Source organism: Amaranthus tricolor, chromosome 6 (assembly GCF_026212465.1).
Source record: "Amaranthus tricolor cultivar Red isolate AtriRed21 chromosome 6, ASM2621246v1, whole genome shotgun sequence".
In the NCBI taxonomy this organism is placed as follows: Eukaryota; Viridiplantae; Streptophyta; class Magnoliopsida; order Caryophyllales; family Amaranthaceae; genus Amaranthus; species Amaranthus tricolor.
In genome coordinates, this window is record NC_080052.1 from 27,360,395 (window position 1) to 27,431,054 (window position 70,660).

General features: G+C 32.2%; 9 protein-coding genes across 13 annotated transcripts; 4 read left to right on the forward strand and 5 right to left on the reverse strand.

Annotated features, from left to right (window-relative positions):
* The first annotated feature begins 1,460 nt into the window (after positions 1-1,460).
* On the forward strand, positions 1,461-3,974 carry LOC130814843 (pentatricopeptide repeat-containing protein At4g16390, chloroplastic). Its single transcript, XM_057681074.1, has one exon. It carries the CDS (start codon positions 1,637-1,639, stop codon positions 3,755-3,757), a length of 2,121 nt encoding a protein of 706 aa, XP_057537057.1. The 5' UTR covers positions 1,461-1,636; the 3' UTR covers positions 3,758-3,974.
* Positions 3,975-7,672: 3,698 nt separating this feature from the next.
* On the reverse strand, positions 7,673-14,858 carry LOC130814844 (microtubule-associated protein 70-5). The gene is made up of 10 exons (XM_057681075.1): positions 14,496-14,858; positions 10,533-10,618; positions 10,371-10,436; positions 9,707-9,877; positions 9,294-9,620; positions 9,069-9,215; positions 8,912-8,983; positions 8,325-8,837; positions 8,099-8,247; positions 7,673-8,011 (listed from the first exon to the last, which is right to left on the reverse strand). The coding sequence occupies exons 1-10, from the start codon at positions 14,605-14,607 to the stop codon at positions 7,993-7,995; spliced, it is 1,662 nt and encodes a 553-aa protein (XP_057537058.1). The 5' UTR covers positions 14,608-14,858; the 3' UTR covers positions 7,673-7,992.
* Positions 14,859-15,396: 538 nt separating this feature from the next.
* On the reverse strand, positions 15,397-20,142 carry LOC130815855 (two-pore potassium channel 1-like). The gene is made up of 3 exons (XM_057682359.1): positions 19,980-20,142; positions 18,392-19,297; positions 15,397-17,893 (listed from the first exon to the last, which is right to left on the reverse strand). Exons 2-3 carry the CDS (start codon positions 19,270-19,272, stop codon positions 17,758-17,760), a joined length of 1,017 nt encoding a protein of 338 aa, XP_057538342.1. The 5' UTR covers positions 19,273-19,297; positions 19,980-20,142; the 3' UTR covers positions 15,397-17,757.
* Positions 20,143-21,151: 1,009 nt separating this feature from the next.
* LOC130815090 (putative protein FAR1-RELATED SEQUENCE 10) lies at positions 21,152-28,870 on the forward strand. Of its 4 annotated transcripts, none has more exons than XM_057681436.1 (5): positions 21,152-22,598; positions 22,722-23,165; positions 23,250-24,936; positions 25,506-25,740; positions 28,739-28,870. In XM_057681436.1, exons 1-3 carry the CDS (start codon positions 21,579-21,581, stop codon positions 23,820-23,822), a joined length of 2,037 nt encoding a protein of 678 aa, XP_057537419.1. In that variant the 5' UTR covers positions 21,152-21,578; the 3' UTR covers positions 23,823-24,936; positions 25,506-25,740; positions 28,739-28,870. The 4 variants fall into 4 exon arrangements, with proteins under 4 accessions (XP_057537419.1, XP_057537418.1, XP_057537416.1 ...); XM_057681435.1 differs by having other exon boundaries at positions 28,664-28,763; XM_057681433.1 differs by lacking the exon at positions 28,739-28,870 and adding an exon at positions 28,580-28,708.
* A 7,747-nt stretch (positions 28,871-36,617) lies between these two features.
* LOC130815072 (transcriptional adapter ADA2b) lies at positions 36,618-46,161 on the reverse strand. The gene is made up of 12 exons (XM_057681410.1): positions 45,868-46,161; positions 44,017-44,072; positions 43,119-43,297; positions 42,888-42,953; positions 42,651-42,776; positions 42,474-42,549; positions 41,336-41,399; positions 41,196-41,254; positions 40,384-40,594; positions 38,932-39,142; positions 37,142-37,378; positions 36,618-37,007 (listed from the first exon to the last, which is right to left on the reverse strand). Exons 1-12 carry the CDS (start codon positions 45,909-45,911, stop codon positions 36,798-36,800), a joined length of 1,539 nt encoding a protein of 512 aa, XP_057537393.1. The 5' UTR covers positions 45,912-46,161; the 3' UTR covers positions 36,618-36,797.
* A 1,270-nt stretch (positions 46,162-47,431) lies between these two features.
* On the forward strand, positions 47,432-51,182 carry LOC130815335 (uncharacterized). Its single transcript, XM_057681774.1, is given in 5 exon segments — positions 47,432-48,170; positions 49,399-49,422; positions 49,424-49,618; positions 50,282-50,365; positions 50,648-51,182. Coding segments are annotated over 5 exon segments (996 nt in total). The 5' UTR covers positions 47,432-47,618; the 3' UTR covers positions 50,789-51,182.
* A 39-nt stretch (positions 51,183-51,221) lies between these two features.
* LOC130815336 (CASP-like protein 2B1) lies at positions 51,222-54,790 on the reverse strand. The gene is made up of 3 exons (XM_057681775.1): positions 54,013-54,790; positions 53,290-53,422; positions 51,222-51,884 (listed from the first exon to the last, which is right to left on the reverse strand). The coding sequence occupies exons 1-3, from the start codon at positions 54,237-54,239 to the stop codon at positions 51,633-51,635; spliced, it is 612 nt and encodes a 203-aa protein (XP_057537758.1). The 5' UTR covers positions 54,240-54,790; the 3' UTR covers positions 51,222-51,632.
* A 4,873-nt stretch (positions 54,791-59,663) lies between these two features.
* On the forward strand, positions 59,664-65,641 carry LOC130815857 (accelerated cell death 11-like). 2 transcript variants are annotated; one of them, XM_057682363.1, is made up of 5 exons: positions 59,664-59,865; positions 61,809-62,013; positions 62,136-62,308; positions 64,212-64,357; positions 65,044-65,641. In XM_057682363.1, exons 2-5 carry the CDS (start codon positions 61,822-61,824, stop codon positions 65,148-65,150), a joined length of 618 nt encoding a protein of 205 aa, XP_057538346.1. In that variant the 5' UTR covers positions 59,664-59,865; positions 61,809-61,821; the 3' UTR covers positions 65,151-65,641. The 2 variants fall into 2 exon arrangements, with proteins under 2 accessions (XP_057538346.1, XP_057538345.1); XM_057682362.1 differs by having other exon boundaries at positions 59,665-59,865; positions 61,818-62,013; positions 65,044-65,638.
* LOC130815858 (glucan endo-1,3-beta-glucosidase 12-like) lies at positions 65,388-66,411 on the reverse strand. The gene is made up of 3 exons (XM_057682364.1): positions 66,326-66,411; positions 65,766-66,017; positions 65,388-65,460 (listed from the first exon to the last, which is right to left on the reverse strand). Exons 1-3 carry the CDS (start codon positions 66,387-66,389, stop codon positions 65,426-65,428), a joined length of 351 nt encoding a protein of 116 aa, XP_057538347.1. The 5' UTR covers positions 66,390-66,411; the 3' UTR covers positions 65,388-65,425.
* Positions 66,412-70,660: the final 4,249 nt, after the last annotated feature.

Consider the following 70,660-nt stretch of genomic DNA (forward strand, 5'->3'; position numbering starts at 1 on the left):
GTTTTAAGGTTATAAGTAATTACTCTAAAACCATAAAAAGTGATTATTTTAAAATTATAAGTAATCACTTTAACGTTATAAGTAACCACTTTAAGACAAAAAATATATATTGGGTCAGCACAATAAAGATGGTCTCACTGTGAGAGCATCTCATTTAAGAATTAGTGAAAAAAGTTATGTTAGAATAACCATAAGTTTGACACAAGATCCCTAATGACTAAAGAAAAAGCACTCTAGTGCCTATTTACAAAAATAAATGATATGTTTAAGATTGCTCAAACTATTGAGGAAAAAAACTAATCAATCGTACAATGAAGCAATGAGATATAGTGATATCGATACATATGAGGAGATGAACGAAAATATTAGAACCAACTTAGATTTAAGTCGTGGAGATATACAATGGAAGCAATTCCTATATGAGTCAAACGATGTAAATTATGGGGGTGTTTGGTATGTGGGATTAGAAATTTATATCCAAATAATTTTATTTTCCATGTTTGTTTAGTGAAATTGGGAATTGAAGGTACGATTGTGAATGGGATTTGACCCATTAATTCCCAAGAAATTAATATGGGGGTTAGTAATATGGGTTGGGAATTGGAATGAAAGCAAAAAGACTGATTTATTCATATTCAATGAAAAGACCTACATAATATTTTATTTAAAAAGCGCAAAATGGTAAAGTTATAATTTATTCCCATTTCTATTCTCATATGTATCAAATAAGGGTTTGGATTATATTTTAGCAATTCCCAACAAATAATTTCCAATCCCAATCCCACCTTTTAATCACCAAATTCCTATTCTATATACAGTGGCGGATTCAGAACTCAAAATTATAGGTAGCAACTACGTGTTAAAATTAATTAATCAAAACTTCAAAAGAGTTTTGTTTGTAAAATATATAACCCAAAATATTTCATTACTCCAAATTGATATGTACAAGTAAAATATCACAATAATAATCTCATGTCGCTTCTAATATAAAATGAAATACCGCAAGTTACAAGTTAAAAGTTACAACAAGATCAAAGTTTGATATAATGAAATACTTCTTCCACTCTGAAATACTCGCTACATTATGGTAATTGACACTATTCATCGTTCAAGATTATTTTTATATATTATGGTTATATGTAACAAAAAATATATATACAAGTAGGACTTGTTTGAATCATCTAAACACATACTTTCATAAAATTAATCTTATAGAATTTTTAAATGTACACATTTTAATATATAAATGATTAAAATAACATATTAAATTGAATAAAAAGTAAAATATAACATTAATATTAGAACATAAGAAATAATATAAGATAAAAAAATATGGAAAATTATTTTTTTCAAAAAAAAGCATGGGTAGCCTATGATACCTATTGTTCATTAATACATCTGCCTATTGCCATATATACCAAACACCCCTTATAGAACTAACAAAGAGACTTGCTCATGATTTTTATTTATTAAGGCAAATACATAAGATGAGATATTAAGAGAGTATTTTTATGGACAAAGACAAAACGGTATTCTCAATTGAGAAATTAATACAATTTAAAATATGTACTGAGATGTGATTATGTGAAGATAAAATATGCATTTTGAAGTGAACTGAAAGACAAGCACAGAGAGGATGAGCTACGCAAATCCGTCAACAATGGCTACCCATTGCTCATCATTCTATGATTCTCAAACTCTCCCCTCCAAATTTCTTCACCGCACTCCATTCTCTTCTTCACCGTCTTCACATTTTCGTCACTCTCTCCCTTTCACATCCAAACCTGTCAAATCCTCTCAACTCTCTCTGCAGGACCCGATTCAAGTTCAACCCACCCCTAGTCCAGATACCCAAAGGAAATCCTCTCTTTCTTCATCATCATCATCATCATCATCATCATCATCAAAGAATTATATCTGGGTCAATCCAAAAAGCCCAAGGTCTGCACAGCTTCGAAAACAGTCCTACAATTCAAGGTACTCTTATCTTGTTAATATTTCGCATTCTTTAGACTCATGTGATGCAACCCCTGAAGATGTTTCTAGAATTTTGTTGGGTTTTGGAGATAATTTTGTTGAGCAGGATGCTGTAATTGTGCTGAACAATATGAACAACCCAGATACTGCTTTATTGACTCTTAACTATTTTCAGAATAAACTTAAATTGAGTAGAGAAGCTGTGTTATATAATGTTACAATGAAGGTTTTGAGGAAATGTAAGGAATTAGATAGAGCAGAGAAAGTGTTCGACGAAATGATTGAAAGAGGTGTTAAACCTGATAATGTTACATTTTCTACTATTATTAGTTGTTGTAGGATGTGTAATTTACCCCATAAAGCTGTTGAATGGTTTGAAAAGATGCCGGCTTTTGGGTGTAATCCTGATGATGTTACTTATTCTGCTATGGTTGATGCCTATGGAAGGGCGGGGAATATGGATATGGCTTTGGGTTTATATGATCGTGCGAGGACTGAGAGGTGGTTGATAGATGCTGTGACATTCTCCACTTTGATTAAGATTTATGGGAAGACGGGGAATTTTGATGGGTGCTTGAATGTGTATGAGGAGATGAAGGCTCTTGGGGTTAAGCCTAATTTGGTTATATATAATACGTTGCTTGATGCAATGGGACGTGCCAAAAGACCTTGGCAAGCCAAAAATATTTATAAGGAGATGATCAACAATGGAATTTCTCCGAGCTGGGGGACTTATGCTGCTCTATTACGGGCCCTTTGCCGGGCTCGTTATGGTGATGATGCCGTTAAGGTTTATAAGGAAATGAAAGAGAAGGGGTTTGACTTCAATGTTATTCTTTTTAACTCTCTTTTAGCAATGTGTGCTGATTTGGCTTATGTTGATGAAGCTATACAAATCTATGAAGAGATGAAGGCCTCTAAAACTTGTGAACCTGATAGTTGGACGTATTCGTCTATGATTACTATATATTCGTGTAGTGGACAAGTCGTAGAGGCAGAGAATGTGCTAAATGAAATGGTCGAGGCTGGTTTTGAACCCAATATCTTTGTTTTTACATCGCTCCTACAGTGCTATGGAAAGGCCAACCGAACGGATGATGTAGTGAGGACTTTCAATAGAGTTTTGGAATTGTGTATAACTCCTGATGATAGGTTTTGCGGTTGCCTTCTAAATGTCATGACACAAACACCAAAAGAAGAATTGAGTAAGCTTATCGAGTGTGTTGAGAAGGCTAATCATAACCTTGGTAATGTTGTTAAAATTTTATTAGAGGGTGAAACCAGTGAAGGACATTTCAAAGGAGAAGTATCTGAACTCTTTGATACAATAAGCATCGATGTTAAGAAGGCTTATTGTAATTGTTTGATTGACTTATGTGTCAACCTTAATTTGTTGGACAGAGCATGTGAACTTTTGGACTTGGGGCTGTCTTCTAAAATTTACACTGATATACAATCAAGAACTCCCTCTCAATGGTCTTTGCACTTGAAATCCCTTTCACTTGGAGCAGCTTTGACTGCATTACATGTTTGGATGAATGACTTGACAAAGGCCATTGAAAGTGGAGATGAGCTTCCTCCACTACTAGGTATTAACACAGGACATGGAAAGCACAAGTACTCAGAGAAAGGATTAGCAGGTGTATTTGAGGCTCATCTAAAAGAACTTAATGCACCATTCCATGAGGCTCCTGATAAGATTGGATGGTTTCTGACAACAAAAGCTGCAGCCAAGTCATGGTTGGAGTCTCGAAAGTCTCTCGGTTTAGTCTCTGGTTAGTCTTTGACTGCTGTTGGGGAGGAATTTATCATTTATTGTTGCAGAGTTATAGTAAGTGCTTTTTTTGGGCCATTTCGTTTACATTACATCTAATAGGTAGAGCTAATCTACTCCCCTTGGTTATAATTCTTCAATAGTTGTGTGACCAAATTTGGCCTTGTTTGATTGTATTTATTTGTTAAGTTGAAATTATAAAAGGAATTAATAAGTGCTTCTATATGCCCTAGTTGATGTTGTTACAAAACCCACTCTTTTTCTAGCATACCGTCAGGAAATCGTGAAGATATCTTAAGAATCTCACCATGTCATTCATATCACGTTGAGGTGTTGTTGTATGCTTGAGAATCGAGGCTCTTAGATACTATCCTTTTTGCCTAGAAATAAATTTCTTATGGAATGCCTGCAAAGAGTTGTCACATTTTGCTAGCAGCCCTACTTAAAATTGAGTAGTGGGAAGATCCAAAAGGCATAATCACTATTATGATACCCGGTGATTCCTTGAGACCTTAAGTTGTGAGAAGTACCTATAGACACTAGATTTGAGTGATTATCATATGATTTTGTGACTTACTTTATTTGTTATTTTGCTGAAAGAAGTTGAAAGTAAAAAAAAAAAAAAAACATATTTTGAGATATGATTAAAAGATCTCAAGTAGAGCGGGAAATATCTTCAAAGAAAAGTGTGTAATTCCTGTGTGAGGATGATACATGGTATGTTGCTATAGCATATAGAGATTGTGTGGATACTCTAATCATGAAATGTCTGAAATTCTGATTTTCCTTAACTAAGAAAATCAATCCCATAATTGTCCACAATCCAAATATATTATAGGCTCTTTTGTTCATTCCTTCCTATATGATCATGCAAATCCCTATTCCTGTCGTTTGTCACTCCTGTTATCAAGGTGATCTTCAGTCCAGCTCTTTTTCTTTTAAGTTATACTCCTCAAGGATTTACATTTCCACTTACTTTTGGATTTTCTGACCTTCTTTGCACACAACTAAAACAAATGGAAACAATTTTTTTTCTAGACTTCAAAAGCCGTTCTCTTGTCTCGAATTTGGGTTCTATCCTTTGGATATGTCTACCCATTTGACTTAACATATGCATCTCAGCTATGCCTATTTTCCTACAACAATCTTTTCTGATAGCTCAAGATTTTGACCTATAATTTGTGTTTGTCTAATGGGAATCAGATAGAGTGTTTTCTTTAACTTTAGTGGGACACAACATACCTTTCTTTGTTATAACCCTCCACATACATATTGGTTTGTACTTCCTCATACATATTATAGTCTATAATAATATACTTACACAACATACCTTTCTTTGTTATAACCCTCCACATCACTATCCTTGGTACTTTGACTTAGGCCTTCTATTTGTCCTGTACTACACTAGTACTACGTTTGTTGCCACATTAGTTGAATAACTTATATGGTAGATTGTCCTAGCATAGAGCAAAATTGGTTTATAAAACTGCTTGTGCGTCTCCTGAGGCATTCTATTTGTGTTTTGGGGATCTGTCGAGTTGGTTCCGAGTAGTAGTATGAAGTCTTTATTTTTACAAATTTCTGGTCCATTCCTCAGCGTCAGATATGTGTGAATAGATACCACCTGAATGTTTGAAACCTGCTTGATTTCTCTCTTATCTCTTGCTACATTCTTAAAGAAGAGGAAGACCAGAAAAACTAGTTACACACTGTCTTTTACTTTTACAAAAGAGTGCATTTGTAGGATTATGAGCTCACAGTTTGCTTAATTGAAGATCACAGGATCTTTTACTTTGTACTGTAACATTCTGAGGTGTCTGTTGACCGTTAATGTGAGAATGACCTTGGTGTTTTCATTACCTCTAGTGGCTATTTGAGTCATAAGATTCGAATATTCGAGCCACAAACACATCATTCAAAGAAACAATTTCCTAAACAATTAACACAGGATTACATTACAGAAATGGCTTGAAGTGTTCTTTATTTAAAACAGTAACTATTTTTGCTGGAAAAGTTATTTGTTTTCATGCATCACCTTGTGCCAAACGTAATACTCCTTCATTTTACCCAACATTGGACCACCTTTGCCAGCTTGTAAGCATTTTTATATACATATTTGACTACTCCTGAGCCTCAAGGTGACTACAATATTCCACTATCCCACTGCCATTAAACGACTCTAACCTAAGCTTTTATCTAGAGATCATAATGGGGAGTTGGATGTACATGGGTTATTATCAATTCACCCTTAATAGCAAAAACTAATAGAGAAATTAGCTATCTATAAGCCTATGACAACCTGTTCTAATAATTCAGTGCCTTTTTTGTTTATATTAATCCCTAAACGCTTTTCAGCCTTTTTGAAAGTCAAATGATTTTAAATTATTATCCCCTTCACAGACATGGGAGTTTTTTAATCTCAATAATTTTTTTCCCTCCATAGGTTTATGTACAATGAACTTCACAGCTGTTGTTGACTATGGGGAACCCTCTTTTCTTTTTATATATTGTAAAAAGCTGCTACTTAGAGCTAAAATAACTAAAAATAATACACTTTATGTCCCTTAGAGAATGCTACATTTTTCATTTTAGTCTGTCCTTTTTGACTTGTAATATTTTTATTTTAGATAGTGTTTTCACTGCTTTCTTTAATTCTTATCCACACATCTTTTCTTATTTTCTCTCACTTTATATTCTACGTTCACAATTTAGTGGTCCCAAGCAATTTCTTAATTCTTGTGCCAATTGTGGGTGGTGCAATCTCCAAGAGACGGAAGGAGTACTACTCTATTTCTTTAAAATTGGTACTAATAATAATATTTCTCCGGTAATATGTCACTATTAGTAGCAATTTCAAAGGGACGGAGGGAGGAATAATTAAGTAGACTCTTCAATGCTAGAAGTGTTAACATCAGTAGACCCTGTATTCAAGGAAGACATGCATCAAGTGTGCTTTAAAAAACTCTTAAAAACTAGTTTATTGTCTGAACGTGCAAACCTTCATGACTGATTTGACCTTGTCAATTGTCACTCTATAGAATGTTTAAAACCTTAATATACCAAACAGTGAGGTGGCCTGCACGTTATGCTGGTTTACTGACTTGGTTTAAACTAATAACAAACTATATATAAAGATTTGGCCGTTTCTCTTTTATCACTCAAAAATATACAACTTTCTAATCACCATGGGAAACTGCATTCAATTCATATTATCTCCTAATGGGGCATTTAGTTCTAATAGGAAGCCGGAGCTTGAGGAACTTAAGCAATATGCAAAAGTTTTTCCTATTCCCGTTCTTCCCCCATCGCCCTTGGAAGGAAAAACGGGGAAACCCATTGACCACCCAATTCCTCAAAAGATGTCAGTCGATGATATGAAACGTAGAACCGTGAAAATTGTAGTAACAAAGAAGCAGTTGGAGGAGCTGCTTAAGAATATTAAGGAGCTTGAAGCTACTGGGACCTCCGTGCGGTTTGCTGAAAACTTTTGGGAGAATGAAAGACGACCAAAATATAGGTGGAAGCCATCTCTTGATACAATCCTAGAGTAGGTCTTTTGTGTCATTATAACTATATTAGGTTTACGACTCCCTTTCTTTTTGTATTTTTTTCTATCCATTCTTTTAATGTGAGATAGATCAGATGCAACCCAATTTTCCTCGGACCATGTTTTTGCTTGTGTGAATCTGTCTGGAAAATGAGCGGTGTTTTTCAGTCCGGAAATTGAACTTGATGCCATGGAAATAAAATAAAACTAGAATTTGGAGAGATTGTATCCTGGTTCCGGCCCTGTATATGATTCCTATGGCTACATTATAATCCGGATTTTCTGTTTTGTTTTCTCTCATTATGTAGTTCTTTCTATTCCCGTCTCTTTGACTACGAAAGAGGGCATATTTTTCTCTATATTATAGAATTATACACAAAACTTATACTGGATTACATCTGTATATGTTTGTGTCATTTTACTCTTAAGAATCTGACCATGTAGAGCTTTCCTCGGATAGGCGAAAATCGAATTGTACATTGTATTTCTGATAATATCTTATTTACATTGTACATAAAATCAAATTCACAAAAATATATGTCTCAGCTTCCAATTGATTTGACTGTTAATGCAAGGATAGCTGTTTGACTCGTAACTCAATAGTTTCTTCACAAACATGTACACACCGGAAACAAAAAAACATGCAGGAAAATCCCTATTTTAACTTCTTAGAGCTTTCAAACTGATTACATTCTCATGAAGATTTTGTAACCCTGCAAAAATACAATATTTTGCACGAGTTAATACCGATAATTACGTTTATACTTTTCTACAATACAAAGGTGTATATGAAGTTATACCGTTTGAGGAAACTTTTGCTCCAAATTTTCTTATTGTCATCCTTTGCTGTTGATACTGGTGCCTTCTGTATTGCTAATGTTTCTTTCTTCGCTTTTCTTGCTTCCACATCTATAGCTTTTGTCAGTGTGTCGACTTTCTTCAGGAGTGTCTGCAGTGTAATTTTTAGCCGTTAAAAGCTCTCGTGTCAAGTAACAAAGACTTGATCTTATTCTGGAAAAAGATTACCTTATTCTCTTCCTCTTTGGCATTCAATACATCGTCTTTTGCCTGGCAGCGTTTGCGTAAATTGATCACTTCTTTTTGAAGCTGATCGTACAAAAACCCTGACACAACATCTTCACTCCTTGCACCGTTTTTCATATCTGCTTCAGCTGCGGAACTGATTTCTTTCGACACTTCAGAATTCATGTCTGGATATGCTATCAACTCGGAGTTTTCCTTTCCGCTTCGATCTGTACTGATGGTTTTCGACGCCCATAAACTTTTCTTACCTATGTTCTCTCTTGAAAGATGATTCGCCAAACTATTCACTTTCTCCATGCTCGACTGGTGAAGTGGTGAGCTCCCCCTATTCATCACTGATCCTCTTGGCTGTGATGAAGATCTCTTCCTAGATCCTGCATTGTTCGATACAAAACCCAGAACCTGAAGAGAACTCGGGGTTTTTGGCGCGCCTGCATTGCTCACAGCATGCTTAAGGCCTTCTTCCAGAGTCTTTAGCCTGAGCTTGAACTTTTCCTGAGGTTATATGTTCGTGAAACGCCTGATAATGGATAAAATCAGGAACTTGTTATGTAATGATGGAAAGTTACCTTAAGCTGTGCTTCGGCTTTAGCTGTTCTTTCCGTCACAGCTAATTTGTCTCTTAAACGTTGCATCTCCGCCTGAAATATAAATATTGCCGGTTTTTTGATTTTATACGGGAAATGCTTCCAAATCATCACCAATTGTAACACAGAAAGCGAATACCTGCATGACCCTACGCTCTTCCAGCCACTGCTTTACCGGCATCACCTTATCATTCTCGCCTTTCCATTCATTAGCAATAACAGTTGCTACTCTGTTTGCTGAGACTCGAGCTCGTGCTAGTTCCCTCTCCAGGACCCTCTTCTCTTCCTAATCATCACCAAATAGAAAGCAATTAATTAGAAATTAGACTGTTAAGGATCTTGTGCTGAGAGTGTTTGATCTTACATTGAGTTCGGAAATCTTGCGTTTATATTCTCGAACAACGTTAGCAGTCGCCCCACCAGCTAAAACCGCTTCTTCAAGCTCCCGGATGCTCTGACTAAGTTTTTCAACCTCGACAACTTTCTGACGATTAGTCTTTTCTAGAGTTCTGTTCTCCTCCTGGCAGATTTCAATCTGTCTCCTTAACTCCAGGTTTTGGTTTTGTATATCCTCTACTATCAAAGCTCTTTCAAGGGCACTCCTCAAGATCTTCTCTGTCTCGACAAGAGCCGCTTCTTTAGACTTCGTAAGACGCTCTAAAGCTTTGTTATTCTCTTGTAAAGATGCAATCTGTCAAAAACAAGATCAAGATATCAGTTAAGTGTATCTGTCAATCTGGTATAATGGAAGTTGAAATCATTCGAGTCCATTACTACCTCATTCTTGTACATCTTGATATCAGCTTCGAGGGGAGCGATGACTGATTCGAGTGGGAAAAAATCGTCATCCTTTTGGTTTGTGTGAAGCCTTCTAAGGGCTGCTTCGGCAGCAAATTGTGCAGCCAATGCTTCCTTCTTTTCATCGGTTAGTTTCTTCAACTCGAGATTCTGCATTTAATCAGTTCATAAAACACAAAACACCGTCACTTTGTTCCGATCCCCTTAAACAAACCGGGGTCTTGTATTTAATATACTTATGTTTAGGCCTCAATCAACAGCTTAAGATGAAACCCATAATTTTTCCTCATGTTGGATTCTGCTAACATGTCAAGGAACCAACTCAATTAAAACTTAAGCTGATAGTTGATGCCTAATAAATGTTATATACTCTACTATACCTCCTTACACCAAAGCTTTTTGGGCTAGATGTTTGAATGCTCCTTTATACTGGTGCATGAGATTCAAACCCGTCATGTTGGCTTCTAATATTACGTGAAAGAACCAACTCAACTAAAAACTTAAGCTGATGTTTAAGGCTCAAATATATGTTGTATACTCTATTGCGAACCTATAACCTATAGCATTGTTTCGGGTCATAAGAACAAAACAAAAGCTTGATTTTCTAAAATTTTCATCAAAATCATGTAAGAAGCATATATACCTTCTGCTGCAGAACACTCTCAGTGACTCTCAGTTTCTCATCCAACTTATCGTATTTGATTTTGAGCTGTGCATCGAAATAACATAAAACACGACATGATAATCGTACAGATTGAGCTAAACACTTAACACGAAAACTAAAAACAGAAGCTAAGAAACAAACCTCGTCGAGAGCCTTTTCCTTGAGCGCTTGCGTAGCTCTCAAAGCCTTGATCTCACTCTGAGCAGAATCAAACTCGGATTCTTTCTCTACAGCCATGTTTAAAACCCAAAAACATTTGTTAGAAATATTCTTGTTGGAAATTAGACATAGCTGACCAAACACGTTTATTTTCATAGGGCAGAGCAGAATGAACAGCTACTTATTGAATTAGTTAAAGAGAGAAACTTCATAATCTGTATTGTTATTCTGTTATACATCTTTTAAAACGATGGCTGAGTTACTTAGACACCAACATCTTAACGGACTTTTGTTTTTTTATATCGTTATGATGATGCATCCAGACTGTATGATATGATTAAAGTTTGTTAATGGTGATGAAATTTCTGCAAGCTGTTCCGACTTAGATATCAGTCTGTAGTAAAGTATAGGAACTGACTTGATGTTTTCTGTTATTCTCCACCTAATTACTCAATAATCACTTTCTATGTTACTTGGACTCGGGTACTGATGTCGGATACTGGTGCATGTTCAAGTGTCAAATACGTCTAAATGTTCAAGTTTACGCCTAAAATGAAGTATCTAAGTGCTTTACCAACGTCCGAGCATCAAGGATCGGACATAGATATGTGTAGCAAAATGAAGAATCCGAGTAACATTGATCACTTTCTTTGTTGTAATTACTACTCCTTCTGTCCTATTTATTTAGCGTTATTTGTTATTTTTATTTGCCTTAATTATTTTGCATCATTTTATATATTTGTAGACAATAATTCATCACTTTCTTTTAATTTCATTGAAACTGTCTTAATTATTATCCACATTTAGGATGTGTTTTTGGCAATTGATTGAAATCCCCTTTGGTTGCTTAAGTGTTTTAACATAAATAACTTTTAAATTTAGGAATGGAAGAATAAGTTTGCCAAATAGTTTGTGTAGTACTTCTATTAAATTGCTCTTAGAGCCTAGGTGGTGTTTTAAAGATTAGTTGGTTTATTTGACTAACAAATGATATTGATATTTTTTATTAGCTGTCAAGTCATTTATGTTAAGACCAATGGCTATGAAAGTATTTGGTAAATTTTAGTTATTAAATGTTATTTTTTATTAAAGAAAATAATTTAGTTTAAAAATCGAAAACTAATGATAATTGTTAACTTTTTATTTTCACTTAAAAATCTTTTTATTTAATTTAATTTTGTCTATTTGAATACCAAAAGTCACATATAGACTTTGAGAGGCAGTAGATCTCACTATTCATCATGCCAGATTGCCAGTTATAAGATGTAAGCAATCTAACAAACACACAAAATTACAAATTACTTTAATTTTCATTAATTCTTTGTTTTCATTTTTTAAATCTCATATAGCTTGACTCTTGAATATTGCACTTATTCAATACAAGCTTTACTTTCTAAATATAGGTGGAAAAGGAACCTCCTATGTTTTCATTTTGTTAGAAATTGTACATCACTTTTTTAAATCGAAAAAATTATCGAAATAATGTAACATTTTTCTATTTGTTGTGTATAATCTTATATTTGGATTATTTTCTAATAATCTCACCTTTGATATGCATTTGCTCACAACGTACTCAAGTTATAAGTAACCTGTTAAATAAACGTTTTTTACCATTGAAAAAAGATTTCTTTTTAAAAAAGAAAATCACCCCTCTCCTCCTCATCCCTTCTCCCTGTCCAATCTAGCCTTTGACCCTTGCCCCACCACTTCACCCACCCTAAAAACGAGCCTACTAGACCCCAAACCAGCTCAACCTCACTAACCCCTAAACACCCACTCCAATAGGGATGAGTATGGATTTTTGAACCCTAAAAGAATTTAAGGGTCTAAATTCACATGTTTTTGGACTCAAAAAGTCCGGGTCGAATCTGGATCTATGAGTTTAGGGTTCGCATTCGGGTTTAGGTTTACATTTTTGAGACCAAGATCCAACCCAGATTCGACTTAGATTATACTCATAGACTCTTTTACATTTTTTATAGAAAAAATATACAAAAAATATTGTGTTTTTGTTAGTCTGGTTTATTTGAAACTTTGTCAGTTTATGTAATATAGATTGTGTTTATTGTATTTGTATTTGAAAAGCGAAAGACTTGGTAAACATTTCATTTTAAGAACAGATGAAAAACTTTGTATATTGATTTCTCAATTTGTGTAAAGTATTTGAAAATTTTTGTTAATTAGCAATATTAAAATAACATTATATGAATGGATAAGATGTGACACCCGAAATTCCTCCGTTCCCTTGCGGTTTTGGTTCCGTATAGAGGGTCGGAAATTTAGAGGAATTTCGGATGTTACATAAGATTGCATAAAATATTATTATTTTTTTTTTTTCGAAAAAACATTAAAATAGTTTTGAAACTAGATCTAGACCCTAAGACTTTAAGACCTTATGGATCAAGGTACGAATTTGAATTCAATTAAAAAGTAGAGTCTAGATTTGGGTCTAATTGGACCCGTCCAGATTCGACACATGTCTATCCCTAACCCTCACCACCTCTCCCATCGACTCATGTGCGACCTCCCCATTCCCTCCCCCACCCAAAATGACTCACCACCACAACTCACCCAAAGTAACTCACCACCACAACCAGCCACCCACCAAACACCAAAACGCCTCACAACCCCTCACCTAGTACCACCAAAATGACAACACCCAATAAAAGAGCATATGTTTCCGCATAATGGGAAGGAAAGGAGAGAAGGTATTGTTCGGGGATGGAGAGTTATCTAGTGGATTGCGGCGGTGGTGGGGTGGTTGTGCAAGGGGGATGTAGGGAGTTTGTGCAGGAGATGGGTGAAATTTTAGATTATTTTCAATATCTTTTAAATATCGTTGCAATGCATATTAAATGACTCTAATTAAACGGTCATTTGAGTTGATTTTAAGTCGAGTGAGTTTAATATAATAGGTTAAAGATATGATACTTTTATTCTTACTGCTGTAAAATACTATATAAAGAAAAAGATTATTTATAATAGAGCATTAAAAGCTTTTTACATCTAAATTGACCCAAGACTAAAGGTCAAACTAAAAATATCAAATGAAACTAAAAAAATATGAATTGGATCCATCAAGTGATCTCAATCGGATATATTCAATCAAATTTTAAAATCATATCATAAACTAACATGCATGTATAAAAACAATGCAACACAAGTTAAATTTATCAAAAACTTTAAATATAAACAGCGTTAAGTTAAGTTTAAATTTAAGTCAAATCAGATCTCAATATAAATTTAAGTTGAGTATCTTTAGTTAGTAGCTAGTAATTAACATGTGAGAGTTCTATAATTTTCACTTATAGGGTGCATTAGTTAGCTCTAACCATAATATTTTATAGAAAAGTTCAATTAATTAGGATATATCAATATACACTATGACTAAAATTTTAATCAAATTAAAATATTAATTAATTAATTTTAAAAAATTTTATTCCCTTTCATTGAATTTATTATATTTATATCTTTAACAGGAGAGTTTTTTTTTTTCACAATAAATATAATAACAAAAAGTTAAAAAGGAGGAAAAAAAATAAAATTTTAGTTAAAGCTTTTTAAGTTGAGCATTTAGTTTTAATAAAGTGACTTTAAAAACAACTACAAACACGTTCAAGAAAGTAGTCTTTTAAGACTATCATCGACGAAACACAAAATATTATATGATATGAGCCAATCTCTTCGTTAGATGCACTCATATATAGATTATATATACTTAGACTTGTACAAAGCGATAATAAGTCTATTAGACGTTGTCATGACTTGAAAATTGTCTAAACTTATACAAAAATTATTATATAATACAATTTATCAAGAGACACGTTTTATACGTAAGTAAAATCTTAAATAACCCATCTAATATATATTATAGGCAGACATGCAAAGAATCACAAATTCACAACCATTGATATAAGCAAGATATCAAAGTTAAGAAGAAAATACCTTTAAGCTGATTTTGCAAACGATTAAGCTCCAATACAAGATGCCCAGAAGCTTGAGACTGATAATTTAAGTTCATCTCTTCCTTAATATTATATTCCATTATCCCTAACATTATTATTTTTGTTTTTCGAAACTTGGTAATTAAATGATGCAAATTAAGTATGTTGCGGAGGAATTAAGGGCTTAATATATAGTATAGTAGAGACCTTGAAGTTAGGGGTATGAAGTCCATCCTTTAAGGAATTATTACGCCATTATTAAGCGCCAAGTGAGGAAACAATTAGCATAAATCATTTTCTTTCCCCTTCAAATTTCTTAATCCATTCTTAATCAAGTTTCATATTGCATAATAATAAAAAAAACAAATTCTTTGAGTGAGATGATATTATGAAAGTATCTGATTAAACGATTCAAACAAGATTTCACTTTAGTATATTTTTTTCTTTTCTCACACATTAGGCTGCACAATATATAAATTAAACTTGAAACATAAATAGTACTAATAGGTTTACTAGAGCGACTATTTCAAAATGGAAAAAGTAGGTTAACTATGAGTCTATCTGATGATCATAAGATCTCATATAGTACTTAATTATAATAATAATGCGTCAAACTCGCCTTAATTTAATTCTCCTTTTGATAGTAACCGTTAATAATTACTATCCCCCTCCATCGTACGCCTCTTCATTTGTGTTTCTCCATCAATTAATCCTTACTCATTTCATACTCATATTATTGTGACTCTTAACTACTACCCTTAGTTCAATCTAGAGGTGTTTAGGTGTTCATTCGAGTGATCGGGTCGGTTTCGGACGGGTGTCATTCAATACGATTGTATTTCGGATTGATTATTTTTTAGCTGTGTGTTACAACGGGTCACACTCGGGTCGAGTCGGTTAGTCACGGTTCGGTTGGAGATCGGCTATTCAAGCTATCGGGTTAGCATCGGTTCGGTGTTGGTTAAAGTTCGTGTCGAGTGTCGATCGGTCTCAGGTTGTCATCAGTTACTAATTGGTTCGGTTTTGTCGGGTACAAATCGGATTCGAGTTTTTTTTTTAACAAAATTCGGCTACGTATTATTAATTACTATTGATCAAATCAATATCAGTCATTTTTTAATTGATGACAAGATTCCCTTTACTTAAAGCGAAATAGTTACAATGCAAATCAATTAGTAATCATTATTACTTTGTTACTTTTACTTGTTTGACCGGAAATTAAAATTAAAATTTTCTATCAATTTTCTAATTCGATTAAAAATAGTTAAATAAACATTGACCATTGATTATTAACTCTAAACATATGAAACCATGTATTTATAAAATTTAATTTATTAAAATATCTAACACTTTATTAGATTAACTACTAAGATGATTGAATATGAGTCTATCATACTTCGATGTTAAAAATTGGTTCAGGTTTACAGCAGTTCGATCTAAAATTCGTTCGAGTTAAGTCAGTTTTAGCGGATAGAATTCGGTTTCGAGCATGATTCGGGTCGGATATGAATCGGGTTGGTCAATATTAGGTTGGGGTAATCTCGGTTAACGATTATGTGTCGGTTACAAAACTCGGGTTCAGCTTTCTCATTTTCGGTTGTCAATCGATTCGGGTACAATTTTGGTTCGGATACTGTCGGTTCGATAAACCTAAAAAAGGAACACATTTTCGGGTTGGTTTACTTTCGGTTTCGGTTTCGGTTTTCGAGTCGGGTCACTTTTGAATAGCTCTAGTTTAATCAACTCCTTGGTATTTTGAAAAAAAAATAAAAATAAAAATACAAAACTTTTCTAGTACAAGGTGGCTAAGGAAGGATATAGCCTAGAGGACAGAAAGCGAGAATCAAACTCACTACCTAACCAACAAAATTAGTAATGCTCCAACTAAAACGAACTTAATTCTCAATTGCAAATATAAAACATTAATTTTAAAGATTGACATATAGTTTGATGATAAATTTTTGAACATAATGACATTTTTAATAATATTAATATTTTTAATGTAAAGTTTGGAATCCCTTCTCTTGACCTACAAGATCAATATTCATTTGCGTTAGCGCAAAACCTTCCTTAAACCATGCTTAGTTATCCACTTAAAAACATTATTCAACAATTAAAATGAATTATAAACATAAAATATACAATCAAATTGATAGTATTTGTATTGAAGTGGCTTTAAAGTCAAATTAAGAAAAAAAAAAAAAAAGACTAAATATCATATATTCTACATCTTTGCTTGAAAGTATACAATATGAATGATGATGTATTTTGATTAAAATTACATTAAAGATAAGAACAATTTCTTAAACTTTGACATTTGGCAAAGCACAAAGAGACATTTTCTATCTTACCAACATATCCATTGACTATTGAGTTAGTGCCCAAAAACTATTTTAATCAACTAATTTGCATATTTTTTTTAACTTCAAAAATGGGGTTTGATTAAGAAATTTTTCGGACTTATTAATGGCTTAAATAATAATTACTATTATAGTCAAAAAAAAATTCATGTGAAAAGATTTTGAGATGGACTTTTCCTATGAGGGATGTCAAGTTAATCCCTTGTGTGTCTCTCTTAAGTGATCTTGGTTAGGTAAAAATCATGTCAAACTGAATTTGTAAAAGGGTCTTGTTAGTTTTTCAATATTTTATATGATTTATTTACATAATCAAATGAAAACCATTTCTAGAAGATCAAGTCCTCTAAAAAAAAATTTAGGTTGATTTTAAGCTTATAGAAGTGTAATAAAATTGGTAGGAATTTGAGAATTGAGTTAGAGTTATTAGTGTGTGGGTGAAGATTGTGTATGACTAATTAAAAAATTTGTATGAAATCCTACTAAATCAATACAATACTAATTTCACCGTCAATGTAATAAAACTAGTCAAATGCCTTATATCTCTTAACAATATTGGACTCCCTTGCCTTTGTAAAGTTTGAAGGGAAAATCTGATCTCTCTACGGTACTGAAACACAATTCGCTACTTAGTTCAACTTTTAAATTCGCTATTTTCTCATAATGATTCAAAAATAGCTAAAAATCAACCACAATTTACTTTTCTTAATTTACCGATTAGGAAATTATGTGACGCTAATCTATAAAGGCTAAAGAAAATTATGTAGAATGCAGAAAAGAAACATATAGCTTTTTTCTCAAAGTTTCAGTTAAGTTAGATGCTTAATTATTTTCTGTTAAATAAAAACCCTCTAAACTAAAAGCAGTAATCTAAGCTTGTGAGCAATGTTCCATTGCCTTACCCTGCTAAATTATGTCTGCTTCTGTCAATGTTCCTGAATCATCGACGTCTAGATTCCTGAAACACTCCATTAGAACACTAACATCCTCTTCAGTAATCTTCTCCATTTCTTTTAGTTTCAGTATAATAAACTCTGCAGCACTGTACCAAATTTCAAATAACTATTAGCAATAAAAGTCCAGCACGAAGTCATTTACCAAACACACCCAACGACATGTTATCAGAGGCACCGTAACAAGAGGTTACAAGTTCAAATCTCAACCACCCCTCATTTAAAGTGGAATATTTAACGCTATGTATGAAGAGAGTATATGCTGCATCTACACTTTTAGCCCAAAGGGCTCTCATGTGAGTGAGTATCGGGACCTCAACCATTAGCTTAAGTTTTTGATTGAATTGTTTCCTTGACAACGTGTCAAGGAACCAACTCAACCAAAGTTTAAGCTGATAGTTGCTTATATACTCTAACACGCCCCCTCACACGAGAGTCCATTGGTAAACAAGGGGTGATTGAAATTCGAACCCGTGACCTCTTGTCACATTGCCTTTGATACCATGTCAAGGAACCAACTCAACCAAAAGCTTAAGCGGATAGTTAAGGCTCTAGGATATGTTATATACTCGAACATAATGACTAACCTGACAACATTGTCATGATCCAGGTCAGCAGCCTCAATATCATCCAAAGTAAACTTCCTGCTAAGAACCCATTTCAACAAATACCTCTGGGTCCTCTCAGTATAAACTTCAGTCAAATAAAAAAAGAACTGACCTAAACATATAGTGCTACTCAATATCCAAAACACCCCAAAAACTCTACCCTTAACCGTCCCAAAACTCTCATCCCCATATCCTAGTGTTGTGATTGTGGCACAAACACAATAAAACGCATCAATAAAACTCATTTCTTCATGACCCATCAAAAACAAAGTCCCAAAACTCATTAGCAACACGAGAACAATCGAAGCCATAGTGAACTTGTACACGGTCTTATTAGTTTCGACTTCTTTGAGTAGCTCGACAGGAGTGACCTTATCGCGGAGATGAAAAGCCTTAGCCACAAGTGCTTCGTTTTTCTCGACAATGTAGTCAGCCGCCTTGCTTAAAACCATACCAACAATGATCATACCACTAAACACAAACAAACAGGCAAGTAGTTTAGCTAGTGTAGTGGCAGGAACAAGGTCTCCATACCCGACAGTAGTCATAGTCACTACGCAGAAGTAGAGTGCATCGACAATTTTGTTTGTTTTCTTGCCCTCGAGCTGACCTATGATGAGGACGAAAGAAAGTGTTCCTGCACCGAGGTATATGGTTAAGGCGACGAACACTTGTAGAAGGATCGGTTTCTTGGTGGGGGACTGCAATTCAGGGGAGGGCTTGTTTTGTGACCCGGGTGTTGTTTTGGTTCGTTGAAATCGTCTCCTTGCGAGCACATTGTTTTGTTCATTGTGTTTTGTTGCAGGATCATTTATAGGGTTTTCGAGCAATGGGGTTTTAGGATCGTCTTTTTCAGCCATGGGAATCAAGTGTGTTTTCTGCAGCCTGTGAAATTACGGGCTAGTTCATGTTAGTCTTATGTTTATATACAAGTACTTTTGCTCATCTAATTTAACAATGGATTTCATTATTAATTCCTAAATGTTCTTGATTAATAGAAAACTGTTATGTTTGTGTATCAGGTGTCCTTCAAGAACAGGATCATACAAGGAGGTTTAAGGATCTGTATGGAGAACAAAATCACATTTTGCTTTTATTGTGACTATCACTTGATGACACCGGCGGATTCAAGGAAAAAAGTCGGGGAGCACAAATTACGAGTAAAAATTGAAAAAGTTCGATCCATATATAAATACACAAAATTATCATAAAATTGTATTAATAGTTGTATAATGTTTTTGGAACCAAGTACCCTCACATTGCCCTGATTTGAACACACATCAATTACATTACATCCATAACTAGAAGAAGTTTTACGTTATGGTTTTAATTTTCCATATGTCATATATTCTATCAATTACATCAAAAACATATGTGATCTCAACTAAGTATTTAGATAAACATATTAACATCACCATGATAGTTATATCTTATAATCCCAATTGCATGCACATGAATCATTCAAACAAAATTAGTATAAAAGAAATACCCATGACCCATTTAATATTTATCATTATCGATGAATAGAGTTTTGCATGGAATAAAATTAGGAAAAGAAGAAATTCACCTCTTAAAAACTAGTTTGAATAAACCACGTACAAATTCGCAATTCTTTTCTCCATTCGTATAATTGAGGGCTCTTCTTCATTACGATGGGAGAGAGATCTAGGGAGAAATATAAGATCTTTAGAGGAAGAAATATGGTCCATATGGATCTTCATCAAATTTAGAGTTGTAAAGTTTTTTGTCATTATTTATTTTAGTAATTTTGTTTTTGGTATTAATATATGGTAGGGAAAACTCCTAGGCTCCTATAGGGCATATGCATAGCCCGCCCAAAAGCCTTGGATTTTGTTAATCTTATGGGATTCCTCATCTATCATCCCCTTTAAAAAAGTACCTAAATTTTGGTACACTCAATCACTCATCCTACTAAGGCACTAAATATGGAATGCAACATGGTTTAGTGTTGTAAGTTCTCAACTCATTTTGACCTCAAGTTATAACATATTACATATATTCCCCTTTTTCCACTTAACTATTGAAAATGTTCAATCAAAAAATAGTACTCCTTTAATTTCATTTCAAATGTCTTATTACTTTTTGCACATTTAACAAAATACTAATTTAATACTTAATAGCGATAATTGTATTTAATTAAAATTATAAAAACTAAATATTAATAAATCTTATGTTGAGACGAATCAAACAAAATACCATTTAACTATATTTTAATGTATAGATTAAGAATACAAATAAAAAATGATTGATGAATAGTTACTCAAAAACAAATAAGACATTTAAAAAGAAACCGAGGGAGTATAATTTAATTTATATATGATGTTGAAAATGTTCAATCAACCAAACATATAAGTTGGAAATGATTAATTTTACTAGACTTTTTCGAAAAGATAGATATTAGACATGAATGTTTGCATCCTCATACATAGAGAGTAAACTCTTAACCATGTTTATGGTTAGCAATAAGAAAAGAATCACCACATAGAAAGACCGCTATTATACTATTATAATTGTTTAAATTTTGTTAGCTAAGTTAAAGTTTGAAGCTTTAAATGGAAAAATCTTTTATCCATATTTTTAATTCAGTTCAAATATCCGTATCATATACTTAAATTTTAAATTACACCGGTTAAACAAGTCAATTGAACCGAGTAAGGCGAATTGTGATTTGCCAACACCTCCGAAGTCCTCCTTGGTAACCCATACTAAAACTATTATTTCCTCTATCTCGTCAACTACGGCTTCTCCAAATTAAGACATCAGTCTGAAGTCTGAACTCTCAACTCTCAAACCGACCACTCTGTCGCCATCAAAATCGATAGCAAAGATACAAAGCATAATTCCAAGGGTTATAATCTGATTTCCCTCTGGTATGCTTTGAATCCTTTTAACTAATTTGCTTTTATTGATACATTTTTACAAGATTGAACCTGTTCCTTTCTGTTGTTATTCCCCATTTCTCTCTTTAAATTGAATTTTCATGTCACATTTATGTCATAAGTTGTAATTCCCATTTGGGTATCTCTTGTTTCAACATTCGAACAAATTGAGATTTGTTATAGTGCACAATTTGTCCTTTTTTTCTTTTTGTTTAAAATGGCTGCAATTTGAATATTTTGTGGTATATTCGAACATAGTGATTCCAATGTCTGGTAGGAATAGTTTATGGCTGAGAAAACAGAACTGTCCATGTGGAGATTGGAAATGCTATATTACTTATGAAGGACAAACTGATGAGACATCATTTACATCTCAAGTAAGCAATAAGAATGGAGCAAACCCTTCATTTGAGGATATGATTGACCCTTATGTTGGAATGGGGTTTAAAACTGATGTTGATGCTTTTGATTATTATGGGAGTTTTGCTAGGAAGAATGGGTTTTCGATTAGGAAAGAACGGTCGAGGATAAGCCCTCAATTGGGCATTTATAAGAGAGATTTTGTATGCTATCGTTCTGGTTTTGCATCTTCTAGGAGGAAAGCCTCTAGTGAGCACCAGAGGGATAGGAAGTCTGTGCGATGTGGTTGTGATGCGAAAATGTTCTTGTCTAAGGAAGTTGTTGATGGGATTTCTCAGTGGTTTGTTGTTCAGTTTAGCAATGTTCATAACCATGAGTTGTTAGAAGATGATCAAGTTCGTCTTCTTCCTGCTTATCGTAAAATTCAGGAGCCAGATCAAGAGCGCATCCTTTTGCTCTCAAAGGCTGGATTTCCTGTACATCGTATAGTGAAAGTCTTGGAGTTGGAAAAAGGAATTAATGGAGGGCAGCTGCCTTTTCTAGAGAGAGATGTTAGGAACTTTGTTCAGAATCGGAAAAGAATGGCTCAAGAAAGTGATGCCTTACTTTCCGAGAAGCGAGATAGTGAAATATTGGAACTTTTAGAGGCTTGTAAAGCCCTTAAAGAAACTGATGAGAGCTTTACCTATGATTACTCTATGGACGGAAATGATAAACCGCAAAATATTGCATGGACCTATCGAGACTCTCTCATTTTGTACTCTCTGTTTGGTGATGTTGTACTTTTTGAGACAACGTTTCGATCAATCACGTATGGTATGACTTTTGGTGCATGGCTTGGCATTAACAATCATGGAAATGTCATTCTTTTTGGCTGTGTCTTGCTGCACGAGGAAGCATCCTCTTCGTTTTCATGGGCTTTACAGGTTTCTTCTTTGTATTCAACCTCATTTGTCTTCGATGAATTTTTCATGTCGTTTGAGTCTCTATCTCTAGTATATTCTAATTTTTGATCAGGTATTATGTTTTTCTTTTGTTTCATGGAGCAGACATTTCTGCAATTTGTTGATGGAAAGTGTCCCCAAACAATTCTTACTGATATAGATACTGGGCTTCAAGAGTCAATAAGGAGTGAATTACCTAGTACAAAACACATCATTTCTGTATGGTATATTCTGCCTAAGTTATCCGGTTGGTTCTCTCTTCTTCTTGGGTCAAGTTTTGCTGACTTTAGGTCTGAGTTTGATGTGCTATACCGCATGGAAAGTGCTGAGCAGTTTGAGTTTGAATGGACTCAGATGGTTGCTCGATTTGAACTGGAGTCCGAGAAACATTCTAGTTTATTATTTTCATTAAGAGAATCCTGGGCACTATCTTACGTTCGAGGCTATTTTCTTGCTCAGATGGCAACATCAGCATATTCAAAATGTGTAGATATGTTCTTAAAAGGCATAATCAATAAACGACCTTGTTTACGCAGCTTTTTTGACCAGGTATATGAGAAACTTCTCTTCATGTTTTTGAGCTTGCATTGATGTGAAGCTATGAAATAATTCAATCTTTTTATGGTTTTCTAGATCAGCCATGCTAGAAGTATACAAAGGCAGGAATACCCCGATATGCTAAGTTTACAAATGAGGACATGCATGCCTATTGAAGAGCAAGCTCGAAATATCCTCACTCCTTTTGCTTTCGGTGTCTTTAAGCAAGAGCTGGTGCTTGCTATGCAGTATGCAGTTTCTGAGATGGCTAATGGTTCTTGTCTTGTTCAACACTTCAAGAAAATGGATGGGGAGCGCTTTGTAATATGGATATCAGAAGGTGAACAAATCCATTGTTCTTGTAAGGAGTTTGAATCTTCTGGAATTCTATGTAGACATGCTCTTCGAGTATTCATAGCAAAGAACTACTTTGAACTGCCTGAAGTATACTTTTCTAGAAGATGGCAGAAAATTCAATATGATGACCACACGGTTCAAATAAGAAAAGATGAGTGGTTTCAAGAATTTCATGATCTCACGTCAACTCTATTTACTGAATCACTGGTAACAAAAGAAAGATTTGATTTGGTACAACGAGAACTTAGTAAAGAGCTTCGAAGACTTATTAATGAGGTTAGAAGTATGCCTGCGAATGATGAAGTTGGATAAATACTACATGGTCATTCCGTGACTAAAAGATGACGGCCCTTTTACAAAATAGACAAAAGATAAGGTGTTTTTGAAAAGGATGAATGCACCATTTGTTGAGCATCTATTTCTGCCGTTGGTTCATGGTTTTCTCAGTTCATCTGTAAAAAACATAGCTGATGTGAAGAAGAGGAATAATATGGTACAGCAAATTTTAGTAAGCATGGATTAGTTTGAGAAGAATTTGAGGTGCTCTGAAATTTTGACCCACTTAGATGTCTTTGTCTGTAGAAATTGCTCTCTTGTGTTTGGAAGCCATCCATGCAAAACCTCACTGAAGAATTTTTTAGAAAACATCTGATTCATATTGAAGTTATAAACTCTATGAGGCCTTGGTGCTTTTTATAATTCAAGCAATATATTTGAAAACAAAATAGATCAGGAACACATCCTCTCCCTCTTCGAGAGGGAAGGAAGAAACAAAAACACCAACATACCATTACTCCAATGCCTTCAAGTGGCTCCCACCGAAGCGGGATTTGGGGTGTTAGAGATACGCAATCTTACCCTAGTTGGTGATAACAAAGAGGTTGTTTCCGAATTTTCCTTAGTAGCAAATATGATATGTAACTTCAAGATGGAAGGAAGAAGTGGAACATTATTCTTCAGCAAAAAATCAGAAATCTTGTATCTTTCTTCTGTTGTACAGAAATCGTGTTATTTAATAGGATTCTGTAATGAATTCTTTTGTCGGCTATAATATATAGACCAATGCCTAAGATTGGAAATATGTATTCTTACGAACTTTCTGATGTGATATCTTGGGATTTGTCTTCAACTATATTTGCTTTAACGTCTTCCCAACATTGAAATAGACAAGCAGATGGTATAAGCAGAATGCTCACATTTATTTACTCCTAATGCTTGTGGTTTCGCAATAGTTTTGTTCTTGGTGCGAAAAGCAATAAACAAACACCGAACGAATAAAATTCTTTCTTCAATTATGCTCCGGGAAGTGTTGCAAATCCTTGAAGTGTTTTCCAGTCATATATTCCTTTCAATCCAAAGGCAGCTTTTAGCTTATTATGCAACTCCTGGCTCAAGCGAAATTGTCCCTGTAGGCAGCTAGTATCAGGTACTTTCTAAGCTGTGCTCTCAAGATGATGCTTTTTCATACTTGATTATGGAATGATCAATTGGCACTTTGTTTCTTACAAACCAACGGGGGAAAATTTATGCTTAATGTATACTAAGTTCTTGATGTCTTGTACAGCTACAGTGGAGTCAGGACTGTATCTATTGTGCTATTTTTTATTTTATTTTGTTTTATTTCTTTATATCTGATTGCTTCTTATAACACTGAAGCATGCTCTTAGCAAAGGATTAAGTATCTATTGAGAGTTTCTGCCCACTTTACTCTAATTTAGCCTTGTTAATCCTGTAGACCTTTGTCGATCCTCCCCACCAACATGGAATTTTCCCTTCGTTCTGTACTACTTTGGGTACTAGTGTCAGACAGTAAGAAACCTTGCAATATTGTGAAATTTTACAAATTTACTCCACAATGAAATTTCAAGTATCCATATTATGAGTTATGGCAGTCTCACACCAATTTAAGTTGAGGTGAAATGGAGAGTCCAAGTAATATAGCTTTATATCACAGCCTTGTCTGTTCTAATTACCGCTGTATAAATTATACTGCAGATGAAAACGCTTCAATTATTGACAGCCTTGAAACAACAGTACAAAATATCGTTTATATCACAGTATTGTAAACTGCATCGTAAAAGTTTTTTAAGCTTACTGCGACTACAACATAGACCGAGACAACAACAAACCATCCGGTGGACTTTGTCAAGTTGCGGATTTGTTATGTTCCTGGGTTCTATCTCCTTCTAGGTCACCCTTTGGAAACTTGAGAGGGGTCTGCATTTAGCAGGTAAGCCATTAATTTTTCTGGTTCATTTTTTGCATCATTATGGAGAGGCCCCATTGGTTATTTGCTTGCAGACTTATTTCATTATTGATAAAGATTATAGACAATGAAAAGGATAATACATTAGTTTCGGACCACAGAAGTGTAAGAACCTGATGGAGTCGTTATCATAGTCCATACAGTATGTATCTGGTAAAAGACAAATTGCCATATCCTTTTGTTATATATCATTACTTGAATGCCTTTTTTATGTAGAAGAAATATCATAATCCCCTGGTTCTAAGTTTTTTGGGGGGTTTTGAATTTCTAGTTGATTTTATCACGAGTTAGGAACTAAGCTCTTCTATGAATAGGATATATTGGATATGATGGTGTAGTTAGAAACAAACTTACTTTAAGTAGAAGAATCAAGTTATCGTGAATTAAGTATTGCACCATTATTGTGCACCTTTTTAAATATTTCATTAACAAGTTCACACTCTCACTCTCCACTCTACTTAATTACAATCTCTATAAGTTTAAGGTTGATAGATGCTATTTTAGTGAGTACTAACGGCCCGTTTGGTAGGTGGTACTAAACGGTGGTAATGAGAATGAAAACTAGTATAGTTTTGATTGAAAAATCTATTGCATTGCTACCTTGATGGCCATGCTTATCTAACTTCAATTATCTCATTTTCTTCATAAATTTCATTCCAAAGCTTTACCATTAGGAGAGGTGGTATTAGGTGGTAATGCAAATTTATAAACAAAAATTTTTTTTTTGATTAAAGTTTCATGACCATGGGAATGACATAGAACTTTTTGATGAAATTTTGCACTATAAATCATTTCCATTACCACCGTTTAGTACCACTAAGCAAACGGACCGTAAGTCCATACATTACCAACCCTTTTAGACGCGGTTTACTATTACTTGGTTTGAACAGACCAAGATGGGACTGTTTGCAGATTAAAATAATTTGTAATAATTATGAGGATGTATCGATAAATAATGATTATGTAAGAAGTAGTAAATTACTTTTATGTGTCCTTATTTTATAGGAGGGTTTTTTAAATCATATTTTATCTTTTTCTTATTTTGTTTATTTTAATTTCACGTATATGGTCTTTTTGTGATTATTTGTAAGTAACCTTATTGTTTAGGATTTTTTACTAAATTATTGCTGTAAATCCGGTTGCACTTTTTATCAGAATCTGCTACTTGTGGAACATACACATGACACGTGTAATCAGTTGATTCAGATTGCATTGCTCCTAACTGTTTCAGTTGGCCTTTCTCTATTGATTCCTTTCTAGTGTTTTCTACAAACAGTAATATACCTAACTCTGCTTGTATGCTTTTTTAAGTGGTATGGAGAGAAGGTACACTTGGTTGTATCATCATTTGACTTTGAATTATTATACATTTTAATATAATGACTCTTTATTTTACGTGCATTTCTTAGTTATTGTCGTATATGATTTTTCTATTAAGAATACATTGGATATACTTTCTTTGTTTGCGGAAGGTTAAGGTTGTGAAGATATGACCCGCTAAACTCTGCCTAAATGAAAACTACATAATAGCATTAGAGTTGATTATGTAAGAATTTCTTGATATATTATTGTAGTAGAATGTTTTTTTACGGCAAAAACTGACAACAGGAGGAAATTTCCAATTTAAACCCGGTTTAGTTGAGTAAGAATCTTTAAAGGTAGAATGGTGAAACATATAGAATAGAAGAATGGTAACAGAGTAGATTCGGCACACAGAGAATTAAGTTGGTGTTTACCCCACCCTATACGGATATGTAAATTGCAACTTAGAAGGTACACTTAATTAACCGCTCACGATAAGATGCAACACCTAATATTCATAATTAGCAAAAAGTTGCACAGTACATGGGATAGTATGCATGATGATTAACTGATAATTATGGCAATCATTCTGGGATGTAAAGTAACAGAAAACTTTGGGGAAAGTCATCAATGGTCTGCCACTGTCTTGCAAAAATTAAATCTACATTAACAAAGGAGTAATTTGTCTTATTTTCCCTTTAAAACTCTTAGAGATGACAAAAAGAAAATCCTGTGCAGGCAAGGCAAAGCACTATAACAGTGCTTAATTCGCTAAAAGTAGCACATTTTAGTGTTATTATAAATGATAATTATGTCAAATCATTTAGAATAATGAAATCTAAACAGTAAGGGTGTGTTTGGGTGGAAGGAAATAGAGGGAAAGAAAGGGGAGGAACATAAAGAGATATAGGGTTTCATGAAAGATTTGAAGGGAAGGAATTTTGAAGGATAAATAATTTTTATTAAGGTTTCAATCTTTTTCAAATTGGAAAGATTTAGAGGGAAAACTCTCATCACCCTTTATTCCTAAACAAGCAAGGGTTATTTTCCTTCTATTTCTCTTCCCTTCCTTTCCCCTCCACTCCTTTCCCTTCCCTTTTGTTCCTTTCTATCAAAATTATCATCCAAATATAAGGTAACGGAGATAATAAATTAATAATATCGAGAAATGTATAGAAATTTGTTATTTTCACTAATCAGTATTAATATTGTTAATTCTAAATTATATAAATATTAATCCTTTTCACCATTCAAACTTCTAGAACTTGTATCAACTATTAAGATTAAACCTGGATTACTGACTAATGTAATTCTATATTTTGATATATTCTTGCACTTAATTGCACTTTCCTGTATATTAAAAAAAAAAGGTGAGAAAGATCATTAAGGCAAGGTCAAGCGGCAATGACTTGCTGTTGTTGAGCTTCAAGCTTAAGTTCTTCCTTCATTTTCCTTATGAACTCCTCAATCTTCTTATTCAATTCTTCTGTATTGCTTGCAGGTTCTTCATTTTCCGCGTCATCTTCATCTCCTCGTACAATCAATTCATTTTCTTCGTTAATTTCTTGCTCGATTTCTTCTGCAGAGTCATAAACTCGATCATCTCCTCGTACAATCAATTCATTTTCTTCGTTAATTTCTTGCTCGATTTCTCCTGCAGAGTCATAAACTCGATCATCTGTTTCTGTCAGAACTGAATCTTGTGCTGCATCTTCTTCTGCTGCTTCGTATAAACATGACACAGATTCTGAACTTTGCATCATCATTATCTCTGAACGAATCTCATCGGATTCAGATTCCTCGATGATCTGATACCCTGAAAACGAACTTCCGGAAGCTCGGGTTGAACCAGATTTTCCAGCAAGAAAGATGAGAATACCATTGCAAAGAAGAAACATGTACTTCCTTTCAAAGGTTTGAGTGAGGAATGAAAGAAGCTGAAACGTCGAGAAATAATACGAGTAAGAATGGAGGAAGGAGAGTCCTGTGAAGAAGGAAAGGAGAAAAGAGAATAAAGATACTGATATCAATAACAGTAAGGCTTTTCTTAGGTAGTAATGTTTGTACTTGCTTCTTATGGATGTTGATATGTTGTTTTCATCGAGGTTTAAAGCATGATTTTCATGGTGCATTTTTCCAAGGCAATAGGAAGCGATTTGAGGGAGGATTGGGGTTATAAAAACTTTGGTGATCCTTTCCTTTTTTGGCTAATCAATGCAAGACTTTCTTTATATAGAGAGAAACCAATATTGTGTTGGTGAAAGTTGCTTTGACGTTTGAAGCCACTCGTTGAGCCAGGGCCGTTCCTGAGATGCAACCGCTTAAGACCCAGCTTATGAAGGGGCTCAAATTGAGTTAATCCTTGTTAAATTAGTTCTTGCATAAATAGCATCTAGTATGAATCGAACTTGCAGTATTAGGATTCTTAGTTAAGCGCATGACTAAGGGCTCATTTTATATTTTTCGTCCAGGGCCCAAAAATTGTCAAGAAGGCTCGTACTTCTTAATTTAGGTTCGGGTCTATCTAGGCTATGGTCCAAGGCATTTGTTTAAGAACTCTTTTAATATTGAATTGTGTAACATATAACGTAGAAAATTGACAACCGAGTTGATTATATATAGATGTTGAATGTTGATTCAACTTGCTTTTGAAGGTTCTAGTTACACAAATTGCAAGAGAAAAGGTTAATGGTAGTGCTTTGATTATTGTTTGGTTTTATTGGCATATTTTAGATTTTGATCATAAATCACAGGCAGAGTCCAGAAGGTGTTATGGACCCACTTATTAATCAAATTAATTTATGGCTATGGTCTGTGGACTGTAGAACCTTATTGCATCTCTTTGGAATATATTTTCTAACCATGAAACATAATATTTCATGTAATTATCATAAATACAGAGGTGAATTCAAAGTTAAAACAAAAAGGAAAAAAAAAAAAAACAATGTCAATAGCTTAAAAAAATTAATTACATCTTATAAAGTTGTTTATATTTAAATTGATGTTTTCACAGAATGTTTCTAATTAAAAAACTGTCTTTCTAAGTTCATATTCCTTTGAGTATTCAATACTCCCTTTGTTCTTTTTATTTTGTCCACTTTATTATTTGCAGGAGTATCAAAGCAAATTTTGAATTTTAATATTCCAAAGTATGAATCATAAAAAATTGTAAAAATTATATATTAAAATTCATTGCATCAAGACGAATTTAATAAAATCTGATATATGAATATATATTGTGTTCAATATATATTTTAAAAATCAAATTTAAATTTCTCTTTTCTAGAGTGAAAAAAGTTAAAGTGGACAAATAAAAAGAAACGAAAGGGTATTAAAAATAGTACACATTACTTTAATGTAGATTAACTCCATTTGACTTACCAACGACTTTACTACTTTTTATACGCCTTAAATTAATTGAATTTATCTTATCATTATTGAAGTAAAATTTATTTTTGGTACACGTATTTATGAAAATTTAATTATAAATTACTGATTTAGGATTGAGAGCAATTATATCCCCTAATTTATTCTTCTACAAACCTTTTTTGAAGGTAATTTATACAAAGTGTTAAGGGAAATTTTACATGGTAGTATCCAGTTTTCATGAAACACTAGTGATAGCACTTTTATAAGATTTTTCCACATTGTAGCATTCAGTTTATACACTATCTAACTGCCGTAGCATTTTCCGTTAAATTCTTGTTAGTTTCTATTTAATTCATTTGTAAGATTTTTCCACATGGTAGCATCCAGTTTTTGATCTCAAATGTTTGATTCACCATCTTAACGTTTAATTCACAGATTAATTTATCAACGCCCTTAAATGTTGTAACAATTTTATTTTCATTCAAATTAATGACATCATAAAGTTCAAAAGGTGCATTACAAACACTAATAAATAATTCAAACAAGCATTTAATAAGCTCAAAAGGTGCATTTCATAAGTTCAAAAGGTGCATTGTATTCGAAGCACTAATACATATCTACTTAATGGTTACAACATTTAAGAGCGTTGATAAATTAATCGGTAAATTAAACGTTAAAATTGTTAATTAAATATTTGAGAGCAAAAACTGGATGTTACCGTGTAGAAAAATCTTACAAAATGATGAATTAAATGAAAACTAACAAGAATTTAATGGAAAATGCTACGGCAGTTGATAGTGCATAAATTGAATGCTACTATGTGAAAAAATTTTACAAAAATGCTACCATTAGTATTTCATGAAAACTGAATGCTACCATGTGGAATTTTCTAATAATTTATAAAATTGGAAAGGAAATATTATTCTATATTTGAAGATTATACATATAATCTTTGTAAATGGAAACTTTAATGATATTGGTTACAACATTGCCATAAATATTTTATGAAACCTTAATATATATTCCAATTCCAATACATTGTAATTATAATTATAAATTACCGTCATTATTCATATGTTCATTCTACTTAGGAGTACATAGTTTTTTCAAACAAAATAATTTAATTTAAACTACAGAACTTCAACCATGAACGCAATATTTTATGTCGTTTTGCACTTGTTTTTGTGCAACTATGCTCTCTCTTTCAGGGCAGGTATATCCTTCTCATTCTCCTGCTCTCTTTATCATCATTCATTCTAATTTGTAATGCTTAAACCTAAATTTTATTCTCTACCTTGTAATTTTTTTTTAAATTTTTTAATTAGATTATACAAAATGGTATTTTGAATATATAAATCTAATAAATGATATACGAATATATATGATATGACCTAATTAATGGGCGATGTTAATGATTTACTTCGTTACAACTATTCTTTGAGGTTTTTAAACGTTTTTTCTATAATTACATCTTAAAAATTGACCTTCATTAACTTTGATATAATTATTTATATATATAGGATATTACCAGGTCTAGATGTAAAAATTTGAACTTTTTTGATGGGATAAATGTGAAAATCGAATTTGAGTAATACTTTTTTTTTTTTTAACTATATAAATACATAGTCCATAGTATTATAAAAATTTAAATAAACTAAATTAGATCGGTAAATATTTACATATTCATACAACAACCTAAATTGATTGAACTTGAAGTATCATATCCAAAACTAAACCCAATATTTGTATGTACGCCTACAATATAATGTTGATAATCAAACAATCAAAGACAGAGTAAAAATTGTCAAATTTTCTTAAAATCTTGTGATATTTTTCTAATAATTTTATATCTATCTTTAAACATTTAATATATAAGAGTATTGTGTACTTTAACATTGAAGCCTCTGATTGTTTTGGGTTTATACAGTCAAACATATTAAACATGCTCAAAACCTTCCTTAATAACGATAAATATGTAGGACTAGACCGATTCGGGGCAGGAGACAAAGCATGTTCGGAAGATGAAATAATAATACACCAATCACTTTCAAGACCATTACCAAGCGGAATTCCAACATACACAGTTGTGATCGAGAATGGGTGCATGAGCGGATGCACCATTACCAAACTCCATCTAAATTGCGACTGGTTCAGTTCCGCTAGACTCGTGGATCCATCAGTGTTTCGAAGGATCCGTTTTGATGACTGCCTTGTTAACGATGGAAAACCCATTCCTGCATCTGGCCTTATCAGTTTTCAGTATGCTAATACTTATCGTTACCCTCTCTCGGTTGCATCCTTTGTTTGCAACCCATAACTTTCTCTTACAAGTTATAAGGGGGTCTACTATCTTTACTAGGATATGGAGTACTATCTAGGTTGACTTTATTATTATTATTATTATTATTATTATTATTATTATTATTATGTAGTATTTAATTAATTTTCAGATGTACCTCTCAAAAAGCATGAGTAAAGTAAGCAATCACTAATTAGAGCTTTTAATTTCAAGGGTTCTCAACTATATATATTTTTATTTATTTTTATCGGTTTTTCTAATCTATTCATCAAGATTTAGAGAATAAAATAGGTAGCTATTTAAAATATTGTTTTGAATGTTCTCTAAAATATTATGACATTTATTTATTTCATTAGATATCTTTCTATTAAATTTAAAATAATTATTAATTTATTATATATCTAAATCTATACATTATGTACATAGGTTAGAAATATGATATATGCTTCTTATTATATTTGAGTATGCTTAGAAAAATTGAAATATATTCTTTATGTTATTATAAAAGTACTTCAAAGATAGAGTCAAGTTCATTTATTTGATTTTAGCGTACATACAAGACATTAAAGAAAATTAATTTGTCATATAGAAGGTGAGAAATCAAAATTAAACCCTTATAACAAGTGTGAAAAAAATCCTCAATCGTTAGCTTAATTCAGATTTTTCTAACTTATATATGGTGTAAATACATTAAATCACAATTTAGATGTTTAATTTATATATATACTCCTATTACATGTTGATCCTTAAAGAACAAATTTATTTCTACAAATTAAACTTGTGAAGTGCCAAATGAATATAGTTTTGTTATATGCAATGTTATTATATTGGAGTATTGATTATTTTAATTAAAGGAATAATTAATTATTTTATTAAAGGAATGATTAACTAATTATATTTATTAGTTCATTATTTTATTAATTATATTTATAATATTCCTCTCATCAAAAAAACAAATTATTTTAAAGGAACAATTAACTTATTAATTATTTCATCTAAAAAAAAACTGATTAATTATTTTTTAAAATAAATGATTAACTTGTACATGATTGTATGATTAATTTTGAATAATTAGAATTAAATTCCACAATTAACACATAGACATGTGTAGCCACTCCCAGGAGGTTGTTTTTCAATGCATTCTCCAACTCTTTTGTAGGTTTCAAAGCATTTTTATTTACACGTACTAAGTTCACATTCTCCAGCTATTGCTACCAAATTAAACAATATATAAATTGTGTTTCTAATTATCATAAAAAAAAATGTATAATTGTTAGTTTAATTTCTAATTATCATAGAAAAAAAATATGTATAACAATATAAATTGTGTTAAATAACTATACAAGAAGAAAAAGTTGAACGCCAACTACTACAACAACCTGAACAACGACGTTTAAGATGAGCTTTTAAGGGGTTTGGACTGATATACACAACTTTATCCTAATTAAATTATTTTAGGGTAAAGTCTGTCTACAACTTTCTCCCCATGCAAAAAAATAATTGAGTAATAATTCTTCATTTCAAAGCATGTGTCAAATTTATTTTTGCACAAATTTTAACAAATTAAGTTAATTGATAAAAAATAAAAGAAAATTTTGTGGGACTCAAACAAATATAAACTACAGATAGCTTTCTAAATAAAATAAATAAATTTCTAGTTGACTAGCAAAATTTCTAAAATAGAAAATGGAATATATATACAAAAAAGATATACGTATTTTGGTATATCATACCTGAAAAAATGTGGAAAAAAATAAGAGTGCTAGTAGCATTGTTAAGCCATTTTTTGATATTTGTAAAAATTGAAAAGCTTTAGGAAAAAGTTTCTGGTTGATGTTTTTGTTTATCGAGGGATATTTTACATGAAAGGGCTTTTATGCATATGTATACACGTAAACTGATGCTACATTATTTTTCTATTTTAGGTAAATAATATTTATTATGCATGATTTTTGTATTTAATCTTATGAAATAATAATATATGTGCATTTAAGAAATATTATGCAATATCGTTAATTGTATGATTCGTTTTCTAGTTTTAATTGGAAATATCATGTATTTATGAACAATAAAATTATAGTATGATTTTTGTTATTTATTATGAGAAATATTATGTATTTACGAACTAAATGCAGTATATATCCATCCTCAAAAAAAAAGCAGTTTTGTTTCTAATTTTAAGAAATACTTCCTCCTATTCAGCCTAAATGTCCCATTTGATTTTTGGCACTATTCATTTATCACTCTTAATTTGTATTTTATTCTTAATCTATAAGTTAAAACATAGTCATGTAGGATCTTGTTTGATTTGTCTCAATACAAGGAATATTAATATCAACTTTTTATAATTTTTAATTAAGAATAATTTAAGATATTAAAGGTTAAAATATTGCCTCGGCAAGTGTAAAAAGTTAAATGGGACATTTAGGCTGAATAGGGGGGAGTATTATGTACTTGAGGACTAATATGTTGTATGCTCAATTATTTGATTTTTGTTTCTATTTTTAGATTATATTGTTCTTATGAATCGCATTCTTCTAATTTACTTAATTTCTTGTATAGTTAAAATGTTTTTATAATAATATGAGAATTGGATTTTAACTTAGTTGGAGAGTAAGTATCACATTTTTATGTAAGGTCAGCCTATCTTTCCCTTTTCTTAGTCTATATTATATTAAAAATAAAAGATTTTTGATACAATAATGAAATTCATAATCTTTTCCAAGAAAATTGTATTGATAAAACTCTTTACAATGATTTATGAAGGAATTAACGAACCTATTTTATGAAATTGTTGTCAATTATATTGATTTTTTCCTATTTTTTATTGTACGATTTTAAATATTGTCTCTATTTTCTGTTTCCAAAAATCATATTTCATATAAATGAAAATTGTATTTAAGAAATAGATAGTATAATAGAATTTTTTTTTTCTTGAGTCGAGAGATTCTTTGACTGTATTCTCTTTGGATATAAATTGCCGTCTTTCTTTCTTCCCAAACCCTGATCATAATTTATATTCCTATAAGTTGAATACACTGTATATAATGATGATAATATAATAATGAAATTTTTTAATACGTTGTATTTTCAATTACATGATTTCTGTACATAAAAAAATTACATGATTTCTATTTCTATTTTATATTTTATTTCGAAATATTCCTTTTGTTAGTTCCTTGCCTTATATAGATTAGATTTTATCACATGTAAGATAGGAGAAGTATATTATACTAATACTAGTATTAATTGTTTTGTTTTATTTTAACACAAGAAAATGAGAGAACTAAGTGATAATCATATAAATTTATCACATAACATGAAAAACTATCAATTCAAGAATGTTGAAATTTCTACATGCTAAGAAAACCAGCAGAGTAAAGATGATCAGACACATTAAAACTCATTCTTTTTAGCATCATTAGTGACTAAATATCAGACGAAGTCTTAGAACTTTCAAGTAGTTTAGCTAACCAAAAACTTATTAGGTAGTTAACTAAATTTTCAACTTACCAGATAGTTCCAAACAATATTTTAATCTATAATATATATATATATATATATATATATATATATATACAATACAATTATGCAAAAATAATGAAACTTGAGGAATATAGAGAATAATAAAACAATAATTACTCGATCCATTAAAAATAAATTCACTTATTATTTATTTTTAACTAAATTGATCCATTAGTTATAATTGCCAACATAAATCCCCTTTTGTTTATAACCTTTGTAAGTCATGTAATTAAGAATAAACAAAAGTGAGTTTATTTTTAGTGATTATACATTTATACTCGATAGGTGAGTTTACTTAAAATAAATAATATGTAGGTTTATTTTTACCGGATCGAGCAAATGTTGATTTATTATTGACAATTTTTCCTAAAATTTATTTGCAATTAAGATGCCACATCTCCTGGGATCTGCTTAACACAATTTTTGTACCCCCCTTGTCTACAAGTAGAATCCCATCTGTGATAGTTCAAAACATGAAGAGATTGTATTTGCAATCCGAAAAATCGAGCAAGACAAGACTACGAGACTATGACCTATCTCGCCCTCCGGGAGGAGCAATGCCCTTTCTAATAAGCATATCATATATACGATCGATTTTCACGGGCTCGATATCAAACAGGCAGTAAGCATCCACATTACAAGTCATATCCCCGCTGAAGATTTTAACTGATAACGTTTCCTGCATCTTCAGATACAGATCTGGGGGTATCTTGATCTCATGGCAGAGCTGTTTCTCCTGCCAAAGTATTCGGAAATGCAAAAAGTAAGATTTTTAGGAGTGAAAACTGTATTAATAAACAATTTTCTAAGGTTAGCACAGATATAACCTTAAGGGTAAGGTAGAAGTGGGGAAATAAACATTTAACTTACAGCTTGAGAAAGCAATTCTTCGCCCGGATATCTCCCTATATCGAAATCATCAGCAGAGGTGAAAGTACTCTGCCCCGATATCAATGACGATGATTCACTCCCAGTTTCGAAAGCCATGGACATATGTTGACTAAATTGATTAGCTCTACAAGCACTTTCTTCAGCTTCTCTTCGCCTTTTCACCTCAAAAGATTTATCTGCCTCAGCAGATGTACGGCAACCAGCAGCACGAGCTTCCTGCAGTCATTACAGGAGACGATGTTACAGTGAACGTGATATCATCTGATTTTAATTAGAGGTCCTTAATCTGATGGTTTATAAAAATTGAGGATTACAAAATAAACTGTTCATTTCTTTTCAAGTTAGAAGCTCGGAATGACTGTTCACAAGTTAAAATATTTAAATCCTCATCCACAAAAGTCTTTTAAAAAAGCACATCAGCTAATACTTGACTTTGACTACAGCTATACAAAAACCTCAGAGTTTGGAAATTGAAACTATGATCAAAGGCTAAACCCTTAGAGTGTATTTGAATGGAAGGAAACGGTGGGAAAGAAAGAGGAGAGATTTGGAGGAAAGAAGAATCCCTTATTTAGATAGCAAAATGGAAAGGAAGGGATTTAGAGGGGAGAAAATTGAAAGAATTTGATGGATTTTTTTGTTAAGGCTCCAATCTCTCTAAAGTTATAAAGATTTGAAAGAAAAACTCTCATTTTCCTTTCTTTCCCTTTCTTTCCCTCCTATACAAACAAGAGCTATTTCCCTTCCACTTCTCTTACCTTCCTTTCCCTTCTCTTCCTTCCCCTTCCCTCTCTTTCTTTCCTCTCCAAAATTATTATCCAAACATAGTGTTAATGTTGTGGGAAAAAAAATAGAGACAAAAGAAAATGACACGGTAATTATTTTAAAGAGTTTTTATTACGGGTACAACCTCTTTGGTATTACAAGGTGAAAATTGCATACATCGGACCCCTCCAAAATTTCAATGACATTGAGGTAATCGAATGTTGAGATTAATGGGTAGTCAAGAGCTTACACCTTGGCTAACCAAAGTTTGTAAAAGTTACCCTGACACTGCCTAAGCTAGCCAGAATAAGTCTGGCTTCAGATCTCTCATAGCATCCGACGTACAAGATCGGGTTTGAGATTTCTTATTAATTTATCATCTATCTAAATATTGGATGGAATAATTGATTATGTTACTAAGAAGTTGTATTTCATCTATATGTACAAAACAAATTCAATTTTTGAACATAGTTTTATAGTATGTTCTAACAAAATCACAATTAACAAGCAGAGTCATAGAATATCAGCCTCTATGGTGTTCATAAACCATAATCCAGCCAGTGCTTGAACTCCAAAAATATGTAGCTTTAGATGAATTTCATGTCAAAACTAGCATCAACCTTAAAGAAAAGATTTTTGAGTAAATTTTTTAGATAGCTCAGGCTCAAATTCTCCTGTTAAGCATGTACTCCCTCAGCTCCCCTTTTATATTTTCATAAGGAATATTCTATTTAAGACAGAGGAACATGTACATGATTTTTCATGCGTATGTACAAGTTAAAATATATGCATGTGAGATTTTATTAGATTCGTCTCGACATATATAATTATGTTATAACTTTTTATAATTTTTTATGAAATGCATTTATAGATAATGAGACTTGAACACGTGCTTTGAAAATTATGAAAAAGCACATCAAAAGGGAACGGAGGTCGGAGGAAATAAGTGATATGAGCCCTCTTTACTGAGTGGTATAAAATATAAATTAAAGGCTTTACTTCACCTCAAGTTCCAGAATTCGTTTGCGAGTGCGATGTTCTGCAATTATAGCCTGTAGCATATCTTCATGGTCTTCCTTTGAATGGAACCGCATGAAAGGATCATATCGACGACATATTGCCTTTTCTTCAGGGGTCAAGTCCTTCTCAAAAGAACTGGGATAAAGCAAATTTCTCTCAAGTATGAATTCCTTCCTTCTGTTTCTCTCATCAAGCCTGTCAAGTGTCAAGGTAGCATGAATAACACCCTGCAACAAAAAAAACTTTTGCTTTTCCCTACCTTCTTACCAGAGTGAGAATAAAGTAGGAATTAAATTCTATGTGTTGTACAGTTGAATTTTGATAGGGATCAAAGCAAACTCCTAGAAAACGTTCAAGTTTTTATTGGTGCAACAGCTACATGATCCAAATTTGAGCCCCAGTTTCAAAAACTATGTGAAGCTCATAATAAGGCAATACATTAGTTTAGTGATACTAATACAGATGGGTAACTTCTTGCGTATTTATCAAACAGACACCAACTATTTTGTTCACAAATAATATCCACCAAACGATCAGATAACAAATCTTATGGACATTCACAAACCACAATCTATTGGATTTAGTAACATTGACGGTCAATATCAGTTCTGCAGTAGGCAGGTTCAGAAGAACACCTTCAGATACTAGTGTAGTCAATGTGTGATCAAGCATAATCTGGCAAAAGATACAAGCTTGTCTTGAAAAAGAATGACTTTTATGACTGTGGAGTGTGGATGTCATCATGTCATCATTGTACCCGAACAGTAACAGCTATCTCTGCAACTTATACTTAAAAGTCAGACTTACATTTCCATTTAGATGATAGTTATATCATAAAAGCTACATTTATAATACGACTAGCAGTAATTAATTGATCCACAACCATATTTTGAAGTCTCTTCTATATGTTTTGTGGCAAGTACCTGCCTAATTGTGTCCTCATACAAAAATAATCAAACTAAGGCTTACATCAGCCAATAAAAACAGGGCGAGGTCTAATTAGTCTAAATACGTTCAGATAAGGGTATCCAAGTTCAATTTCAGAGCTACAACTACTTAAGATTAGGAGCAATAAGTTCAAATAAGAGATAATAGTTATGAGAATCTAGGGTTAGCTTAGTGGTTGAGGGTTTTCCCTTTCACCCTTGTGACAGAGTTCGATTCTCACCACCTACATGAAGATTTAATTCCCACTCTCCCCTTGTATTGATCTCTAGCCTATCCCCAAATCAAAAAAAAAAAAAAGATTTAGTAGTTATTGAACAAAAACTTGTTCTGTTCAAAAAGTTGGAGAAGAGTTGTGAAGATTGAGCATATGTAAGAAAGAAGAATCTATCAATAACAGCGACATTTACTCAAGTCCATAGTTTACCAGTTCATTAGAACGTTCTACTTATGAAAAATGCCTGAAAAGGATAGTGAAGTGAATAACCTACCTTTTTGAGTAAATATGCAACACCTTCAACTTAAGCTCGCGCTCTTCTTCAGTATCTGCATCCTTGAATTCCATCTCCGCAAGCAACTGCTCAGCATCTATATCATATTCCGTGTCAAATTCACGGCGCTTCGGGTTGAATCCGCTTAAACTCACCAAGGAGGAATCTTCTTCCTTTGGAGGTTTCTTCCCAATTGGGTTTACATGAGAATCTGTACTTCAGATGCAAAGTGAATGTGTAAAACATATTATCACGCAAATGAATACCAAAAATTTAGTTGGGGAAAAGGATCATGCATATGCAAGGAAGTAGAATCCAAACACTGGGGCACTTAGACTCTTTGGTAACCTCTGTAACATAGATTTGATAACAATATGATTTGTTGAGTAACCGTGATTTAGGTAAAAAGGAACTTTATGCTATTCCATGTCACAGTTAAAAGGCCTTTCCTTACTTCACTTAGAAGAATCATCAAGTCAGAATCTCATCTTCAAGCAACAAGCATAACTTTTTGGATTCTTTTATGGAAACTCTATTTCCCAAGTTACTCGAGTCAACTATACTAATCAAACAAGGCACGTCCAGGATCTAACTGCTAGGTAAAATATTAATTTAAACGGACAAATCTTTCAGAACCTAGATTACATAACTACATGAGCCTTTTAGCTCAAAAATAACATAACTAAACATCACAAGTATTTTGCAAACCCGTCATCTTGAATTAGTTTCTCAGCATCTTATCGTACAAAATTATAATACTTCAAGCATTTATGTTGTCCTTCTGATGATTGTAAAAGAAAGAAATAACTCACCAGCATTTTGCACAGATAATAATCGGCCTGATAGACCTTTCTTTGGCAATTCATCAATTCTGCCAAATATATTTGAAAGGTACGGCATGTAAGCACTGGTAAAAGGCTTGCATTAAACAACAGAAGAGATTTATGTTTACTTGACTCTGGTAGGAGAAAACGTTGGCTCTGCTTTCACAATGTGATCACCAAAAGGAGTGGATCCTGTAAATGTTGTGAACACATACACAATTTTAGTACATGTTTTCTGCATACCTTGTGTTTTGCTATATACTTGAGATAACCACATAAAATGGACAACTGATTCGAAATTCAAGCACAAGAAAAAAAAAAGAAAATAAATGTCTTGTCACTGGCTCAAGTTTGTGCTACATATATTAATGTGAAGTTGTTGGGAGGGAGTTCCTTCTCAAAAGAGCAGCTGCGTACAATTTTACGTAAATCTTTATCTACAACTTACCTGATCTTGATTTCTATAAAATAAAATAAGAACAGACATGGAAAAGTTTCTACCCAAACAAACAAAATAGCCATTTGAACAAGAAATTTTGAACCAAGAAAACCAAAAATAGGCTAAACCACCTGACACGTCATCATTTCATTTTAAAGGCTCTCAAATAAAAAACCCAGCTATAATTAATTGATTATGAATCCTATCTGCATGCCTATTCTTTACTTGTATGCCACCGCCTTCCTACTATTTACTGTATTTTAGGACTCATATAACTAATCAAGACAACATCCACCCAACATATTTCGCAATGTCCTAAATCGCAAAGGACATGTGAAACCTGAGTTATATGTTTATAGTTGTATTTAAAAATTTTGATGCAATATGGTTTCTGTATTTGACAATGGCAAGTTCTAGTTTGCTTTGCTTATTGTTGTTGAATTCAGATGGATTATATATTCATTCTCACTTTGTCTCTCTTGCAATTTTCAGTTATTACTACTTATCTATTATCTATGCAGTATAGTCATTGTGTTCCTGGCCTGATAGAATGATATTGAAAAAACCGGCCTAAACTCATGCAACCTCAAAATTACCCCCACCTACTGCTCTGCCATATCTGAAAAAATATAATTTTATTGACCTTATAGGTCAATAAATATTCATTAACTCGTTACAGCATCATCAACTATCCACCAAATAAAAAAAAGAAAGTAACAATTAGTAGCACAAACTTACGCGTAGCCAACAATCCACATGATCTTTTAAAAACCAAGAAGCCTGGTATATAAACTTAAAATTAATTATTCGAAAAATATAACAAAAACCTCTTCTATCTTCACTATTTTCCTTTGCCATAGCAAGAAGCTCATTTCGATTTTTCCCATCAACATGAGACATGTCCTGGACGTAAAATGTAACTCTTTCAATGATTCAACAAAATATTGGGGAAAGCAAGACCTGACAAACAAAAATTGAACTTGGTTCATGTCATAATTTCATACCGGGCAAGGGAAATTTGGTGAATTCAAGTATACATTTGTATAGTGATTAATGCACTGCTCTTTGTTCTTAGTGCCCACATGCTCTGCAACCTCTGCCCAGTTTCCTAAACCATACATTTCAAGTCCCTATAAAAAGAACATCAAAGATAGGAGAATGTAATCAAATGAAATCCCTACATCCTTGCAAGTACTAAATAACTATGAAATGCAGCTAAAATGCTTGAAAGATTTCAACACCTCCAAGAGTAGTATCTCTTCATCCGCATTCCAATCAGAAGAAATCAGCGGAAACGACAAACTATCCTGTTATTAGTATATACAGAACACGTCATCAGCAGCCTTGACATCAACTTTAGGCCTTAGGGAAGCAGGGGGGGCGGGGGAGTTAATAATGTGTAATTAAATTGTAACAACGTAGTTGAGAATGGAACTTGAGAGGGACAACTGTAGATGAAAGACTTGACGCACCATAACTCTGTAATCATGATCGCTTTTGTGAGGTTTCATATCAACTCCAACAGAAAAACATTCTATGCACAGATCAAAGTCAGGACACATAGCACACTTGATACGAATTCGACCGGTGATATCTTTGTTGCAGTAGTTACAGTGGTATAAAGCCTTCTTTCCATCCCCTGTCCCTTGTCCTGAGTCATGAGAAAAAAAGAAGCCAAAATAAGGACGATTACACATAGTATGTACAACTTGTTTGATAAAAATATTCAATAAAGCGGTCAAAAACAAAAAGATTGTCTCATAAAATGGCTTTTCATTTTAAGCAAAATTCACACACAAGGCAAGTACAATTACACTTAGTATGTACGAGTACGATTTTTTGGTAAATGGCTTTTCACCAACTTTACATCCACATTTTGCTTTAAATTTTATGAAGCGATCCAAACCAAAAGATTTGAATGAATTTTCAACTATAAAAAAATTAGCCAAAAACGAAAAAAAAAAAAAAAAAAAACAACTGGAGAAGCTATTTTTAATAATTAGCTGTTTTGTATATACAATACTTAATAAACAGCGTACTTTACCTAAGTGTTACATAAATAAGTAAATAATCAACGCTACGAGCGGATGAAAACAATCAATGCAAAAATATATGTTAAACAAGCTAAAAAACCATGTCAAGGAGGAAATATATCTATTGGGCATGATATCAATTTCACACATTCAAGGCAACCTATGAATACGCCTCATGATTTTGAAAAACTCCAATTACCCCAGTCATTCACAAATGTCACCATGTAGATCATTTCACAGATATAGCATAGCATACAATGTTCCCTCATCTAGCACTCACGTAATTCATACTTGTACTAAACATGCTTAATGAGACGTTTTGAGCAAAAGCAAATACCTCCTAAAGCAGATTCTATGCTTTCCCCACTAGAGGCATTCTTTTTCCTTCTTGATCTGCAAAGGAGCCACAGATGGTTAAAACAAAAATCCAAGCCAACCATGAACCAGAAAAGAAGTGTACTCATGAAACAAGAGCTATTAAAATACATTTATCCCCTTATTATGATCACAATATGAAATTTAGATAGTAAAGGTATAAATATAATCATTTTAAGCTCACTTATTAACAAGAAACCTTACATAAATAAAGGTATATACAGCATTATTTCCACCACCTGTCATTTGGGTGATTGCATAATGAGAATAGAACATGCAATTGAGAAATACAGCTTCTAAATTACTTCACCAAAAGTGTTAAGAAGGACTACCAACTGCAGCTTAAAATTGGGAGTCGTACTAGATGGATGGGCATTATACCTTTTTACATGAAGATTTAAAGGTCTATATGAGAATGCCCCTAGGTTTTCATAGCTCACAACCTGTAAGGTATGTATATTGCAAAATTCCTTCATCTTTGAATCAAGCACCTAGATATTGGTTCAGACATGGTTTTAAGCAATCTTACTCCTTTCACTAGTTAGAAAGGTCTTGTGCAACTAAATATTTTTGTGAAGGTGAATGATATGATCAATTTGAGAATGTTTTCGTTGCTCTTACTACTTTCTAAAAGTATAAGTATTCTAGTTTCCATTTGAAGGATATAGGTGAGCTTAAATATTTTTTGGACATTGAAGCGGAGAGGAACTCGAAAGTTATTTATTTGTGTCAAAAGAAGCATACGCTAGACATTATTTTTTTTAATTCGACAACCTTGGATCAAAACCTTTTCATTCTCTTATGGAACATAATCATAAATAGCCCCACTAGTCCTCTTCTTGAAAATAGTGACTAGTATTACAAGATATTTGGTCTACTAATTTAAGTCTCTTACAAGACAATTTGGTTTATTCTGTGGACATTCTTCCCAATTTCTTGGGGTTCTTGACCACGAACATTGGGGACGTAGCTATCCTGCAATTCGTGTGATCCATTATCTCAAAAGTTATCATGGTCAATGTATCATCTTTGCTCTTACTGTGATATGAATTTAAGTGGATGGTGCAACTCCAATTAGGTTAATTGTTTTCTTAGTCGTTGCTCTTTATCTGATTGACTTAGTTTTTTTACTCACCTATTATTGTGATATATGGCTGCTGTAATATGTAAGCTTTGGTGTTTTAAGGGTTTGCTTGATGGGATTCCCCACTCGAACACCAGATACTACTCTCCATATTACTTGAAATACAATTTTCCGTGAATGTAATTAGCACATTGAAATTGAATTCAAGATTGCAATATTAGACCTAAACCTTCACATGTTCCTACTTCCATATAACTTGCAGGATTCCACCAAAGTATTAGGTCAATCCCAATTTCTCTTGCTTCTTTGCAAGCACACTTCGCCCCTTGTGTGCCTCATGCTAAGGCTTGGCCAAAAATGCCTTGGCTAGGTGAGGCAAAGCCCACTACAAGAGGCGTACGCCTTGGGCGCCTCGATGTGCTTCACTTATGCTTGTTGGGTTGGGTGATTAACTTATGCTTGTTTGTTAAAAAGAAATGAAACTCCATCTCCAAGGTTTAAATGAAAAACTAAAATGATAATCAAATCATATACATTCAATCCGGATATAAAATCTCAACAAAGATAACAAGTAGAACTATTAGCACCAGTACGAAATTCTTGGCAATCTAACATCATTCAAAGTCTGATTATCATTCATGAAAGTAGGCTGAAAAAGTAAATTCAATTTAGAAAAGAATAATTGAACAAACAAAAAATGATGAAACTAAGGGAAAATGAAGAAGTGACCTTTGAGTTGAATCTTCATCAAAATGAACACGAGAACGACCCATTTGACTGCTTCTTCTTCTTCTTCTTCGAATCAAATTAATTGGAAGAAACCCTAAAAATCTGTAATATTCAAATGCAGTCGCAGTGACTTAGTACTGTACTATGATTACAGAAATCAGAAAAAGGTAGGTCTGATGAATTTCGTGGCTAGCAGGTAAGGTTAACGCATTAACACTACATGATTTAGGATTTACAGTTACATCTGTATTGACCTTAGAAAATCAAAACAGACTAACTGTTCATTGTTTCACGATTTGACATTTTTAAATAAAAAGATAATAAATTAAAAGTTTTAATATTATTCTATTTAATTCAAATATAAAGTATATCTCATGGTAAAACCATCTTATATAAGAATTTGTGGTTTCTTTATATTCTAGCTCACGTCGATACTCTCAAGTGGACCTGTGCAGTGGGCCAAATAAAAGATGGAACATGCTTAAATGAAAATGAGTTGAGTCGGACTTTATTAAATACAACATTAGCGTAAAATGGCTGGGCCTATGGAGCCCAACCAACTCCAACTTGGCCCATAATTTTTTATTAAATATTAAATTAAACTTCTAAAAATAATCATTCGTATTTTAAAGCAAATATTTCATTTACTTCTGCATAAATTTAAAAAAATGTGAATAAGTTAATAAAAAATTGAGGAATCTTGTGGAGCTTAAAGAGATACATTTACAATTCTTTTTTACTTGCACTCAAACCAACATTGGAACTATTTATCATTTTGTAATGATTTATTTATTTCAGCTCCTATACATGAAAAAACTATAATCATATAAGATTTTGTTTTTTTCTCGTCACATATTTTCATAATATTAAATTTTTATAATTTTTATTTATACATAACTCTATATGATTCGACAAAACGCATTAAACTATGCAAAAAAGTATTTAGATACAAGTTAAAAAAACGAAAAAAGTATGAAAGAAATAACTTTCTTAATAAAAAAATAAGACAATTACTAAAAGAGGAATTTTTTTGTGAAATTCACCAATAAAACTTAGTAAAACAGAGTTCATCTATATTCAATGGTTACAAATACAAATTCAAAAGGAAAATTAACTTTATCCATTTATCATGTAACATTTTAATGAAAAAAACTCTTTTATATATGGAAATTATAATGTGACTTATTGACAAGAAATAACGATCCATTTGATGAATAGCATTAAATGGTGGTAATGAAAATCATTTTTAGTGCAAAATTTCATTAAAAGTTTCTTATCATTCGCATGGTAATGAAACTTTGATTATAAAAAAAAAATTTGTTTACAAATTTCCATTACGACTTAATACCACTCTCCCAATGGTAATGCATTGAAATTAATTTTATGAAGAAAATGAGATGATTAAAGTTAAATAAGTATGGCCATAAAGTAATTTAGAGATTTTTCAACTAAAATTACAATAGTTTTTCATTTACATTATTACCGTAAGTATATATAAATATAAAAAAATTATGATACCCGGCGCTTTTATAAATTTGAACTTTAAAAATAGCACGACCTGACAACATGCTGTTACATGTTAAAAAGTCACTAAAAATTCATCTACAATTATACAAAATCTCAAGTTTCTTCAATATGCCTACTTATAATTTGTTGTTTTCCATAACATTCAATTTCAAATTCAATCTTCAAGAACCCTAAATTTTCTTCTCTTTTTCCACTTCAATCAATCTCTTTCACTCTCCGCTCAAATGTCTTCCTATGGTATCCGTAAAGCTTCTTCTCGCTACGATTCATTCGATTCGCAAGCTTCTTCACCATCTTCTTCTGCTGAATTCAAATCATTTCTGTCAAATCCCAGATTTTTAATAAAAAATGAAGTTTCCAAAACCAATGCTATTATCAAAACTAATTCTGTTAAAAATGAGCAGAGTTTTACATCTATGGTGAAGAATTTCATGGAGAAGAGAACAGTAGGCAGTTCTAAATCTAAAATGACAAAAAATAATGGTGATCGAGCATTGCAGCTGGTTATTCCTGCAGATTTCATTGCACAGGATTTGAAAAAATCTGCTTGGAAAGGATCAAATTTGAGTAATCTTCCTACGAAATTGTTTGGTAAAGCATCGAATTCGAGCTCAACCTCGGGTGAGAAGAAGGAAAAGGCATTGATAGAGGTGAAGACGAATACGAGGACTTTAGCAATGGTGCTAAGGAGTGAAAGGGAGCTTCTTAGCTTGAATAAAGATCAGGAGGCGGAGATTGCTGAGCTTAAGTCTTTGCTTCAGGAACGCAATCTTGAAGTAATTTTCACTTCTTTATTATGTTGTCATCCTCTTGCTTAGTTGAATTTTTATATCCAATTTGAAAATCAGCAATCTCATGATAATACCAGATTTTAATGGATTGCTACTCTTGTTTGCCTGGTCACTATTTACCATTTGATTGGTCTCAATGCATACGCAATATCAACTTTTTAATCACGAGCAACTAAAAAGTAAAAATTAGTTGGTTCATTGAATAGGGTAAAAACAAAGAGTATACAACTATGAAGATCCGAAGAAGTATGAATTAAATGCCATATAAATTAGTCATTTCTTTTTCTGGATTTTGTTGAATATTATTATCACAATTTTTGCATGTTTGTGTTGTCTTAAGTTAAGAATACTGATTGGAAGTGTTTGGTGAATGACTTTTACTTTTTGATTGAATTTTGGTTTGTTAGTCGATCAATAAGGCAAAAAAAGTGTTCGGCAGGTGGCTATCTAAAGTTTTTTTTTAAAATCAAAATGAAAAAGTTTTATTGGCTTTCAATCTCTTTTGTCTTGTTTACCCACCTTTTGCAACAATCAATAATTACTTTGGCCAAACATCTCCTAAAACAGTTGAAGCTAAGTCAATAGAAACAACCAATACATCTAGATCAAACAAACCAACAGAAAAAAACGTCAACAACCAATAGATAACAGCATTTCAATATGGTCCTACGGATGCTTTATAATCAAAAACCTTGGACTTCGTATGATTTAATGAATTACGTTCAGTTGTCATATATTAATACGGTAGCGAATTTTGCTATCACATTGTTTCTAGCTTACATAATTAAGGAAATAGGATGACATTATTTTGCAAATACTTTCTAATTTATAGTATCCTTAGTTATAATAGCTGTGTGATTTGTATGTCTCCAGTTCAATTTATGCAGGGATATCAAGAGGAAATATCATCAAGAGGATATTAATGTGCACTTGTTATTCACGTGAAGGTGCACCTCGCTCCGTTTGCTATCAGGACTAAATTGGAAACCTCTTTGTTTTTTCAAGAATTAGATTGTATACATACGACCGTCCAAACTCATGTTATGTTGAAGACATGAATAGTTAGGCTAAGGAATGCGTTCTGTATGCTGAATGACTTGTTTTTTTGGACTAAGTAGTTGCTGATGTCTATGTGTCTGCTTCAATTGTTATAGGTGATGGGCTAAGCTGTAAGCCTGTAACTGTGTTCATGTGTGTGCTTCAATTGTTATAGGTAGAGAAGTAAAAGGATTTATGCTTTGAAGCAAAGAGAAGAGATAAAGGCGCTGAAAAGCGCTGTTTTGTTTCCGGAAGAGATGAACTTAAAACTACAACAGCTGTTAGAGAAGCAAGGTTCAGAACTCAATCAAGCAAGGCAGGTCATTCCTACTCTTCAGAGGCAAATTTCTTCTCTCACGGGTCAGCTACAATGCCTTTCAGAGGACATCGCTGAGGTATTATTTCGATAACAATTACTCCAATTTTTTTATTTCTTTTGAGAGGACTTCAAAGAAACAAAATTCTTGCTAGTTCGTCAGTTTGAAGGACAATCAGAAGTCAAGACAACCCATATATCACCACCATAGAAAGTTATGCTTGTTCTCATGTAAAACTTGGATATTATTCATTGCAAGAGCAAGAGAATTGAACTAATGAGAGTTCTTCAGGTCTTAGTGAAAACTGCTTACTGCTTACAATACCGTGTCGCTTTTGGGCAAACCAGACATTGGTACACGAATTTGAAGTGGAAGTCTGCTTAACTTGATTATATAACTTTCCAAGAAACAAAAAAAATGTTGAGTTGAGGATTTAGAACTTTGTCTTATATAGTGCAAGTATGCAACTTAGCAGTCCTTAAAACAGTCACTAACTCATTAGTCACTAGCATAATTTACAAAATTACAAGCATATATTGTACTTCTATATTTCAAAACAGCATTGTTGCCGCCTTTGTGCTTACTCCCTCCATTCCTTTCAGTTTACCACATTGCATTCAATTTTTTTATCTCGGGGGAGCAAACTTAAAGGGATAGAGTATGTTGAATGAATTTCCGATATTTCAATTCTTTTACAAGTACATTTCAATTGACAGTTGGTTAATTTTGCTAAAAATACAGGTTAAGGCAGTGAAGTACACATGCAAGGCATATAGCTCACCAAGAACACCAATATATGATCAAGAAGAGGCTGCTAATTACCTGGTATGTTTCATTATCAATATTCACTTTCCCATATTTTTAATATGATGAGCTCCATGCATTCATGATTCAACATGTTGGTTGTCCTTGGTCACGCATTGCAAGCATGTATGATTGACAAGGAAATAAAATACAAATAGCAAAATATATCAATGGGATTAGACTAGAGAATTTACTTGCCTACAAATGAAACTTAAAATTGATGGATACAACTTGTGCTTTGACCCTTTATCTTTGACAATTTACATTATTGTTTAAGATATGTTATTGCAACCACTGATTCAGGATTTCAGCGATGATGATTCAACTACACCTGACAGTCTAGATGACACGTTGATGAATGATGTGAACCCGTGCTTGACACCATGCTATTCAAAGATGAAATCTACGGTACATGCCACACTCTTTCCAACTCAAGATGTATAGTGATATGCAAGCATTTTTTACCTGTATTTTTATGGCAATGGGTCAATGATAGCATCATTTTGCGAAACAGCTTTAAGAGCAAGTATTTTGTTTCTCAATCGAATGAATTGAGACAGTGGGGTGTGATGAAGATCTAGAGGTTTATGAAGTGACTCGGAAAATGATGTCAAGAAGTTCTGATCATTTCAAATGTTTGAGACTAGAAAGTAGCACGACTTGTGCAACTTTTCGCAACTTAGATGAAAGTAAATACAGGTACAAAAAGAGAATAGATCATCATGTTCTTTGAAGCAGATACTTCTATGTTTTTAGTGTCTTATTTATTTCGAGTTGTCATTTACCGTGAGTTTTCCACGCTTAATAATATTTTTTAATAAGATGAAGGTGACAATTATTGTCCATATTTTTGTATAATTCAAGTCTGCTATACAAGCTTTCAGATTATGTAATTGTTGTAGCAAATTTCAAGGCCCGCTAACATAAGTAATGGGGAGGAGCCCTAACTCAACTAGCCTTCTATTTTCATGTCCAATTAAATCAATGTCTGGCGAACAATTTCTAATGCGCCAACTCGAAGCTTTGAAACCTTTTTAGAGTTTCATGTAATTAGCCAAGCAATCTGATGAACTCTCACATCAAACCCACAAAACGAGTAATTACACAAAGAAGCTTAAAGTTTGCCACAACAAAATCCTAAATTACTTTCGAACTACAACAGAGGATGACATTTTCATACCAGAAAATGCTTTCAAGTCATTGATACAAAGGCTTTATATGACAGCAAAAGAAGCCATTTTCGTTATATATATATTTATGTATGTATGCACATTACTAATCTAGTAGTCTACCACCTTATGTGATTCTTCCCTTTGTTCCCTCCATACAATCGGAAAAGGCTATAAGCTGAGACGCAGGAGAGAGCAATAGCGCAGAGACTAACCGCTAACGAACTTGCAATTCCTTCCGCTACTTGGTTACAGAACTTTCCGTATAACCCACATGTCTCCATCCATTGCAATTCTGCTTGTCCGAACTTTCCAAGCACAGATGACTGTATTGCTGCCGCAACTGCTGCAAGAGTTAGGTAAGCCATCACCTGAAAAGTTGGTACTAGTTAAGGCTTAGCATATGTCATTAGTTAAGGCCAAGATAGTCATGGGAACAATCGCACGGATTGGGAAACATCACTCAGAAAAATTCACTGAACAAGGTCTAAATAGATTCACTTCATTCTAAGCCTTTTCATCTAAAATCAAAAATAAAATTTATCAAGTCTTATGTGAAATCCACCAACGACAAAAGTTCCACCAATGGCAAGTCTAACCCGAGGTGAATACAGCTTACCATCAGTTGTTTACTCATCTGTTTTACTAAATTTGCTACATTGGACTACATAAGCTCAAACATTATAAAGATAAGAATACATCCGTTCGAACCAAAATGGTGCAAGTTATTCATCCCAAGTTCCCAACCAATTTTCAAAAACCTAGTCAATAGAAATAAATTAAGTAGTGACTCATGAACCCTATACCAAACAAGATACTCATCAATAAATGTAAGAGGTACTGTTTTCTCTATTGACCCTCAAAGGCTCAAATGGTACATAATGGTTAGTGTCACAGTGTCAGTATAATTTATTGAACTTCTTTAATGATAGTATATGCTGATCTACTACATCAACAACATAGGGACCAGCAATACCAAGCTGTTTAGCTTACATTAGATTATGGATCCTTATTACCTAATGTGACCCACCAAAATCATATTTATAGATTAATAGCATAATACTTCATAATTATGTTTTGTTCTTTAACATGGGACACAATTACATAAACATGCGGGTTCGCGATATAAAAAGATCACAAATTATACTCCCTCCATCTCATTATTCCACCTATTTATAATTAGTAAAGTTTATCAATTAAAAACCAATTAAGAGATAGGAATGGGGTCTTGTTCAGTTGGATAGCAAGTATCATTCTAAATTTCTAATAGGTAAAATCTTGAATTTGATTCTCATCTAATTTTTTCTTTCCTCGGCCTACATATAATCCAGAAAACCAATGAAAAGACAAGAGTTGACAACCCTAAAATATTTAGTGCACCACATAGCACCGCTCCATCTAGGTACATTAATGGTTTTCAAAAGCAAATTAATTGAGTCCTTGAAGCAAATTAGTCTTTGCACCACATAGAAGACTAACGGGATGGGGTGGAGCATGAGAAGATATGGCAAGTACATAGAGACCAACCTTTCGAACGGGGGTAATTTTGGGCATGGGCAAAGACCTTAAACTAATTACTTGCTTATATAAGACCTTAAATTTTTTGAGAAAATCAAAATAAATCTGTTTCCCGGTAAGACGACCTTAAACAAGATTCTCATAATATATATTAGACGGGCTATTTAACATATATGAGGTACGTCTTACAGTGAGGCCCTCTCATACAACAATTTGTGTTATTTTTCTAAAACTTAGATGATAATAATAGAAGTATACCTGATCAACGGAGAAGATGGCCCAAGCTAGAGGTTTGCTAAAGAGAACACTTCCTTTGATCATTCCTACAACACATCTCACTGTTTGCATCAAAGAATATGCTGCAGCTATCCCATTAGCTATCACCAAGAACCTGTTATCATAACATACAAACAGGGTAAACAAAGTACATAAAAAGTGCTCAAAGTCCCTTAAATTAAAATATTTTTTAAAATAAAGGCAGCAAAAAATAATTTATGTTACTTTCATTTCAGTTTAATTATTTATTTTCAGATCCTAAACTTTCAAATAGATGACTTAAAAATTATTCTATATTTTTTATCAATACTAACAAAGAAAAAACATTGGAAATAAATTGTGTTTGGGACCTTTGTTTTTTTGACATGGTATATGAGTTGGTGCGATAAGAAGTCACGGGTTCGAATATCGAATATCAATCAAACACTTGATAGTTAAGTTATTCCTTTACATGGTATAAGAGCTAGTGTAACAATCAGAAACAAAACTTAGACTGATAGTTGAGTTATTCTTTAACATGTTATCGGAGCGAATGTAACAAGAAGTCACGAGTTCGAAGCTCAACCAAAAGCTTAAGCCGATAGTTAAATTGTTTCTTTACATTAGTATTGGAATCGGTATAACTAAACGTCATGGGTTCAAATCTCAACCAAAAGCTAAGCTAATAATTAAGTTATAACAAATTAGTAAAGGAGTAAATCTTACACAAGTGCTTTCATATCAGTGAATTTAGCCTTCTTTGTAATGGAGAAGATGACCTTAACCTCGGTATCAAAACCAATGAGAGCAGCTGCAAGAATACCAAGCCCAAATATCAAAACCCTTAACACCAATTCTGCCATTTTCACCCTCTTTTCAACAACTTTAGCAGTGCAGCTTCCATGGTAAACTGCCACATTTCCAGGACTTGCTCCAACTCCTCCAAAACTCATCTTTTCTTCCTTCACAACTACCTACTACTTCAAAGATCTAAACCAATAATATAATCAATGTGTAAGAAACTGAACAGAAAAAACTTTAATATTTTGGAGAAAATTTTCAAACTTTCTCTTTTTATACAACCCTAACTCTCACAAATCACAATCAACCCAAAAAGGTAAACAAGAAAATTAACAAAGTGTAAAGAAATAGGCAAATTAACTCCAGTACTTCTGGCCTGTGGGTTTTCGCCACTAGCCAGTAAAAACAGATTGAGAGTAATGAAAAAAAATGCAAACTTGGTCTATCTTATAAAGACCCATTTAATCATAAAATAAGAAAAGTATTGTAGGACCCAAAACATATGCAAAAAATGAAGTTGTGAACCAAATTTCACCACAAAATCAAACACATTTTTAATTTATTACAAAAAGTTTGTGGCAAAACAATGATAATAGTAATAGTGTGAATGGTAGTAGTTGTACTACCCTAAATGAGTGTGAAGCTTATATTTCTTGGTCACTTATGCAAGGTTTAGAGAAGTGACAAGTGGGAAAATATGGGCAATCGTGGAAGTAAGAAAGGTACTTTAGAAACAATCACTAGGGGGTAAATGTGATGAAAGGCGTCCCACCGTATATAATCTTAAACTAGGCCTTAATTATTAACTTATAGAAGTATTTCTATTAGATTATAGTGTTATTAGGATATAATTCCGTATAATGCACAAATTTTTAAATACGTTAATATTTTAATAAAATTTTAGATTAATACAAGTATTAAATAAAGGTGGATAATAAAGTATTTATATATGTATATTGTAAGTGAAAAAAAAAATTAAATATAAAGAAACTCAAAATACGTTGTTAATCAAGAGTTTATAGGTTTTGAAACACCTCTATATATTTGTTTCCATAATTATCATCTGGTTCAATATTTCGGACATTTTTCCTGAAATTCAAAATTGTAATTATGGTAGTCTAACAATGTAAATAACTGAATTTAATGATCAATTAAATGAATTTATGTCATTTAAGTTTTTAACAACTATTATAGGAAAAAGGGCAATTATGTACTTCTAATAATTTATTAAATTGCAGTATAATTGGAATGAAAGTAATTTTTTTTGCAGTATAATTTTCTACCAGTGTATTTTTATTATTTTATCTATTTTTCAGTATAATTTTCTAAATTGTACATTTATATATAACAGTGTAATTGGAATAATTATGATTTATTGCATCCATTAATGTATGAATTTTTCCAAAAATGCAAACGTGTAAATATGGTAAGTCAAATTCTATTAATAAAAAAAGATAAATGACATGACACAATCAAATTACCATTTGCTAAAATACAATAAAATTAATATAATGTATGATTATTGTTTTAGTTTAAAGGATCAGAGGGTAGGTAAGATATCATATGATTTTAACCCTAACTTATCAAAAACAATCTCTTTACACAATATAGCATTCGGGTCATGGTTTCAATCATCACTCGTCATTTAAAATGAAAATATGATTGTCATTATGAGAAGAGCTGAAAGATAAACGGTTTCGTCGTTTTGTAACATTAAGTAATTAAGGGTTTTTAGGTCCCAAAATTGTGAAAAGATGTAAATTAAAGCTAAATAAAAGATTTGTGCATTTTTGTTCCATTAATAAGATCGCGATAAATCACTTATCAATGGTTAGGCAAAAAAACAAATGATGAAGCTCATTGAATGGGGAAGAAGGGTCCACAATAGAGCATTAAAGTGATGAAAAGAGTTGGAGCTTTCTTATGGGGAAGGATCCTTCCTCTTCCCAAGAAGAAAGAGTAAGAAGATATAGAAAAACAATGATAGAAGAGAAGAGAAGATGTTAACTCCTCTTCCTATATTTGTGTTATGATGAATTAAATGGAAGGAGAGAAGATAGAGGTAGGAGAAAGCATTAATGGAGACCCATTACTTCAACTAATGCAGATTGGTACTCTTGTACAACTCCAACTTAATGAACTCATCATCACACTAGTGGTTTTAGAACATTTTCATATTTTGTTTCTTTCTAGACCTCTCATAGTCTCATCACACAAGATCACCAACCCTCCATTGGATCGGTTTTTAATCAGATTATTTTTAGTCGGATTAAATACAGAGGTGTTCATTTAGGGTTATTATGTTGGTTTCTGTGCGGGTTCAAATTAAATTTTCAAACTCCTCTCACTTATGTTACTTGGATTCGGATATTGATGTCGGATAGTAGTACGTGTAATTTTATGCTTAAAATGAAGTTGTCTAAGTGTCATATCAATGTTCGAGTATCAAGAATCAGACATAGATAAGTAAAAAAAATGAAAAATCGCACTAAGATAGCACCTAAAAATATTAATCAAGGTATTTTTGACAAATAGTAATTTTTAAAAGGTATTTAACCTTAAATTTATTAAAAAAAAAAAACTTAATGTAATAATTACTACTACTGCATTTTGTGACAATTAAGTTTTATCTTGATTGGGAATCTAACAAGTTTATCTGAATTCGATTCTCACCTATCTCACAATTTATCCTATACTTCTACTCATTGTGATGGAAAACGAAGAGATTATGGTGGGCACATGTTAAGTTGATATAATTGGAACCGTTGGATTGGATTAAGATATTAGCCAACAACCACAATCGCACATAAATAAATAAAAGTGAAAATTATTATTTCCACTTATATAATGTTTACCTACCAAATTAACAGTAATACTATTGAATCAATTGATGATGACATGGTGAAGTGTAAACTTTAAGCAAGAGGATCCTAACACAAAGTAGAGTCCCCTCACACTAAAGGGTATGCTCTCCAATAAGGCAATAACAGTTAGACATAATATAAATTGAACTCAAGTGCTTATTTAAATTGAGTTGAATTGTAGTAGTATATATAATAATTAAATTGATTTTATGATACATACTTCCTTTGTTTCAAATTATTTGTAATATTAGAGGTACTTATACTATTTACTCGTTTTTTTTAAAATTTATGCTTAATTTTTAATCTATAAGTTAAAAATAATCAAATGGGATCTTATTTGATTCATCTTGATACATAATATCAAATTTTTATAATATTTTCTTATACGTAAATAGAGGTATTAAGGATTGAATTAGTGCATTGAACTGCATGAACAGAGCAAATATTACAAGTATTTTGAAATGGAGAAAGTATATATTAATTAAACAAGGAACATTAAATAGAATATAGTTAAGTCAAAAAAAAAAAGAATATTAGCATGGCCCCTACATAATTATCAAGATACAGAGTAAATAAAAGTTTTATTCAATATGAAATCAAATTGAAAAGAAATTGAAAATAATTAACATTACTCCCTCTGTCTCATAGAATTTTTTAGTTCGGCCCGTTAAATTTACTTTATTTTTATTTTTGATTATGATATTTATAAATTTTTTTTAATTCTCATATGCAAATTTAAATTACATTATTATTATCTCATGTACACATTTCTTCTTTCTTCAATTCCAGCGGAATTTGAGTCTTTCAGATTTAACTATGATTCTAATTTGTGAATTTTAGGCGAATTAAGATCAAGAAAAGGAATTTTCAAAACACACTAAAATTTTCAAAACACACTAACTCAACCCCATTCATCGTTGAATTCTAATCATCGAAAGACGGAGGTATTTATGATAGAACGAACCAATTTAGTCCTTCACAATAAAGCGATAGATGAAATTGCCATGAAACAACTTATTAGTCAATTAATTGATCACTAAAATACTATTTTACCGATATTTCCTAATCCTACCAATTGTAAACGACATAATTTTTCAATATGAAATCAAATTGAAAAAAAAGAAAGTGAAAATATTAGCATGGCCCTACTCGAATATCCATTTAGAATTTCGATGCTAATGTGAATGAAATCATAGATATGATTGTATAATATGATAATAGTTGTAGTAAAGTGGAGAAATGAACATAAAATATGGGGCAGTGCCACGGTGTGGGAAAGTGGTGCAACACTTCATTTACATGCGTTATTTGTGTTGCAGGCCACATTTATTTAATGCAACAATTTATATGGACCAAATTATTTTTTACTATCACTCTCATTGCTTCTAATCTATAGAATATCCTTTAATTATTTAATTATTGAATAATTTTGAAATTTCATTCTTAAAGTTTAGTATTACAGTTTTAATGTTTACTTTTTGTGAATTACAGTTATCAAAGTATTAAAATTTACAGATTTAAGCCAAAAACACATAACTTCGACCACTTAACGTAAAATTCCGACCACCAAAATGGTCAGAATTCTGTAATTTAGCCTGAACATGTAAACTTTGATGTTTTGAAGGCTGTAATTTACAAAAGATAAATATTGAAATTATAATTTACAAAAATGTTAAACTTTAAAACTCTAATTTGCAAATTATTCTTATTTATTTAGACCAAGTTCAATTTTGTCAAGGGGTGGGCTCCTTATCTAAAATAATGTGTAAACAAAGATTATACTTTATTTAGCCTTTATGTTAAATATTTTAAAAAAGTAAAAGTTAGTGAGCGTTTAAGAAAATTAATATTCATGTTTTAAAAAAAAAAAATTTTAATTATAATTTTTCCAACAACTAACGAAATTTTTTTTTTTTTTTTTTTTTTTTTTCATGACTTATTGGTATGTAACTATGGGGACTTTTTATTTTGACTTGCAATTTACTATGTTGCTTTTCAGTTAAAAGACTTTTCTTTTATTTCTTTAACCAGGTAATAGGTATGTCAAAAAGAATTTTTACGTGTTATTTTTTTGCATCACCATTTAGTATTCTGCAATTGACTATTAATTTAATTTGTACTTTAATCATTGTCATTTTTTAAATTTTTTTATCTAACTCATATTCAATTTATTTTGTCCTATAACTATTGAAATTTTATTGGTAAATATATCAAATTATTTTAAACTTAATATTAAAAATTAAGTATTTAAAATAATTTAACATAACAAATTATAGATTGACAACTACTTTGGCCAAACAATAATACTTTGGATAACAAGTTACTCTTTACCCAAAGGCCACATCTGTCACACTACTAACAAATACTTCCTCCATTTTTTTTTTCTTTCAATTTACTTTTTACACAGTTTTAAAGTAATGTTCGAATTTTAATATCTCTAAATACGCATAAAAAAAAATTATTTAAAATATATGATAAGAAAGTATACATTAAAACAAATCTAATAAGATCTCAGATAGAAATAATTTATCTCGATACATGTTATACATCTCTTAAAAACCTTAATCTAATTTGTCTCTCATTAAAGTAGAATATTTTAAATGAGAAGAATAATATAGAATGAGGGGAGTATCTCACGAGTCACGACTATTTCCCGACGATCAGATCCTAGAAAATTAAAATCGTGTTTTCTAATTTAAAAAAAAAAAAAAAATTTTTGGGTTAACCGGACAGTTTTTTTTTGTTCTCCAGAAAAACGTTCGATTGATCTCGAGTTCGGTGTCACGCAAAATCCTTTGATTCAATGCACATTCCAATTTCTTCTCTCAATTCTCTTTTTCGTTGATCTTAAACGTCGACAAATTGCTATCTTAATCAATCTACATCTAATTCTTCTATAATATTTCCATTCTGGGTACGTTTTCTCTTTTTTCTTTGACCTTTAACATTTTTTCAAACTTATATTATGCATTTTTTGGGTTGTTAAACAAGTTGGTATATTTTTACCCTCAAAAGGGTTTGTTTGATGATTTATTGAAATGTACTATCAATTGGGTTTCCTTTGTTTTTGGCAAGTGAACTTACATTTTCAATCTTTATTGATTTGGGTAATTTATTGGGGGTACTGGGTAGTAGATGAAGTTGAGTATTAGATGGGATTTATCTGTTACTAGCTTTGCACTTAAGATTGCTTAATTGTGATGTATAGATTTAGAATTAATGGAACCAATCGCAGGAAATTATGATGGGAAGGTTAGACTATCATTTATCAGTAATTTAGCATTGTAGAGTTGTTATTGTAGACTTATTAATGAATTTAAAATATTTTTTTTAGTGTTAGATGATAGGTAGTGGAATTGTGATGATATTCTTATGGAAGGAGATGAAAAATTTTGAACTCTAGTGATAGTGATGTAAAAAGGTAAGTCTTATATCTTATACTCCTTATAGAAACAAGCCCAAGTCTTTTACTAATTTGAGTATAGGGACTAGAGTTTTAGAGTACTTTTTTTTGCAATTGTCATGTTCTTAAGTGAGAAAGTACTGGAAAAATTGATCTTTGGGAAGTTTTGTGGATCATGATTGATTGGGACTCGAGTTTTAATTAGGATTGGGGTTATTGAAAAAGAGTGGAGTAATGCTTTATGCTTGACTAAGGTGGTCCTTGAGGAAATATTTATGAAGAACTGACAAATGTTATATCCACACGTTACAAATGATTCTCCGTCCATTTGATTTTGTTCATCCACTTATGTGGATGTGAGAGCTTTTTGCTCTTAGGATAGCAAAGGGACTAACAAATAAATTTATGTAGTTGTAGCATAAAGAAACTATGGTGGGATTATTAAATTAAATTTGGAGGCTGAGGGATGCAATTATTTGGAAAGAAACCTCTGTTAATCAACATATTTTTCTTAATCCTTCGATTTGGAGTTATGGAAGGTTTAAGACAAATACTGTTTGACTTAGAGTGCCAAGTTATATTGAAACAAGGTTCACTTACAAAAAGTTTCAACTTTAATATTATCCTTGTGTGTAGCAACTTTGCTGGACTCATAGTGTGTGTAACTGTTGCGATTGCAGTAATGCGTTCGGTAATGCAGTTATTGTACTGCCAAATTTAGGCCTAAATCATGATTTATCGCTTGAAACGGCATAAAATACGTTTTTATACACCTTTACGAAGCGGGTAGTATTGGTTCAGTAAATATCGCTAGTTTGTTGACATGCAAAATAGTAAATATATAACTCCGTTTTCGTGAAATTGTTTTTTATTGCTACATAAATTTTGGGGTAGTACTAGATGAGTTAAGATGACACCTCCCAATCCCATAAAAATTGAGATAGTTTCGGATTCTCTCCTTCATTTCCCTACTGTTCTTTTCCTCTTCTCTTTGGGTGACATCTCTCTCTATATGTGTGATCTCCCTAGCTCTTTGTGTTTCATTTTGTACCTCGTACAGTAGGAGGTTTATGTCTCAGTATATTGAAGTTCAAGGTAAGATGAAGCTTGATGAATAGGAAACAAGGACAACTATGCCATTAAGGAAACTTCTAAAAAGAAGGAATATCTCCTTAGTTAGTAGTTATTTTCTGAAATAACTGAACAATTTTTTATGGAAGGACTACTATTTCCCAAATACATATATCCCTCTTCTTTTTTTCCTCGAGATTTCTCATGATATTTTCATGCAGATGTAATGGAAATCATATTGGCTGCATTCTCTTGATAACACCTAAAGAATCTGTTTATACCATCCCACTCAATATCAATGTTATCATATTCAGGCATTAAGTTTTCTTCCATTTTGAGTGTCTTTTTCTTCTATTCACTGGATTTGAGAGTAACTTTTTCAGTTTAATTAGGAAAATGGCTCAAGATGAGGGAGAAAAGCCATTGAGGAAGATTTCCGAAGCATTTAAAGATCTGGCCTCCACTATTAATTCCCAGGATTCTGATCTTGAGATTGCCCCATTTTCCCATGCTTGTTCTGTTGTCTCCCCCTTGTTCAATTGTCTGGGCATAGCATTTAAATTTGCAGAGATGGACTATGTTGCCAAGGTAAGAAAACTCTCTCTTTCTCACCTCCCTTTCTCCCTATTTTAATCGGTGTTTGTTGTTTCGATTAGTTTTAAGAAGGCTGAACTGTGGATGTTGATGATAATTTTGTAGTATATTTGCAGGTTGATGACCTTGCTGAGACCTCAAAGTCGATTACAACATTCAAAACAATGATCGATCTAGATATTCAGGCAAAGACCGTGCGGAAACAAGGAAGTCATACAAGAAATCTTTTGAGAGTAAAGCGTGGTCTTGATATGGTCAAAGTACTTTTTGAGAAGATCATTGCAACTGAGTATGTTTTTCCATCTCTTGTTGTTCACACTGCCTTTTATTTATCAATCTATCACTAGTTGTACAAGATTGTTGCTCGTGAAATGTTTGTTTCATAAATTTATATAAAACTAAATAAGTCTCCCCGTTAAGGAATGATTGTCTGGATTAGTGCATATACATGCTTCTTAAGCATTTACCAAAATCTCAATATGTATCTTTGATTGAATTTTTCATCAGCTCCTATTTATCTAGTCTATAGTCTAAACTCTGAAGTCTTTTCTGTTCCCGCTAAATTGTTCGGGATTTGGCTCTCCTGATGATGCTACATGAACCCATCCTATCGTGATTTTGCTAATGAGTAATGATCATTCTTTGAACCCCTTCATCATGTTCTTCAGTTAATAAAAAATGGTTTTAACTCCATTGGATTACAGGTTAATGTGACAAGGTTTGAGGATAAGACAAAATCTGTTATAAAACGACTATTATATAACATAATGGCCCCATTTTTATTCCATGGGTATATAACTTAACTTTAGGCTTGTGAAGAGTTCATCATGAACAAATAGATAAGGTTTCTTCTTTGGAAGAACAATACAGAAAGCAGAATGGTGTCCAAAGAAACTTTGTTGGGATTTGGTCTTAAATCACTTTTTTGAAGATAGTATCTAGCTTTCTTTGCGAGTTATTGTAGGTGTTTGAATTTAGGATTAAATTGTAGAGTTAAAAGCTGACGACGTGATCATTCATGTGCCTTTTTTTTCCATTAGACGTGGGCTGTTCCATATGATATAATTAGTTGAAAAGTTTCTCTTGAGATGAGCACATTTTATCTATTATGAGAGCCCGATAGGAGAAATTATATGGCTGACGTTCTGGTCTTGTGATGAGCTCTTTTATCATTTTTTGGTTTTATTTTTTGCGGCTATTGGCATTTAGTTTTTCTTCAATTATTGTGCTCATGAAGAGGATTGTAAGAGATTCTGCAAAAAGTTTAAATTGAATTTTCAAATATAAATTTTGTTCCTTAGTAGCCAACATAAATGTGCTAAAAATTATGGATGGCCATTGTGGGCATTACAAGAATTTTTTAGCAAGGAAATTGTACTTTTACCTTTCTAGTGTGAGTTTAATGAAGAACCTGAAAGCATGTAACAGCTGTTTTGCTGTGAATCTTAATATATTCTTGGATATAACATCGAGATTACAAATTTCCTCTATCAAATAAAACCAGTAGGAATGACGCTGTCTTACATTTTGACAAGTTCTAGCTGTAAACCAGCAAGCATCTTCCTTGCAAGATGTTGACCGTGTGATTTTTGGTGTTACAATTCTGTTATCTCCCACATTTTTTCGTTCATGCATTTGATCCTTGAGGTCCCTTTTTTTTAACACGAAATCTTGGGAGCTTTTGGGAGGTTTTTCTGCTACAAAATGCATATTGGATAATGAACTCATATTATGCACAAAACTTGATATCTATTACTTTGAAGTTCATATACCATGTATATACTTGGCGTTTTGCTTGATTTTGTATCATGGATGAAGTTATTGAAACATCGATGATTGAATGGACCGGTAAAACTACTTGGTTTTTTTATGTGCTTCTCTAGTTTAGTGAATTCAAAATTTAAAATAGGATCATAGTTCATACAAGCCACAAGGGTGTTTTCTAAGGTTTGTGATGATGTTAAAAACACAAGTTTTATGTTAAATTAGTGTTCTTTTGTGTAAAGTATTCATTTTCTTGTTAAGTCTAGGTCAATGTCTCAGAGGTACATGAACTTTACCCTTTTTTGTTTCTTCTTTTAGCAAGATTGCAGTCTAAATGAATGTACAAGGATTTGAAATTAAGTATTTTTTAGTTTCGTGCATGGCTTGTCATTTGTCGTTTCCATTTAAAGATCGACTTCCATCTTCAGGGGGAATTCCTTGAAGGATGCGGCTTCTACTTCTTATGCTCAAGTGTTTGCACCTTATCATGGATGGGCTATCAGAAAAGCCGTTGCTGCGGGGATGTATGCGTTACCTACGAGGCCGCAGTTGATGCAGAAGCTGAATGAGGATGGTAAGTGCACCTTCTAGACTAGTTTTTCCTGCCTAAATTTCTTATTTGGAGCTTCTAGTGCATGGTATTTCAATGGCTTAGAAATTTCTCCTAGTTATCGTATTTGATAACCTAGTAAAAATATAAAATACATATTTTTAGATATTATTTTATTAATTTATGTGAAGTTGCACGTGATGTATCCTTTCAAGGATCAAACTAAATGACCTCGTCATACATCCGATCCTTTGAACTCTGCCTAGACGGAAGCCTAGTTTAGCGACATGATGGCATTGGGGTTATGGAGTTATTTTTTTCTTTATAGTTCCTTGAAATAATGACTTGTGTTTGATTAATTAAAATCGACATGAGCATTTTTGTCTAGAAGACTTGTATGGGTTAGATGATCCATCCTTGTATAGCAAGTCTTTGTCTGCTAAATAATATTAGAGAATAATGAAGATAACATATAGTCCCTCCGATTTAGAGCAGTTGTCCCATTTACCTTTGTACTAATTTACGAAAATGTAAGCTGTTGGATAAAAATTAATGTTGCGCAATCTTATGGGGGTTAAACAATATGAATCACAAGTATATTTTTAATAAGGGAATGATTAGTATATGTAATGAAATATTTAGTGATTATATGTTTCCTTGCTTGTTTAAGTAGGATTATTCTAATTTAACGATTTTATGTTTCTTGACAGATGATTCTGCTCGGGTTGAAATGCAAAGCTATATTGCGTCGTCTGAAACTGTGATCGGATACATCGATAAGTTGTTCATTTCGAAAGAGCTCGGCCTAGATTGGTGATTTATGGGTATTCTTTGTTTAACTTAGTGATTAATGGATTCCTTGCCCTTATCCGTATAATAACAAAGAAGTTGTTTTATCTTGAACTTTGAACATTGCTAGTGATTTTACAAAGTATAAAAAAGAAATACACTTTAGCTATCTTTATGTATAATCCGTTACAACCGAAAAACTTAGGTCATTCAAATTCACTATTTCATAGTCAAAAAAAGCTAAATGGAATCTGTAATTTAGCAATCCAATTGTGTGCTCTGACTTGTTTTGTGTTCTTTACTTCAAGGAATATAATCATACTTGCATTTTCCATAACCTGTTAAAATAAAAAAAACACCCAACAAACACTCAATTAGAAATTAGCCTCTTCATTCTTTTCTAAACAAATAGTTGATTATCATTTGTACGGCGGTGTTTAATAGAATAACTTGTTGAACGATTTTAGTTTTTTTCGTACAAATAAATAGTTGGGTGGTCAAATTCAATCAACTATCAGCCGTTTACCAAACATCCGTAACATATTACGAGACTCCAACCATCCGCTCAAGTTGATGATTTGTGGCCTACGATATGTTATATACTATATAAATTTTTGATCGTTTGTTAAGTTTAGGGGCTAACTTGGATCAACGCCAGTAATAACAGCAGCGGCTTTGAAATAACAGTTGCCACCCTTGTGCTTGAACTTCTGAAAGTAGCTATTGAACGCATAAGAAGCATGATCTCGGACCGTGTTTGGCATGAAACATGGCTGGTTTTTCTGTATCTCACTGCAGTCTGCTCCTCCTTTCCCACAGGCCCAGTCTAACGCTATCTGCAGCTCGTCGTCTGGCGTCTGTTCATCAGCTACACACCATTCTTCTAGCTGTGCTTCTGTTAGCAACACCACTAAAATTACTTAAACTGATAGTTAAGACCACAGGATATTATATACTCTAACACACCCCCTCACACGAGACATATCTGACATTGGAGTCAGAATATTCCAACTTTAAATGAGGGGTGGTTCAGTTTTGAACCCGTAATCTTTTGTCACATTGGCTTCTGATACTATCTCAATCATATGAACCAACTCAACTACAAGTTTGAGGGAACTTATAAAACGACCTTATTAATCTATGGAAAATAAAATACATTGCATGAATTCAATCATTATATAAAGAATAACACAAGATTTATACCAGATTTGAGTGATATCAATACCAATATGAGTAGAGCCAGAAGATTTCTCCAAGCAAACGACATCGTATTTGGAATTCAACAAGTTAAGGACAATTCATTGATGATCATATTGATCTGGTAGTACATATTTTTATACTAAACCCAAATGTAAGTCTTATGAATAAAGTATTTGTACACTTTTTAAAGTCCTTGGATCTAGCACTGGTAGCTTAGAGTCCTAATAAACCTGTACACATTTGATGATGCACATGTTATGCTCTTCACTAATATTAAAATTTTAGGATATTTAGTGCATTAAATATGTTTATGTGTTCACATTAATGGATTCTAAATCACCCCACTAAATCTTGTTAAGTGATTGTTCTATGACACTTGAATTGACAAAGTTATACTCTTATCACTAATCCGTTTCAGAGGAGAATTTAGATTTGAGCCTGCCTAACTCATAATTTTAATCATTTAATTTAAAATTTATTAATATTAAATTGTGTAACATATATAACACATAATAATAATATCCAACATATGTGTAGATGTGTTTAGCCCACCTTATCATTTTGAATGTGCTTTAACCGAAATTCACTACGTACTCGTTTTAAAAAAAAAAAAAAAACTAATTTAAAAAGATCTAGCTAGAGTGATTAATGGGGAACAATTAAAATGGGGAATTAATGAAAAATTAATGATTTACTTCTTTTCTACGTATTCTGTAACAGTCAAGTTCTTATACTTATTATGAGTTAAAAGAAAAAGGTTGTGGGTTTCTTGAATTGCCTTCTTGTTTGATTTAGCTTTGATGATGAGTAAAGAATAATGATGTATTGAGGTTTCTCTAGAAAAACTTTGAATATAAGTCTTTAAATATTAAATACTCTCATCAATTCTTTTCAATTATCCTATTTGGATTGGACACGAATATTAAGAAAATGAAGGGACCATCTTAAATAGTATACCCATGTGATGTAGTGGGTATTGGGAGGTTAAACAGTGTAGTTTATTAAAAAAATAAGGGTGTTTTGGTAATTACATGAATGGTATAAAGACAATTTAATCCACAAATTATGTTTTAAAATAGAAATGGAACAATTCTAGTGAATTGTCTAAATAAAAAATGGGACAATTGAAAAGAATTGGTGGGAGTATTAGTCTTATGGAAATGAAACACCCTCAAACTACAAAGCTATTGAAATCTAGAGCATCTCTCAACCGTCAATTTTGAGGTCAAAGGCAAATCGAAGATGCTATTATAACTGGGAAGTCACCTATTCATGTATGTTAAACTAATACCTCGACTATTATTTATGTGTGTTATATGTCACACAATTCAATATAAATATGATTTTTAATTAAATGATCGGGTTATAGTTATTGGAGTGGCAAAAAATCATAGAAGTTAGTTTTAGGGGCCCTGACTGACCTCAGCATCCCTAACTCCATGTATAGTGAATGTAAATCCTTCTCGGTAGACAAGAGAGGGCCATTATTTATAGGGTCATCCCATTTATTTTTGGGTCTAGAGCGAAAAGATAAAAATAACTTTTAAAAAATTAAGGTGTAATGAATAAATATAATACACTTTTTGTTTGTTATTGTTGTTATTTGAACTACTTTAAAAAAAACACTAATAACTCATTACTTAACAGAAAATATAAATTATATATAAATTCTACTTAATATATACTTGAAAATAATTTTTTGGGCCTTAAAATATTTGGGGCCCTAGACGATAGCCCGCTTTACCCTTACTAATCGACGGTCATGATTTGGCTATGATTTTTATTTAGTAGGTGCATTGAACTAAAATGTAGAAGACTAATGATCTTATATATAATACAAATGATTAAGGATGTATCTACTCCTAATAGATATGATTATGACCAAATTAGTTGAAAGTACAAGTGTGTGATCCAAGAAGCTTATTTCAAAAGCTCAACAGCTATACTTCTATGAAACTCACATCACCTAATTATGCTATCATTACAAATTTGATGACAACATTAATCTCCATGCTTAGTATTACCATAATTATTAGGTTTTATTTTAATTATTAGGGTTTGTCTAATAATTTATTTTATCACATGGAGATTAACCTAATCAATAATCAACAATAATAATTCAGGTGACAACTTCAATCAATTACAACCTAATCTTTATCATCGACCAAGGCCAAAAACATTGCTTGTTCTTTTTCTTTTTCATACATTTATGTGTAATTTTTTTTTTAATATACATATTATATACATAAAAACCCGTACCCAGAGCAACTAATGATAAATCAGTACATAACATAATTTGGACTTTTTTTTTTTACTTTAAGTAACGCTACTATACACTCTATGTAAGAAATTAAATTAATCCAAATATATAACGTTATACATAAGCTTATATCTTATTAATTAATCATTTCTTTTAGTTGTCTCGAAATAATTTTGAAAAATCAAAATATTGATAGATCAAATTTAATATTTCTACTCCTGAGTGACCATTGAAAAAAGAAATTAAATTTTATGTCTAAATATATATTAGAATCATATGGTTAGCAATATAAAACATAATTAACGATTAGCAAATGCATAACAATTAGAATCATATAGCAATCTACAATAAATGAAACTAAGATTGTTGTAGAGGAGATATGACAATTTTACATACCATATTTTACATCGTTGTTTGATATATATTACTTTTAATGGGAGCCTTTCGTATAAAATATCATTTTTTAAAAAAGGTCCTGAAATCAATTCTCACCTAGCTAACCCTCCCTTCCGTCTGCCTATCCGGCCATGTAATAAAAAAAGCTTCATACAAAAAGGGGAAATATTACAACTTAAAAAAAAAGAAAATATAATGAGAAATTCCACATGTTGACCCTGAGTTTTTAGCTTTTCAACGTGGTAACCCTGAGCTTTTAACTTTTCCATGTGATAGAAAAAATAAAAAATGTTAAATTTTTTGTTAAATTAAATACTCATTTCGACTCGATTGCGAAATATGAGGCCTACTCGGAGGATCGCGACATCTATTTTTTTTTAGAAAAAAATCATTATGTTCAGGAAAAATAGTGCAAATTTAACAAAAATACTTCTCTTTTTTATCATGTGAAAAAGTTGGAAGCTTAAAGTCACCGCGTGGATTAAAAAAACGTTTGTCTACCACATGGAAAAGTCGATAATATAGGGTTACCATGTGAAAAAGTTGAAAGCTGAAAGTCACCGCGTAGATTAAAAAAAAAGTTTGTCTACCACATAAAAAAGTCGATAATATATAAATTTACCAAATATAAATAACTGATTAATTACTTTAACTTTATGGTCATGATTAACTGGAATCATGGAAGCTTACTAGCTACATTTATTTATGGAATAATCATTGTAGAAACGTGCATAATTACTCCTCCGTTTTTCTTCGTTCACTCTTTTCGCAGATTTCAATGCATACTTTAAAATCAAATATGAGAATTTTGACGAGAATTTGCTGTAATTTAGTTAAGAATACTATCTGATAATAATTAAGGTTTAAGATCAAACGTGTCATTATTTAGTTATTCCTTAATAAAATCAGTTTCATTTATCACCACTTGAAAAATTGATATCAGAACGACGACAATGAAAAAATATGAAGGAAATAAAATACATGTTTGAAAATAAAAACTTCAGTAAAAATATATTATATTTTATAAAACTTAAAATTAAAAAGCAATAATGGTTACCGGCCACTATGTTGGGATGAGTTATCCCACATCGATAAATTGAAAATGGTGTACACGCTTTCTATTTAAAAACAATGATCAAACCCTGGTTAAGGTAATATAGCAAAGAAAGAACATTAAAAATTCTTAATTCTTTAATGATAATAACCGCGGTTTGATTAGTAGTATTAAATAGTGGTAATGAATATGATTTATATTGTAAAACTTCATCAAACCATGTCATTCTCATGGTATGAAACTTTGGATCACAAGAGTTTTTTTTTTACAAATTTTCATTACCACCTAATACCACATCTACCAATGGTAATGCATTGGAATAAATTTTATGAAGAAAATGAGATGATTAAAGTTGGACAAGCATGACCATCAAGGTAGCCAAAAGATTTTTCAACCAAAATTACACTAATTTTCATCTCTATTACCACAGTTTATTACCACCTAACAATTTGGCCATTGAGTAATTTACCAAATAATAATAATAATAATATATGCCTAAAATATATAAATAAACAATGCATGCATAAGCAACATTATATTATTTTCATGGTACCTACGTAGTATATGATCATAATTACTTAAACTAATCATACTACATTATTTTTAATATTTCTATTACAACAACTTC

Excerpts from the sequence above, each read along its gene's own strand:
- LOC130814843 (XM_057681074.1), top strand. The coding sequence starts at position 1,637 with ATGAGCTACGCAAATCCGTCAACAATGGCTACCCATTGCTCATCATTC.
- LOC130814844 (XM_057681075.1), bottom strand. The coding sequence starts at position 14,607 with ATGTTAGGGATAATGGAATATAATATTAAGGAAGAGATGAACTTAAAT. Across the intron at positions 8,984-9,068 it reads AAGAGCGTAGGGTCATGCAG|GCGGAGATGCAACGTTTAAG; the intron begins GTATTCGCTTTC and ends TTTATATTTCAG. Across the intron at positions 8,248-8,324 it reads CCAAAGAGGAAGAGAATAAG|ACACTCCTGAAGAAAGTCGA; the intron begins GTAATCTTTTTC and ends ATTACACTGCAG.
- LOC130815855 (XM_057682359.1), bottom strand. The coding sequence starts at position 19,272 with ATGGCTGAAAAAGACGATCCTAAAACCCCATTGCTCGAAAACCCTATA. Across the intron at positions 17,894-18,391 it reads GATCATGACAATGTTGTCAG|TGCTGCAGAGTTTATTATAC; the intron begins GTTAGTCATTAT and ends AATTTGGTACAG.
- LOC130815090 (XM_057681436.1), top strand. The coding sequence starts at position 21,579 with ATGTCTGGTAGGAATAGTTTATGGCTGAGAAAACAGAACTGTCCATGT. Across the intron at positions 22,599-22,721 it reads CGTTTTCATGGGCTTTACAG|ACATTTCTGCAATTTGTTGA; the intron begins GTTTCTTCTTTG and ends TTCATGGAGCAG. Across the intron at positions 23,166-23,249 it reads TACGCAGCTTTTTTGACCAG|ATCAGCCATGCTAGAAGTAT; the intron begins GTATATGAGAAA and ends ATGGTTTTCTAG.
- LOC130815072 (XM_057681410.1), bottom strand. The coding sequence starts at position 45,911 with ATGGGTCGTTCTCGTGTTCATTTTGATGAAGATTCAACTCAAAG. Across the intron at positions 42,550-42,650 it reads CACCAAATTTCCCTTGCCCG|GACATGTCTCATGTTGATGG; the intron begins GTATGAAATTAT and ends TTTTACGTCCAG. Across the intron at positions 37,379-38,931 it reads AACGAATTCTGGAACTTGAG|GAAGCTCGTGCTGCTGGTTG; the intron begins GTGAAGTAAAGC and ends TAATGACTGCAG.
- LOC130815336 (XM_057681775.1), bottom strand. The coding sequence starts at position 54,239 with ATGAGTTTTGGAGGAGTTGGAGCAAGTCCTGGAAATGTGGCAGTTTAC. Across the intron at positions 53,423-54,012 it reads ACTGATATGAAAGCACTTGT|GTTCTTGGTGATAGCTAATG; the intron begins GTAAGATTTACT and ends TTATGATAACAG. Across the intron at positions 51,885-53,289 it reads CCATCTTCTCCGTTGATCAG|GTGATGGCTTACCTAACTCT; the intron begins GTATACTTCTAT and ends CCAACTTTTCAG.
- LOC130815857 (XM_057682363.1), top strand. The coding sequence starts at position 61,822 with ATGGCTCAAGATGAGGGAGAAAAGCCATTGAGGAAGATTTCCGAAGCA. Across the intron at positions 62,014-62,135 it reads AGATGGACTATGTTGCCAAG|GTTGATGACCTTGCTGAGAC; the intron begins GTAAGAAAACTC and ends GTATATTTGCAG. Across the intron at positions 64,358-65,043 it reads GCAGAAGCTGAATGAGGATG|ATGATTCTGCTCGGGTTGAA; the intron begins GTAAGTGCACCT and ends GTTTCTTGACAG.
- LOC130815858 (XM_057682364.1), bottom strand. The coding sequence starts at position 66,389 with ATGTCGTTTGCTTGGAGAAATCTTCTGGCTCTACTCATATTGGTATTG. Across the intron at positions 66,018-66,325 it reads ATTGATATCACTCAAATCTG|AAGCACAGCTAGAAGAATGG; the intron begins GTATAAATCTTG and ends TGTTGCTAACAG. Across the intron at positions 65,461-65,765 it reads TATTACTGGCGTTGATCCAA|GTTATGGAAAATGCAAGTAT; the intron begins GTTAGCCCCTAA and ends TTATTTTAACAG.